Below are 71,173 nucleotides of genomic sequence, written 5' to 3'. Positions count from 1 at the left end.
ACCTTTTATGCCCCACACCATATTCAAGGGCTCTTAAATACTGCTAATAACCACTGGCTTACAGATAGCCGCCTCCTAAGATATCAGGCTTTTTTATTAAAAGGTCCTGTAACTCAAATATGGACCTGCTTCTCCCTCAATCCAGCCACATTCCTCCTTGAGACGGAGGAAAAATTAACTCATAATTACCAACAAGTTTTTACTGCAAACCTATGCTGCTACAGCAGATTTACAAGAAATACCCTTAGACAATCCAGACTGCATGCTTTTTACTGATGGAAGCTCTTTTATAGACAATAGCATGCGGAAGACTGGATATGCTGTTGTTTCTCTACATGACATCTTAGAAAATACAAGCCTTCCCTGGGGGGCCAGCACTCAACTGGCTGAGCTAATAGCTCTCACCTGAGCACTAGAGCTAAGTCAGGGAAAAAGAGCCAATATATATACTGATTCAAAATATGCCTTTTTCGTATTACATGCACCTGGAAACATTGGCAAGAAAAGATCCTTCCTAACAGCCAATGGGTCACCCATCAAATATCACCAGGAGATTAACTGACTGCTACAGGGAGTACATTCTCCTCAAGAAATAGCAATCGTGTGCTGTAAGGGACACCAAGAGGGAAGTGATGAGATTTCTGAAGGCAATAGAGTAGCAGACCAAGCAGCTAAAAACGTGGCCAAATTGGGTCTTAACCCTATACTGGCTCCTCTAGTTTGGGATGGGTCTGTAACCCAAATTAAACCCCAATATACTAAAGAGGAACAAGATTGGGCCCAAACAAGAGACTACACTGCCCAACCCACGGGTTGATTACAAGGGGAGGATGGTCGTCTGCACCTCTCAGCTGCCAATCAATGGAAGGTTCTGAAAACACTCCATCAAACCTTCCACCTAGGAAGGGACACAACTTTACAAATGGCTCAAAGATTATTCACAGGAAAATCTATTCAAAACACTATACAACATATTCTAACCTCCTGTGAAGTTTGCCATAAGAATAACCCTCTAACACACCCTCAGACACCCATAGGGGTACAAAGGCAAGACAAATGCCCAGGAGAAGATTGGCAATTAGACTTCACCCATATGCCCAAAGCCAAAGGGTATAAATAGCTTCTAGTATGGGTGGATACCTTCACTCACTGAGTTGAAGCCTTTTCTTGTAGAACAGAAAAAACAATAGAAGTAGTTAAGGCCCTAATCTTAGAAATCATACCTAGATTTGGCCTCCCCAGGTTCCTTCAAAATGACAATGGACCCTATTTCAAGTCCTCAGTCACTGAGTGTGTATCCAAAGCCCTGGGGATAAACTGTCACCTCCATTGTGCTTGGAGGCCACAATCCTCAGACAAAGTAGAAAAGACCAATGACATCATCAAGAGACATCTTCGAAAGCTGTTACAGGAAACTAGTCAAAATTGGATAGCTCTGCTCCTCATAGCTCTCTTTCACATTCGAAATATTCCAATTAAGTGTGGCCTGAGCCCTTTTGAAATGTTATATGGTAGACCTTTTCTAACAAATGGCCTCCTATTCGATAGTGAGGCTATATAGAACTAACTCAACATCGAACCTTCCTGGCACAATTTCAGCAAGCTATTCAACAATTATCAGAAGCTCGACCCCGAGCAGATCAGAAACTCCTGTTTAACCTTGGGGATAAAGTTCTCATTAAATCTCTCCCCTCTCTGTCTCCAACGCTAGATCCAGTGTGGAAAGGACCCTACACTGTAATTCTCTCTACTCCCATCCACAGTAAAAGTCCCTGAATTTGACTCTTGGATTTGACTCAACCCCTGGATGGGCACTCCCTCACAGATAAAAGAAAAAGTCAAAGAGCCTGAATATTCCAGTCAGCCTCTAGAGGACCTGAAACTTCTTTTACGTCATACAGATAAGTACTCAGATGCTGGAGTCTAATTTTAAAAGAAATCTATTAGGCGGCTTCATTTTCCTTACCATTGTTTTTGTTCTCCTTTTCACTGCATCCCTTACTTGTGCCATCCCAGACTCGGCTCCTCCTTCTTGTCATTGCTCACACTGGGCAGTTCCAGCAACAGGAATATTTTGTGTTATCTTCCTGGGCTATATTTTAATTGGCCTTTGGACACTTTCTGACATCTAATACGTAATGTTTTCCTACCAAGTTTTTCACAAAGGGACTCCAGGGAGCCCCATACCATTTCAGAGAAACGAAAACGTATGGGTTTATCTAGCCAAACGTATAATGAATGTATCAGAATTTTGTCTTAAAGGAGGAACCTATGTTGAGCAAACTTTCACCTCCTGTCTAGTTGGAGTGTGCTACCCCTTGAATCAGATAAAAAACCACACTATCTTTCAATTTATTGATAAGCCTATATCTTATTCTGACATCTACAATTGGGGACCCATCACCACCCAAAAGGACATGAGCATGTTCTCTCTCCAGGTTAGAACTGTAACTCCGGCTGATCAATGTGTTATTTTCACAGGCGGCCCCAACCAGTGTTTTAATCTTTCAGTCAGTAACAGCCTAAACTGTAACACTACCACCCCTATGAGTTATGCTAATTCACATGTCAAATTGCCAGCTGGATGGTTTTTCATTTGTGGAGAAACTGCCTATTCTTATGTCCCAGTTTATAGCACAGGAGGACCCTGCTCTCTCGGAAGATTAACTGTCTTTTTACCCCAAAAGCCTTATCAGGTCAGATATCGCCACGAGCTTACTTTGGATTCCAGCTGTAACAGCGATATACATTTATTCAGCCTGGCTGAATATGTTTCTTTGTCTCTTTCTGTAGTCCCTGCTCTTCCCATTGCATTCAATGTGGAGATTAGTCACATAGCTTGCCCTATGGCAAAAGTCCTAGATGCTACCTCACAGGCTATTCATGCCACGGGACAGGAGTTAGGACAGGTCAGAGAAGCAGTTATCGAAAACAGAGCTGCCATAGATTACCTCCTTCTCAAACACAATCAAGGATGTGAGAATTTTAAGGGATTATGTTGTTTCAATCTTTCTGACAATTCTCAGCTCATTGAAAATAAAGTTCAACAAATTCATAACGTACTTTCCAACATTAAACAATGGACCGATTCTTTGACTTAGATTTATCCTTCCTTATCTCCTGGCTTCTTAACTTAATAGGACTTAAAGAAACTTTTCTTATTTTTCTTTTATTCATTGTTGTAGGGATTACCTCCTGCTGTTGCCTGCAATTCGTCTCGGCTTGCAAACCACTCTGGATGGCTGCGATGGCCTCCAAGACCCAAATGTCCTCATCTGGACTCGCTCATCCACCGGGGACCCTTAGACAGATCTCTGGACAAGCCCTAGCTGCCAGTCTCTATCTTTCTCCGCCCCTCCTCAGCCTGAAGTATCCAGAGCGATTATCATTGCCCCTATTCCCTAATGGCAGTTAGGGTTACATCTTCAGAGGGGGGATTGAGACAGGTTAGGTAGCGTGTTGTTAGGCAGACAGGACGTCCCTGGTGGAATAACAAAAGACAGCCATTTCCTAAAACTCCAGGTTTTGAAGTAACTCATTCACTCCAGGACAAACAGAGCGGATCTGATAGATAAGAGTGGGTTATTTTGTTAATCCCTTCAGGATGGGGAATATAAGAATAAGAGTCTTTCAGAAACACAGACACACAGACCAATGGAATAGAACTGAGAACCCAGAAATAAACCCACATAAATATGGACAGATAATTTTTGACAAAGAAGCTAAAAACATATAATGGAGAAAGACAGCCTCTTCAATAAATGGTGCTGGCAGAATTGGAAAGCCATATGCAAAAGAATGAAACTAGACTGCATCTGTCACCATGTACCAAAGTTAATTCAAAATGGATCAAAGACCTAAACATAAGACCTGAAGCAATAAATTGCATAGAAGGAAACATAGGTACTGAATTTATAGACCTTGGGTTCAAAGAACATTTTATGGATTTGACTCTAAAGGCAAGGGAAGTAAAAGCTGAAATAAATGAATGGGACTATATCAAACTTAAAAGCTTCTGCACAGCAAAATAAACCATCGACAAAATAAAGTGGCAACCAACTGAATGGGAGAAGATTTTTGCAAACAGCGCCTCTGATAAGGGGCTAATATCCAAAATATACAAGGAACTCATACACCTCAACAAAAAAACACACAAACAACCCAATTGAAAAATGGGCAGAGGACCTGAAGAGACATTTCTCCAAGGAGAACATACAAATGGCAAATAGACATGAAAAAATGCTCAACATCACTAATCATTAGAGAAATGCAAATAAAAACCACAATGAGATATCACCTCACCCCAGTTAGAATGGCTATCATCAACAAGGCAAATAGTAACAAGTGTTGGAGAGGCTGTGGAGAAAAAGGAACCCTCATACACTGTTGGTGGGAATGCAGATTGGTGCAGCCGCTATGGAAGGCAGTGTGGAGGTTTCTCAAAATACTATGAATAGAATTACCATATGACCCAGCAATCCCTCTCCTGGGTATCTACCCAAAAAATCTGAAAACATTTATCCATAAAGACATGTGTGCTCCAATGTTCATTGCAGCTTTATTTACGGTGGCCAAGACATGGAAACAAACAAAGTGTCCTTCGATAGATGAATGGATAAAGAAGTTGTGGTATATTTACACAATGGAATACTATTCGGCAGTAAGAAAAGACGAAATAGGACCACTTGTGACAACATGGATGGATCTCGAGATTGTAATGCTAAGCGAAATAAGTCAGATAGAAAAAGTCCAGAACTATATGATTTCACTGATATGTGGTACATAAAACTGAAAACAACAAAAGGACAAGACAAACAAATGAAGGAACAAAACTCATAGACATAGACAATTGTTTAGGAGTTACCAGAGGGTAAGGGGGAAGGCGGTTCTAGAAGAGGGTAAATGGGGTCTAATATATGGTGATGGAAAAGGAACTAACTCTGGGTGGTGAACACACAATGTGAGATATAGATAACGTATTACAGAATTGTACAGCTGAAATCTATGTAACGTTACTAACAATGGTCACGCCAATAAACTTGAATTTTAAAAAAAAGAATAAGAGCCTTTGCCCCACACTGGGTATCCCATTCGGGAACCCCCTCCCGCTCAGGAGCTGCATTTCTTTGCTTTTTAATAAACTATCCTCCTTTACAACTCCTCACCTCTCCTGGGTCTGTGTTTCCATTCTTCGGTTTCATGAGACACAATCCCGACACTTGATCCCGACACTCACAGAGAAACAGTTCCTACATCATTGAAACAGCCCACCCGAGAATAAAGCCCTTCCCATGGGTGTCACCAGCACAGTGCCCAGGATTGCAATGGGGCATTTCAGCACCTGCGTGTCCTGAATAAACCTCACCCAAACTGCCAAACTTCCTCCGGATGGCCTGAGGGTGGGGAGCTGGCTGTTTCTTGGATCTGAATCAGGGCACAACACAGAGGCTGGGAGCTGATAAGGAGCCCTCACTCCAGAAGGTCATTCCACAGACTCAGAGTGGGGCTGTGTCACAGCCCCCTGCTCCACACCCTGTGCAAAGCACAACCCTCTCCCTCCAGGAGCTGGACAGAGCCCAGAATGGCCTGGATTCAGCTCTGTCTCCCAGTCCCAGCCCCTGAGATTACCTTGATATGAGTCCCCCTTCCCCTCAGTGACCTCAGCTGTACTATGAGCTGGTAGATGCAGTTAAAGGCTAATTTCCAGAATGATAATATCACTACTTCTACAAATATAAAATGCACATGCATCAAAAATCTTACTTAGTTCTTTTATGAATGAGAGAACTGGTAAGATGTTACCAATTCTCAAAGGAGAATCCGCAGAACAGACATATATAAGCGATCAGCATACTGAAATGAATTTGCCAATAGATGCACTAGACTATTTGTAATCATATTTTCTACAGGGGAAAAATCAGTGGTATCTCGACAGGACCAAATTCATTTGCATGTGTATGCATGTGTATGAATGGGAATCGGCAGCCCTGCCCATGGTGTGTCACAGCGGCTCAGAGACAAAGATATGGGCTGCTATAGAATCAGATAAGCAGGAAAGGTCGGCAAGACACCAGCATTCCATTGAAAGGACACCTGGGGATAGTTCTATCCATTGAAAAGCCTTTCACAGACTTTCCTGCCAAAGCATAGGGCTGGATTAGACAATGGCTGAGAGGCACAGTGGGCTGAGGCATGCCCAGCCCTCGGGCTGTGTCAGTTTCATTTCCTGACTCATGTCCTGAATTTTTTGCCTTTAAAGACCTGGATGCTGGGGGGGGGGGGGGGCACTTGCTTGCTCACAAAGTGCCTTTGTGAACTTCAGAAAAAGATGCCGCTTTCTCCGGATGCATGCAGCCCTAAGTCAGGACCCAGGTGCGCAAGAGGGGCCCAGGCTGCATTTCTGTCCCCAGTCTCTTCATTGGCCAGGCGTTCTTTGTCAGGGCACATTCTGTGAAATTGTGCACAGTGGCCTGCTGTCGCCTGACATTCCACTGTCAGTAGTGGTGACCCTGGGAGGATCTAAAAGAAAGTCACGGGCTGGAGTTGAGGGGCAGGCAGAGGAAGGTCCTGACACTGCACCTGAGGGGCTTTTGGTGGGTGAAGCTGGCTGGGCAGGGCTGGGGTGCCGAGCCTGAAAGGAGAGACTCCTCTGCCCTCCCCAAACCTGCTCTACATCTGGGCCAGGCTTGGAATTCAGGAGCAGCAGTCACCCCTTGTTCAACCAGCTAGGAGGAGGGTTTGTGTCCCTGTGCCTCCTCTGCCCTGCCCAGATCGGTTGGTGTGGGACCGGGCCTAGAGGTGAAGGCGCCCCTTCCTAGTCCAGGGTAGTGCCTCCACTAGATCTGGCCTCCCTGTTGCTGATGAGCCAGTGGTCATGGCTTTCCCCAGCCCATTTCCAAGCCTTGCCCCTGGGGGCAGGATGTGAGGATTCAGAGGAGGGAGAGGAGCAGAAGGGCGGCCGTCTTGGGGAGCAGCCACCTGCCTGCTCCCTACTCGTAAGCTACTCTCTCAAGCTAAATGCATGCTTCCCTGGGCCTGGGCTGCAGACAGGCAAGCTGTTTGACAGCAAAGAATACTGAGGCCCAGAAAGGGCAGGCGGCCTAAGCCACTGTAGCCCATGGGATCCTAAACAGCTTCCTAAGTGTCCAGGGACAGAGAAACAATTCCCCCGTACACCACCCCTTGTTCATCTCTGGACCCCTCCAAGGCCTGGGCACTCGGTCTCTTACAAGCGATGAGAGAGCCACATGCAGCTTCCTGACCAAACAAACTGCTCTCCCACTTCCAGGCCTTTGCCTTCTGAGTTTCCCTTGCCTTGACTTCTGTCTCCCTACTTCCATCCCTGCATGTCCAGGCCTCCCCCATTGCTGTGGGCCCCCTTCTCTGCACCTTCCTACATCCCCCTCCAGGAAGCCTTACCTGAGCCTCTTCTCCCTGCTCTGAGCGACTTCCTGGCACTTCTGCTTCATGTCGTGGTGCCTTATAAGCGTAGCTCATCTTTCCTGGAGTCTGACCACATCTTCTCTGGGTTGCGCCAGAGCCCAGCACAGCACTTGAGTCAGGAGCATGGGGCTGAATGAAGCTCCAGCTTTGTCTCTAGTAACAAAGTTTGAGAAAAGCAAAGTGATCCCAACTTTCACCCTACTGGCTCTACCGAAACCTGGGTTCCTAGAGAAGGTGCATTCCTTGCTTTTCCTTACAGTCCTAGGTGTAGGTGGAAGTGAAGCTGCACACACATCCCGCTATCCAGCCACACATGCATGCACAGATGCCATACACGGGCCCCCATGCACAGACACCGAATCCAAGCCCATAGATGGGCACATCTGAACACATGAGCACTCCGATGCACAGGCCCCTGGGAATATACGTATACCCGTGCCCTGACCCAGGCCCGTGGACACACCTGCACTCACATACACATGCACTCGTGGCTGCCCAGAGGCACATGTGTCCAGACACCACAGTCCAGGCTCCTGAGTGCTGTGCATTCATGCACACACGTGTGCATTCACGAGCCTCCCAGGGGACATGAATACAGACATCCAGGCCCAACCCCATGGAAATACCTATAGCCATGCCACACACAGACTCCCAGGGGTACACGTGTGCTGATATCAGGGCCCAGCCCCATGTGTGCACCTGTTCACTCACACTTGCACATGTATGGGCACCCAGGGTATACGTGAACAGACACAACACACACAAGCCTGGACCAATGAGCTCCCCCTGCACCTGTGCACTCACACAGTATGTATGTGCACCCTGGAATACACATGTACACACACACACACACACACAAACACGCAGGTTTATACCCCTGGCCATAGGGGTTTGAACATGGAATCTCATATATAAACACACCCTCATGTGTTTCTCACAGACACATTTGTGAAAGAATTTGTGAAGAATTGCTTTCACAAACACATTTGTCAGGGTACAGGTACCCGTGCACCGGCTGGGCTCACCTGCACCCTAGCAGCTCCACAAGAAGGCATGTTGCATCCAAATCAGCATAGCCTGAACGCACACACATGTACCACATATGCATGCACCTATAAATGCCTCGTAAATGCGTGCACACACAGGCATAAGCATTCCATGCACACATGCACATAACTTCACACATGCTGGAATGCACACTCATGTGCACATACATGCCCACGCAAGCATGCACACTCAATTACCCTTTGAGGCTCTCATCCACCTACCTGCCTGGCTGGTAATTGCTCCCAGCTCTTGCATCTGGCAGAACTTTCCTGTGAGATGTGGGCTGTGACTCATGATTCACCCTAGCTTTCCCCAGCCCCTGTAATCTAGAGAGACTCAGTCATTTGCTCCTTCCCTTGGTTTGCCACCAGGCCTGAGATTACACCATTGCAGCTACTCCTGAACCAAGGCATCGATGGCTCTAAAACTTCATACGTGTTCCATGGGAGAACAACCTGGCATGAACCAGGTTTGGACGAGGCTTTAGAGGCAGACTCATGGCTGTTCTGAAAGCTCCCCAAACAATTATTACCAGCCCAGGATGTTCTGTGGATACAGCTCCAGAATATGATCCATGGGAGTGCTGCAGATTTCACCCCTGGGTTTCCCAGGGCTGCAAATTCCGTCTCTGGGCTCCAGAATCCCCTTCAACTAGACAAGGAGGATGTGCCGAATTTTCCTCCTTTTACTTGAACTGCTGCTGCACTCACACATGGCCAAGATTAGTCTCCTGAAGTTAGATTTGAAACTGACAGGCAATATATTAGTCTGCTTGGGTTGCCATAACAAAATGTCACAGACTGGGTGCCTTAAACAACAGACATTTATTTCCTTACAGTTCTGGAGGCTGGAAGTCCAAGATCAAGGCACTAGCAGGGTGATTTCTGGTGAGGACTCTCTTCCTGGCTTGTAGACATCTGCCTTCTCATTGTGTCCTCACATGGCCTTCCTCTGTGCACATGTGTGCAGAAAGAGTGCACTGGTGTCTCTTCCTTTTCTTCTAAGGCCACCAGTGCTATCAAATTGGGGTGCACCCTTATGATCTCGTTTAACCTTTATTACCTCCTTAAAGGCTCTATCTTCAAATACAGTCACATTGGGGGTAGGGGCCCAACAGATCAATTTTGGGAGGACACAATTCAGGTCTTAACAGTCGACAAACAAAGCACTACCTTGAACAGCTTCAGGATGCCCACGCAGCCTCCTTTGCCTCAGGTGCATTCCTGAGACATGTCTGTACAGACCACATGGAGAGGAGTAACAACAGGCATGATCACAACCCTTCTCGTAGCCGTAGAATTTTTTATTGCTTGTAAAATATGGCACTTAAGAAAAGGTTGTATATATTAAGGTATATTTTACATAAAGTAAAATTTCCCTTTTGTAGTGTACAGTTCTCCGAGGCTTGACAAACAAAAATAGTTAACTGCCACCACAAGCAGGACACAGAGCAGTTCTCTCACTTCAAAATACCAAGGGTTGGGTGTCCAGTTAGCTCAGTTGGTTAGAGTGTGGTGCTAATAACACCAAGGTTGCCGGTTCGATCCCCTCATGGGCCACTGTGAGCTGCGCCTTCCTTAAAAAAAAAAATGCTGAGGGTGCCAAAGAAATGTATACACATTTTAAGAAAGTGTTAAAATCGTAATACTTAACATTTACCAATAACAAAAGATGAATACAAATCATATGTATCCTTTTTTTTTGTGCCCCCAGAAGTTCTGTGTGGCCACTTTGAAATCAGTCCCTCCCTCCACCCCTAACCCCTGAAAACCACTGACTGTGTGCTATTCCCATAGTTTGGCCTTTTCAAGAATGCCATATAAGAGGAATAGTGTGTAGCCTTCAGACTTCTTTCACTTAGTGTCATGCATTTGAGTCCTCTATGCTGTATGCAAGTAGTTTGTTTTTCATTGCTGGGTAACAAGTAAGGATGCATCAGCTGATTTATTGGCCAGTTGGAGGACATTTGGATTGTTTCCAATTTGGGGTGATTACGAATTTTTTTTTTTTTTTTTTTTTTAGGATAAATACCTAGGAGTGGGATTGTTGGGTTGTGTGGTTAAGTGTATGTTTCACTTTTTTTTTAAATTTAATTTTTATTTATCTACTTTTTTTAAAGGAGGGCGCAGCTCACAGTGGTTCATGCGGGGATCGAACTGGCAACCTTGGTGTTATTAGCATGCTCTAACCAACTGAACTAAGCGGCCACCCCTGTATGTTTCACTTTATGAAAAACTGCCAAACTGTTTACCAAAATGACTGTACTTGTACCATTTAACATTCCCACCAACACTGTAGGCGAGTTTCATCTTCACCAACACTTAGCATGGCCAGTCTTTTTAAGTCTTCCCATTCTAATAAGTGTGTAATGATATCCCATTGTGGTTCTTATTGGCATTTCCCTAATGACTAATGATGTTGAGCATGTTTTCACATGTTCATTTGCCATCTGTATTTCCTCTTTGTTGCTGTGTCTGTTCAAATGTTTTGCCCATTTTTTAATTGGGTTGTTAGTTTTCTTATTATTGAATTATGGGAATTCTTTATATATTCTGGATACTGGTCTTTTGTCACATAATGCTTTTTGAAAATATTTTCTTTCAGTCTGTGGCTTATCCTTTCACTTTTGCATTATACTTTTATAGCTATTATCTTGCTTCATTTATTCTCTCAATAAATATTTACAAAGAATCTACTGTGTGCCAGACACCACTCCAGATACTAAAAACACAGAAGGAAACACAACAGACACAAACCCCTGTCTTCAGAGACCTCCCATGCTCAATCTTATTTGATAGACAATGGAAAACACTAAATTAACCTGTTGGGTTTTCTATTTGTCCCAACCAATTCAATCTCCCTCCTTCCTTGTCTTGTTGTGTCCCAAGAGGTTGGCTTTGTGTTTCATCAGCTGGGCTCTTCCCCAAGTGGCTTCCAGCCAGGTTGGCCAGTGAGAGGTCCTGGCAGGCCACTAGACAGCAGGTGGACAGAGAGAGCTTGGTGTTCACTGATCACACCTTCACTGCTTTGGCGCCAGGGTTCTGGCTGGGGCTGGACTCCAGCTTCCCCTGGGTTTCAGGAACACTGTTCCTTTCCTGCCTCTTCAGGCCTAGGAATGGTGCAGCACCCCTCTGATGCCAATCTCTGAGTAGCTCGACAATCGTATTGGTTTACTGAACCCTCCCTGTACCTCTGTAAATGGTCCGTTCATTAATGGCTCTTCAAAATTCCCCTTCATGTGCCTTGTGTACCTCCCGCAGGGCCCTGGCTGACTGAACAAGTAGATATATAACTCAGTAGTCCCCCCTTATCCGAGGGGGGTATGTTCCAGACCCCCCGTGGATGCTTGAAATCGTGGATAGTACCGAACCATATATATATTATGTTTTTTTCCTAAACTTATGTACCTATTATAAAGTTTAATTGATAAACTAGGCCCAGTAAGAGATTAACAATAATAACTAAGAATAAAATAGAACAATTATAACAATATGCTGTAATAAAAGCTATGTGAATGTGGTCTCTATCTTTCTTAGCCACTAGCACAAATTTCTTTTTCCTTCTGCACACTTTCACAGATAGAAGATTTGTTCTTACTGTAGATCTTAGCAACCTCAGCATACTTTTTTTTCTCTCTTTATTAAGTAGAGAACTTTCACCTTTCACTTAAAGGAGGCCCTTTACAGCTTCTCTTTGGCATATCCTAATTGCCAGCACCACTACTCTCACTCTTCGGGGTCAGTATTAAGCAAAATATAGGTGATTTGAACACAAGCACTGTGATACTGTGCCAGTGGCACAGATAACCAAGAAGGTTGCCAAGTGAGTAATATGTAGGGAGAGTATATAGCCCGGATGTGATGGACACAGGAATGAGTCACGTCTTGGGTGGGACAGAGCAAGGTGATGTGATATTTTATCAGAGTACTCAGAATGGCACGAAATGTTAAAATTTATGTATTGTTTATTTCTGGAATTTTTTATTTAATATTTTCAGACTGAAGTTGACTGTGGGTAACTGAAACCATAGAAAGCAAAACTGTGGATAAAGGGGGGACTATTGTTATATGCTATTAGGAAGCACACTATGAAGAAAAACAAAGTAAGATGCAGGGGTAGAGAGGGATGGGGTGATATTTTAGATAGGAAAGGCTTCCTGAGGAGATGATCTTTAAGCAGAGAAAAGAAGAAAAAGAAAGGAACAACCATGTAACTGTGAACTACCGTTATGTACGTACATATCTTGGGAAGAATGTCCAGAGAGGGAACAGTAAGTGCAAAGGCCCCGAGGTGGGATAATGCTTGGTGTGTTTGAGGATCATTAAGAAGACTGGTATGGGCCGGCCCAGTGGCTCAGGTGGTTGGGGCGCTATGCTCCTAACACCTAGGTCGCAGGTTCAATACCCACACGGGCCAGTGAGCTGCGCCCTCTACAGCTAAGGTTGTGAACAACGGCTCTCCCTGGAGCTGGGCTGCCGTGAGCAGTTGGAGGTCTGTGTGGGCTGGCGAGGGCTGCTGTGTGCTGCAGTGGGTAAGGGGGGGGGGAGAAGACTGGTATGATTGGAGAGATAATACACAAGTAGAGATGTTGGAGAGATTGACAGGGTAGGAATTATTATATTCACCTGCCAAAGGGGGAATCCAGGGCCCAGGGCCCAGGGGAAAGGCAGGGCTAGTCTGAGGTCATCTTCACTCATTCCCATGGCTTCTCTTCAACATAGGCTGTGTTTCTGGGGGGCAGGAGAAGGGCTGCCATATGCTCCCAGAGAGAATGCACAGGCCTGTCAAACAGTTATGGTGTTGGCCCTGGGGGCCCCTGCCTTCCATGTTTCAGCCTGGTCTCAGCCTGGTCTGATCTGATCTGACTCAGGGACTTCAGTCTGTCCTCACAGCAGCCATAGGGTCCTGTTACAACACAAGTCAGCCCAAGGCCCTCCTCTGCTCACACCCCTGCGGTGGCTCCCTCTCTCTCAGATAAAAAGCCAAAGTCCTCCCTGTGGCCCATGAGACCCTACAGGACCAGTCCCCTGTCACCTTTCCTATCTCACCTCCTGCCACTGACCCCCTCGTTCACTCTGATCCCACCACACTGGTGTCTTCACTGTTCCTCAAACGTGCCAGGCACACTCCCACCTCAGGGCCTTTGCAGAGGCTATTCCCTTTGTCTGGATCACTCTTTCTCCAGACATAACCCCTCCTGGAGTCACATGGACTGGTGTACGGATCTTCCCAGGGTAACACTGTCTGTGGTGTGGACACTCCTTTGATCAAACAGATAAGGGTGTAGACACCAATGAGGTCACTAGGTTTGGGTGTAAGCAATCCTGGGGTCACACTGATTGGGATATTATGCTCTTGGAGTCACAGAAGCTAGGTTTGGACACTCCTGGGGTCACACACCCGGGTGTGGAGGCTCTAGGGTTCACACAGACTGGGATGTGGACATGGCTGAGTCACACGATGGCATATGGACACTCTTGAAGTGTCACAGACTGAAATGTGTTCTCTTAGGGTTCTGTATATTGGTGAGTGGACGCTCCCGGCGTCACACAGACTTTGATGTGGTGCCAACTGGTTTAACACAGGCTCAACTTTGGACACCCTCAGGGTCACAAATTCTGGAGTCTGGCCACTCCTGGAGTCACACAGACAGGGACAAGGACATGACCGAGGACACATTAAACTGGAAGTAGATGCCACTGCAGTCAAATGACTGTGGCGTGGATGCTCCTGGGTTAGCATAGGCTCGGTCGTGGACACCCTTTAGTCACACAGCTTGTGGTGTAGACTCGTGGGGTCACCTCAACTGGAGCGGAGACGCCTCTCAGGATATGCAGACATGGGTGGACCTGCCTATGGTTACACACAATTTGGTGTGGGGCCTCCTCTAGTCACACTGGATGGGGGATCGATGCCCCTGTGGTCACAGACACCGGGGTGTGGAGACTCCTTTGGCCACACAAATGGGGGGTATCACCCCCTGGATCTCCTGGACATGCCAGGAGGCACAGGCATGGGAGTTTCACACTGCTGTGGTCACACTGACAGGGCACACTTTCCTGAGGCCGCAGAGACTGGCGTGTAGACACACTGTACCAGAGACCATGGGGTCTGGACCCCACCGGGGTCATGTACATTCAGGATTGGACATTGCTTCTGTCACAAACACTTAGGTGTGGACATTCCTGGGGCCACGGAGACTGGGGAGTGGACACTCTTGAGGTGGCTGGACTGGGGCGAAACCAGTCCTGGGATGTCACAGGCTGAGCTGTGGACCCCTGTGGGGTCACCCAGATTAGAGTGTGGACACCTCTATGGTCACATCGTTTGAGATGCAGACACTTGCGGTGCCACTGAAACTGTGGTGGGGAAACTCCTGCGGTCACACACACTGAGCTGTTGCCACTTCTGGAGTCACACTGACGGTGTGGCAGACACTCCTGGGGTCACACGGGCTGGGCTGTGGACATTGCTGCAGCCAAACTTTGGGATGTGGACACAGACAGGGTAAAATCTGCTGGACCCATTCGGGTACATAGAGACATGGGGGAGGACACATTTGTGGTCACATGTACTGGAGTGTAGCCGCCCCTTTATTCACATTGTTTGGGATATGGACACCCCTGGCATCACGCAGACTGAAGTTTGGCTCCTCCTAGGGTCACACAGACTGGGGAATGGACACTCCTGTAGTCACACAGACAATGTAGTGAACGAGCCTGGGGCCGCTGACACTGAGTGTGGCTACTCTTTGGTCCCACATCAGCTGGAAACTTCTGGAGTTGTAGACTGGGGAGTGATACCCCGGTGGTCACAGAGCCTGGGGCATGGAGACCTCTTTGATCATGCAACCTGTGGGGAAGTCACACAGCCAAGGGTGTGCTACTCTGGGGACACACAGACTGGAACGTGGCCATTCTTGTGGTCACACAGAAAGTTGATAATCCTGGGGTTATGCAGACTATTGTGTGGATTTTTCTGGAGAAACACAGGTTGGCTGTGGGCCCTCCTGGTGTTTCATGGTCTGAGGAATGCTCACTCCTAGGGGACACTGACAAGAAGGTGTAAAGCCCACAGTGACAGACTGGGGTATGGACAATTCTGCAGTAACACAGACTTCAGGTGTGCTCTCCTGAGGACATGCATCAGAGTCTGGAGACTCCTGGGGTCACAGAGAGAGAGAGAGAGAGTGGGGACTCCTGTGATGACAAAGGCTGACATATGGCCGTTGGTAAGGTCACCCAGACTGGGGTGTGGGCATTACTGTGGACTGACATTCTTGGCAGTGGGCACCCCTGGGGTCAAATAGATTTTTCACAACTCTGTGGTCACAAGCTTTAGGACATGGACACTTACAGGGTCACCAGACTATGTTTTGAATATTCCAGGTGTCACACAGACAACACAGCTCTTGTGGTGACACAGACTGTGTTGTAGACACCTGTGTGGGTGACAGGAACTGAGGTGTGGTAACCCCAGGGGCACACAGACTGGGGAATGGACACCCATTGTTATCACACACTTTAAGGAATTGACACAGTTGTGATCAAACTGACTAGGGCATGTACACTTTTGGGGTGACAAAGCCTGGGTTCCTGGCATCACACACACTGGAGAATAAACATTCTTGTCATCAGAGCCTGGGGTGGAAACACTCCAGGAGTCACTTAGACTAAAGTAAATCCTCCACTGGGGACACATGGTCTGGGAATATGTACCTCTGTGGACAAACTGACTTTGGTGTGGTAAGTTCTGGAGTCACACAGAGGGGTGTGGACACTGCTGGAGTCACCAGACTAAGATGTCCACACTCAGGGCCAGACAGGTGGAGAGGGGCATGCCCAAGGTCAGTGACTGCCTGGGCCAGGCTGGTCCCTCCTGGGCCCACACTCAGGGGTGTAGACTCCACTGGGTCACACAGATGCTCCTGTCACAGCAACTTGCTTGTGTATTTCTGATGTCACACAGATGGGGGTGGACACAACTAGGGATACACAAACCTGAGGTGAGTACATTCCCGGGCTCCCAAAGTCTCTGTGTTTATACTCCTGCAGATTTAGATGTGTACACTGCCGGGGTGACAGACTGGGGCGTGCACATTCTTGGGGCCTTACAGATTGTAGTGTGGACACTACTGAATTCTCATGGTGATGGGCATGGATACTCCCGTGGTAACAGACTTGTGTGTGGACACTTCTGTCATACATTCCTGTAGTGTGCTGTCTTGGGTGGGAAGATTCCTGGGTTAACACCCTGTGGTGTGCTCCTCTGCCCCTGGGGGTTGCAGATACTTGGTGTGGACACACTTAGGGTCACACAGTCAGGTGCAGAAACATCTAGGGTCACAGACTGGGATGTGGGGAGTTTTGAGATCACTGGACTGGGGTGGGGACAGAGAACGTGAGTTTCTAAAGATATGGGAGTCAGCTGCAGAAACCGGTTCTGCCCAGGTAGCTGGTGAGTTTGCCCCTGTTCGCTAAGCAGTAGAAATTCAGGACTGTAGTCAAGGCAGACTTTTTGACTTTTCTTGAAGAGAAGGGTTTATAACATAAAATAATTGTTCTGTGGGCCCTTACACAGAGTGTTTTTAAAAAGCACGCTCACACACATATACGCACTCAAATACAGAGGAAACCAATTAAACAGTACAGTTCTTCAAAAAGTTAAATAGAAATACTATATGCTCCAGCAATTCCACTTCTGGGTATTTATCTGAAGATGAAATCACTATCTCAGAGATACCTGCACGCCCATGTTCATAGCAGCATTATTCACAATAGACAAGATATGAAAACAATCTAAGTGTCTGTCGACGGATGGAGAAAATGTGGTGTATGCATACAACAGAATATTAAAGCTGCATGTATGCCAATTCCACTCCTAAGAAATGAGTATTAGAATGTACAGCCATAAAAAAATCACCTGTGCCATTTGAGACATGGATGGACCTTGACGGCATTTGGTAAGTGAGGTAAGTCAGACAGAGAAAGACAAATACTGTATGATCTCACTTACATGTGGAATCTGAAAAAAATGAACTCAGAGAAACAGAGACCAGATTGGTAGTTGCCATAGGTGGGGGTGGGATGGGGAAAATGGGTGAATGGTCAAAAGGTACAAACTTCCAGTTATAAGTAAGTCATGGGGATGTAACATACAGCATAGCATGGTGACTATAGTTAATACTGTATTGTATATTGGAAAGTTGCTAAGGGGGTAGATCTTAAAAATTCCCATCAGAGGAAACACTTGTAACTATGTGAGGTGATGGATGTTAACTTACTGTGGTGATCATTTCACAATATATACACATATCAAATCATTATGTTGTACACTTTAAACTTATACCGTTTCCCCGAAAATAAGACCTAACCGGAAAATAAACCCTACCATGATTTTTCAGGATGACATCCCCTGAATGTAAGCCCTGATGTATTTTTTGGAGCAAAAATTAATATAAGACCTGGTCTTATTTTTGGGGAAACACGGTATATCAATTATATCTTAATAAAACTGGAAAAAATATGACCACCTATATTTCCAAAATATGAAACCTTGGAATGCAGCAATATGTGAACTTCTTTATTAGTAAATCAAATTATAAGATCTTCTATGATTCCAAGTAGTGATGATTGTGAACACTATTTCAAGATGCCTGCAACCGTCCCATAAAAATGAACTGATTTGTATTGGCAGAAAGTCACAGGCACTGCTTTTAGGATTGTGATTTATTGCCAGAATTCTTATTTGGAAGTAAAGCTAAATTTCAGTTATATTGGTGAAAATAAAGATGTTAATATTTTCCTCTATCAAGTTCATCAAAATACTCCTGACTTCTGTCTGGATTAAGAACCCCTGCCTTCGGGGCAAATTCTGGATATAATCAGGACACCGCTGGAAAGATTTAGAGAAGAGGCAAGACGTCACTCAAGAATACCCTCTGCAGTGTTGATGGACATTCCGTGATGTTACTTTTCTGGCTGTTTTCGTGGTGGTGGTTGCAGGTTCTCACTCGGGGTTTGTGTGTTCAGGACCCGTTGACGAGATGGTATTTGAAAAACAGTTCATCAACGCAAGTTCTGGTTCTCCTGACAGCAAACAGCTTCTGAGTTGTATCAGACTGCCAGCTACTTAAAGGTCAAAGAAAAAATTTTAAACAAAAATGTATTTCCCCACTTTTTTCTACTATAATCATTGTTTACTCATTACTAACACTCTTGTGAACTTCCCCCCTTTTATTGTAAACAGTGACATACAGAAAAAAATGCATAAACACATGTTCTGTTTAATGTGTTCTTTTGTATAATTGTAGGACTCATTCTTACTGCCCGTAATTCTCCACTGTGAACATACCACGATTTAATGATCTGTTCTACAGCTGATGGATGTTTGGGTTGTTTCAAGTCTGGGGGTGCGATAAATAGTGCCAGCTAGGAACCTTCTAGTATTCATTTTTTAGGAGTAGAATTTCTACAAATGTAGCTTTAGTAGATAATACCTGACAGTTTTCCACAGTGGCCGCACCATTTCACGCTGCCATTGGCGTACATGAGGATTCCAACTGTTGCATATATTTTCAGACACTTGGTATGAAATCTTTTTAGTTTTAACTTGCATTTTCCTGATGAGCAGCTTTTCATGTGCTTATTGGCCATTCTCCTATTATCTTTACCTTATTGGTTTATAGGAGCTTTTTAACTCAAGGATACTATATATATAGGGACTGTAAATATCTTTCCCCACTGTGATTTGCCATTCCATTATTTTAAAGGTATCTTTTTCACTTCTTTTTTTAATGGAAGACTTGGTCTGAACAACCGCTAAGCCATTGTTAGAAAGGGACTTCCTCTAATGTGAGGTCCTGAGGATGAGAAGCCTTCAGGCACTGACAGACTTAGCTCACTCTGCTACAAGCCAACTGGCTCCTCACTGCTACCTCACACTGGGCACAGCTCCACCTCAGGGCCTTTGCAGCTGCAATTTCCTGTCCCTGGAATACTATCCCCTAGATAAATACATGTGTTCCCTGCCTCATCTCCTTCAGGTCTCCGCTCAAACCCAGCCTCCGTGAGGCCTTCCACAGCAACCCTGTTAAAAATGGCACACAGCCACCCCCTTAATTCCTGATTCTCTTTACCCTACTTTATTTTTTAAAAATTTCATATCCAGTATTACTTTTACATACTATATATAAAATATTTGTGTACATACACATACATATATGCTACAATGCAAGCTGTATAAATACAGTGAAATGCAAACTATAAATCTGTATGTGGGTATATACCGAGGGTGCCAAAAAAATGTATATACAACTTGTATTCATCTTTTGTTATCGGTATATATTGAGTATTACAATTTTAATACAGTTTTTTCTTTTCTTAAAATGTGTATAATGGGGGGGGGCAGATGAGGGTAAAGGGGATCAAATATATGGTGATGGAAGGAGAACGGACTCTGGGTGGTGAACACACAATGGTATTTACAGATGATGTAATACCGAATTGTACACCTGAAATCTATGTAATTTTACTAACAATTGTCACCCCAATAAACTTTTTAAAAAAAAGTATTTTTTGGCACCCTCTGTATATAGCGTGTGCATGTGTGTCTGTGTAATCCCCCACATTTATTCATTGTTTATTACCTCTTCCTCAATCTAGAAGCTCCACAATGGCCAAGATATTTGTCTGTTTTGTTCCCTACTCTGCCTCCAAATCTAGAACAATGTCCAGCACACGGTGTGTGCTTAATAAATGTTTATGGAATGCCTCAATATGTAACATGTAAAATGCTTAAAGCAATTCCTGACATGCCACATCAGATGCTCAGTAAAGGTCTACTGACTGAAATCTTATCAGTTGATATAAAAATGTCAAAGGTGAGTGAGATTTTACTGATCTTATTCTTAAAGGTGCCCTGTACTCAAGCTCTTAGATAAAAAGACAAATTTACCTTAATGTGTTAAGGTGAACAATTCATTTCACTGTCTTCCACCTACCCAAGAAAAAGAAAAGAAACTCAGATACTTGGCTAAGCTTTTCCACTCATTATACTTGGTTTTACCCATTGATTTTTATAACTATTGGGAGGCAGGGAAGAGAATTTTGGTCCCAGGAACCATGTAATTTGGGGGTAGAAAGAGGCACACTGGGAGGGTGGCACTGCGGGCCCTGCGCCATGTGTTTCCAGACCTCAGAGGCCAGCAGGGTGTGACGCTGTGGGGCAGCCAGGGGCTGGGGCAATGTGTCCACTGTGCTGATGGGACAGTCCTGAGGGCGGATCTCCTTAGCCAGCCACCCCTTCTTCTTCAATGTGCACGCCTCCTGGTACGGTGGCGAGATGGGGGGCTGTGTGGGTGGAGTGTACTTGTACTCTGCGCCGTCCTCTAGCTGCGGGGACACATGGTGGGAAGATGGTGAGAACATGGGAATGTAGGACTGTGCCTGCCCCCCATCTGCCTACTGATGGCTGGGCACTCACGTCCAGTGGGTAACTGCGGTCCGAATCATAGGAGCTCAGGTCCCCACAGGTCACGAATGGCACAATGATGCGGGTGGGACCATCTAATTGGTTGAAATCTGGATCTGACAAGCAGGGAGAAATAAGACAGGACAGGGCTGAGGTGACTGGGGCCACTCATGACTCAGGCTACACCGTGGGTACGGAGGCCTCTTCACGTATCCACCAGCTACGCTCACAGTCCTCTGCTGGAAATCCTGCATTTGGTTCCAATGACCTTCTCAGGGAGGCCCTCCATGACCATCTATTCTAAAACAATGCTCTGCCCTGCTGTTTTGGACCACACTTTTATGTACGCCTGCCATTCTGTCATATACTGCCTGGACCTTGTCTCACTCACTACAAGAGCATGCTCTGTGCCTTTTCCCACTGAGGGCCAGGAGAAAGACCCTCATGGGGCAAAATTGCCACATGGGAGGGGTTTCCTGGGGGTGTGACTGAGTCTTCCTAGGCTACAATCTCCTTTGGCAGGTAGAGTGTCCACTGGGGCAGGACTCAGGACCGTCGTGGGACAGAATTTCACCAGGTCCAAGAGTTACCACTATGGGACTGGATGGAAAATCCTCCTAGGACAGAATATCCATGGAGGGCAAATTTTCCACTAGAGGGCAGGGTTGAGGGCCCTCCTGAGACACAAATTCCACAAGGGGGCAGAGTCTCCCCAGGGAGAGAGCGCAGGGCTCTTGCTCTCACCGTAAGAGTGGTCCAGCAGGGGTTTGGTCAGGTCCGGCAGGAAGCCCTGAGGCGGGTCATAACCCTGACAGACAGCGAAGGCCTCTGTGGGTGGAAGGTAGAGTGAGGGATGACTGCCACCTCTGCTCTGGGCAGGATGGGTTCCCGATTCGTATTGGTCTCCACCCCACTGACCAATGCTAGAGTTCCGGCTGCTCCTGGGCTTGGCACAGAGCACGTTGGAGAAGAAGACACGCAGTTGGCTGTAGATCAGCGTCACATCCCGGCCTCGGAAGATCTGCAGGGTGGGGAGGCAGAGACAGAGGCATGAGGGTGGGCTTTGGGGACTCCTCTGCCCTGCACCAGGCTCCCCAAGGCTTACCTTGGCTACAAAGCAGCCTCCTGGCTTCAAGACATGTGTAGCAATATTTAGAGCCTGTGGGCAGGACAGATGGTTAAGGCTGAGGTGGAGACAGCCAGGAGGGGGCCAAACTGAGGCAGGGACAGCCAGGGTTACTCACGGCTAGGAGGAGCTGGGCCTGCATATACTCATCAACATCATGGAGGCCAGTTACTGCGGCAAGAGGAACGGCGTTAGGGGGGCCATCCACTTCTAGCTATCTTCTTGTCCCAGACAGGTTAGAATACTAAAGACATTTCCCAGGCTCTCTTACTGCTAAGGTTCTGCATGCAAATTAGTATGTCAACTGCATGAAAATTCTGAGCCCCTCACCCTTAGGAACTAATTTTAATTCTGAAAACAACCTAATCTGCAAGTATCTTTACCATCATTTCTGCCTCTTAACTCCAGACGCTTAGAAGTCTGAACAACTGTCCAGACTCTTAACTCCAGACTTAGATCAGACTTGACATTTCAGACTCAACCCATCCAAAACCAAACTCCTGAACTTCCTGCCCAAACCTGCTCTTTCCATCATCTTTCTCCATCCTATCCGATCCTTCCAGCTGTTCAGGCCCAAAACCTTAGTTACCTTTGATGCCTCCCCCCCAATACTCTCCTCACACCCACATTCAAGCCATTAGCAAATCCTGGCAGTCCTACTTTTAAAAGATCTGAATGGACCCTTTTGTCATCTCTATCACTGCCACCACTGTCATCACTCACCTGGACTACTGCAGTGTCCTCCTCCTCCCAAGTCCCCCTGCTTCCACCCTCTCTCTTCACACTGCTCACAGCAGCCAGAGTCAGGCACAGCCCTCCACTGCTCACATCCCTCTCATGGTTTTCTCTGAGCTCTCATCCCAGCGAAAAAGCCAAAGTCCTCACTGTGGCCCACTGGGATCTATCCCCTGTCACCTGACTGCCCTCACTTCCTACCAATCTCCCCCTCATTCACTCTGATCCAACCACACTGATCTCCACACTGGTGCTCACACATGCCAAGCACCCTCCCACCTCACGGCCTTTGCACAGGCTGGTCCCTTTGCCTAGATTGTTCTTCCTCCAGGCACACCCCTGGCCCACTCTCTCATCTTTAGTCTTTGCACTAACGTTAGTGAAGCCTTCCTCATCCACTTTATTTAACATTCAGACAGGTACTCTCCATCTCCCTCCCCTTCCCATGGTACTTATCACCTTTTGACATGCTACAGAGCTCCATCATTTGTTTGTCTGCCATCTGATCCCACTAGAACACCAGCTCTATGAGGTCAGAGGTTAGTGGGATTTTATTCACAAATGTTTTCCCAACATGTAGAACAGTGTCTGACATACAATAGGTGTTCAGTAAACGTGTGTTGAATGGATGACTGACAGAAATGAATGGGCAATAAGATGGAACTTGACAGCTGCAGAGAGATGAGAGATGAGAAGAGGGAAGGGTGGACAACAGAAAAACCAAAGTGGCGTGTGATGAGGGAGAAGACAGAGGTAGAGAGCAGGCAGCCGAGTAGGGAGAAGTTGCCAGATGTGGGAAACAGCTGGCAGCGGAGGAGAGAGGCAGGGAGGATTCGAAGTGGTGAAAGAAGCCAATAAGGCGGGAGGACACACACGGGGCGCCTCCACCTGGCCTCCCAACCCCTGTGTTTACCATCGGGAGCCCCGTCGCACACCACTAGGTCCGCAGGGCAGCCCTCAAAGTGCTTGATGATCTCCTTGGCAGTGGACAGCTATGAGAGAGAGGGTGGTTGAGTGGCCCCAAGTTCCCCCCACACTGCCACCCTCTAACCCCACCTGCTCGTGGCCCTGGCCTGCAAGCCCTGGGTCAGCCAAACGCTTAGGCTTTTCCTGTCTAAGACCAGGCTCCATCTCTGGGGATGCAGTCCCATCGTTTTTTGCCATTTCTCTGCAATCACAACCTGCTGGATCTGTTTCTCTGCTATTATACTCTTGGGCTCTCTCAGTTACTGTATCTCTGTCTGTCTGTCTTTCTCAGTCTGTTGCTTTCTTCTACTTTCAGCAGTCCCCCAGGTTGTGGTATCTTCGCCCAGGAAACACTTCAACAGCCCCAGCCATGCTCACCTGGGTGATGTCCCCCTGGATCTGTAACACACCTGGTAGCGGAGCCATAGCCTGAAGGTCCACGGCTACCACGTGGCCAGAACCCTGGCCCCTGTGGACAACATGGCCCATGTCAGCCCAGTTTTCACTCCTGGCCCATTCCCCACCTAGCCTGCCCTCCCAGGCCCCCCATCTGGGACTCCACACTCACCCAATCTTCTGGCTCAGCACCTGACTCCAGCTGCCCGGGGCTGCACACAGGTCAACTGCCCGTGTCACGCCTGAGCACACATAGGAAGGTGTCGTGGTCAATTGTACCTACCTCTCCAACCCTGGGCCTCTGCAAACTTCATCCCTCTTCCCTGGGGAGCACCCACATCTATCTGCTGCCCAGAGGCCCAAACCCTCTTGAATATCTGCACACCTTCCTGCCTGGTCCCTGCCCCACTGACCCTCCAAGTCAGCCCACCTACCGCAGAGTGCTCTGCAGACCTAGCTTGCTAGTCTGTTCCCTACGCCCACCCCATCCCCCTGTGAATCGCCCACCAGGTGGGGACCTTGGAAGAGCTGGAATTCCTCATCCAGTTGTAGCAGCTTGAAGGCACTCCGGGCACGCCAGCCATTCTCCTTGGCCAAGCGGTAGTAGACATCCCGCTTGTCCTTTGATGTTCGTCCCATCTCACACACTGTTTGCCCAGGGACCTGCCAACAGGAAGCCGATACTGCCCCATATCAGTAACTGGGTAAGTGGGCCACCACCTACCTCTGAAGGGCAGTGAAACACAACACAAACCAAGCTGGGCTCATCTGATACACATGACAGCTCACTCAGCAGACTGGAAGTCTGAAAGCCCAGTCACTGCCCCACTGACCTCACAGAGCCTGAAGGACCCCCGCACTGAGCTCTGAGGCTCCACCACTCACCCACAGAACCCATTCACTCACCCCACAGAACTTCCACCATTCACCCCACAAAACTCATCACTCACCCCACAGATCCCCCAAATCCAACTCTTATCTCATAAATGACCCGTGACTGAGCCTGGTCAACCTACTGCTGTTACCCACACTCCACATATTAAACACTGCGACTCTCACTATAAACCCTTCTCTGCCAAATTAATGCCCATTAACATCTTGCTGTCTCCACAACTGTCCTCATTGCCCCAGATGAGGCAATAAACTTATTAGCCCCCCATTAATCCCTTGCTTTCATCCCCATTATCCTAATACTACATTGTACTACCCACCTCCTTAATCTCTCTCCCTGAAATGAGGAATCTACCCCATTTCCCATTAATCCCTGAAATAATTAGGCCCCCAGTAATTCCTTTACTACTAAATCCTCATCAACCCCTATTAACTACTGGAGGCTCATGGCCTATTAGCTCCCCATTAAGCTCTCAAATACTATGATTTATCAGCCCCCATTAACTCAGCCCTCCAATCGATCCCTCACGGATCACACCGTTAGCCTCCTGTAACCCCTTCATTATCACACACTAATCCCTGATGATCAGTTCCCTATTCTCCCCTCTTTGCCCACCTTGCCTCCCAATAATAACTTGATGCTTGATGATCACACCCCACCACCTTTCTATTACTCTCTTTGCTCACTGTTACCATTAATTCCTCAATCATGCCATGATCACCCACTAAGCCTTTGACTACAATACCCCCCTCCAGCCTCTCATTCTCTCTTCTTTGATCACTGCCTCCATTAGTTTCTTGATCATGACCCCCACCAGCCTCTAATTATTCCCTCCATAACCTGACCATTATTACCTTTCCAATTACTATGCCCCATCGCTCTTCATTAACCTGTTGAAATCTTACCTCCAACAATCCCTCAGGGATCACACTCCCATCTGCCTCCCATTACCTTCTAGTTGCCTACTCTACCACTCCCTCATTAATAAATGAACACAGCCCCACTGGCCCCCATGAACATGTCGACCAAAACGCTCCTATTAGCCCCTAATGATTCCCCGATAACACCCCTGCCAAACCTCCAGGACACTCACGCGGTCCGCTCTGTTAACAGTCCTCCGGCCACACCCCCGTTCCCTCCTCGACATTAACTCAAAGACTATGACCCCACTGGGGCCTCCAGAACACCCACAAGGCAGCTCCACTGATATCTGGACCCCTGTGCCCCCCAGCTCACCCCGCAATAGTGGTTCCCTTCTACATACAAACATTGGGTCTGCTGCTTACCAGGTGTCACCGCCCAGACTGAGCAGCTGCAGCGCTGAGAGCGAACTTCCCTCCTATCCTCGCCGGTGGGACAGGGCAGTCGTGCCTCAACCGTCTCGGCCTAGACCCACGTCGTCTCCGCGCCCCAGGGCCTACCTTAGCTTTTAGAGTGGGGAGAAACGGTACTACAGAGGCCGATCCGCGAGCACGCCGAGCCTAGGCGAGAGCGCAAACCGCTGAGCAATCTTAGGGTTTCGGTTTATGTTTTCAGTTGATCCGAATGCCTGTTGCACACGACTAAGGGCTACCGCAGCGTGGCAAGCCTGTCATCTTGGAATGCGGAGGTTCCGCTGAGGTCCGAACCCCACTTGAACTTACTACGTGAGTCCCGTCACCTTGTGTCGACGTTGTTGGTTCGGAGAACTGCGGTTCCCAGCATGCAACAGCACGACCAAAGCTGCTGAAATCGCGCATGCGTAGCTGAAATGTCGCGAGGAACAAAAACTGTTCTTTTGTTCCAAGGCTAAAGTCAATTTCTTGGGCAGCGGTGCTCATTGAGCCTGTGGACTACATATCCCACAATGCAACGAGCACGACAGCACCCATTCATTTTATGCGTGCCGCGAAGTGAAATTACCGTTGGCGTGAACGTGAAAGGAAGAAACGCGCGTTAAATGCGGCGGCGCGCTGAAGCGGCTGGGCTGCAATTTCGAGTTTCCGTTCTGCTCAGTGATAGCTGTCTGAACTGTACCGTTTCAGAACTTACGTTTCTCCATGTGTAAAATGAGAATAAGTACTGCAGACTTCACGGAGTTATTGAGAGGAATAAAGAGGTGTAGTTCAACACACTGGCTTTTTGTAAATCTGTAATCCTTCATTTTTAACTCCTCCCCCGCCCCCCAAGAATCTATACTTCCCCACCCAGTGCACAAGCAAATATAATAATGGAAACATTTATTATACGGTTTACCATGTGCCAGAAACTAAGTGCTCTCAGTGGTGCTGGTAAATGGTTAACAACCTGCTCTTTGAGGGGAGAGAGGGAGGAAACCCCGATTTCAAACATTCACCAATTTCCATGGTTTAAGCACACTATCCTCTTGCTACATTTCAAGTTACCAATATGTAGTCATGTAACACAGTTCAGAAGACATGCAGTAGTGTTAGCGTGCAAAAGGTCTGGAATCCTATTCATTTATTTTAGCTTTTACTTCCATTGCCTTTCCAGTCGAATTCATAAAACGCTCTTTGAACACAAGGTCCATAAGTTTAGTACCTATGTTTTCTTCTATGCAGTTTATTGTGTCAGGTCTTATGCTTAAGTATTTGATCCATTTTGAATTAACTTTGCTACATGGTGACAAATAGCAGTCCAGTTTCATTCTTTTGCACGTGGCTATCCAATTCTCCCAGCACCATTTATTGAAGAGGCTGTCTTTCCTCCATTGTATGTTTTTTGCTTCTTTGTCAAAAATTATCTGTCCATATTTATGTGGTTTTATTTCTGGGTTCTCAATTCTATTCCATTGGTCTATGTGTCTGTTTTTCTGCCAATACCATGCTGTTTTGATTATTGTAGCCCTGTAGTACAAGCTAAAGTCAGGGAGTGTGATACCTCCATTATTGTCCTTTTTTCTTAAGATTGCTTTGGCTATTCGGCGTCTTTTGTGGTTCCAAACAAATCTGATGATTTTTTGTTCTATTTCTTTAAAATATGCCATTGGGATTTTGATGGGGATTGCATTGAATCTGTATATTGCTTTGGGTAATATGGCCATTTTAACTATGTTGATTCTTCCAATGCAGGACTTCTTTTAAGTGCTAATATACATGTGAAATTCCTAGAGAAAAATAAAGTACACAGTATTTCCTAAAGTAATTCAACCACTAAATTCTCATTAGATTGAAATATTTATTAAAATCTCACAAAATGAAAATGTATTATATATAGAAGGGTAGAGTCATATCTTTTTAAAGGATGAGGAAAAATGCCAAAGTTTGTCAATGACACCTTAATCAATGATAAAAAGGAAAAAAGGAAACGAATTTGACCATGTAACAGGCCATAAATACAATCTGGATAAATACCCCCCACACACCAATGTAGAAAATACAAGGGACATTCTCTGGACACAACATAATAAAACTAAAACAACTTTTTCTACTAGAAACTTTTAAAAAACACCCTTAAAATCTATCTGAAGGTGGCTGCTTGAGCAAACTTGTCAGCCTCCCCAGTGATCCACTGAAATGACAGAAAAAAATTCATAAAGTACAGATGTTCCTTGACTTATGGTGGGGTTATGTCCCGATAAACCCATCATTAGTTGAAAATACTGTAAGTCAAAAATGCATTTAATACTGAGCATCCTAGCTTAGGCTAGCCGGCCTTAAACCTGCTCAGAACGCTTACATCAGCTACAGGTGGGCAAAATCATCTAACACTAAAGCTATTTTATAATAAAGTGTTGACTGTCTCATATGATTTATGCGAAATCACAATATCCAAAAAATACTGAAAACCCAGCACACTGCAGAGTATCGGTTGTTGACCCCCCTGATTGCGTGGCTGACTGGGAGCTGCGGCTCACTGCCACTGCCCAGCATCACGAGAGAGAATGCATCATATATTGCTAGCCTAGACAAAGATCAAAATTCAAAATTTGAAGTATGGTAGCTGCTGAAGGCGTATTGTTTTTGTACCATCATAATGTCGAAAAATTGTAAGTCGAACAAGCCATCGTAAGTTGGGGACCCTCTGTGCTGAAAAACAAGAAAGGTTGCCATCTGGTGACCAGAAATTGTGAATTCCTAAGAAAGAAAGTTCAGATGAGGTTTACATGGGTGAAGGGAACCAGAAGCCAAAATAAGCAGGAGGAAACAACTAAGAAGGTAAGAGTAACTCCAGAGAAACTCCAAATGGAGGGTAAATGGATAGAAAGAGCAAGAACTACACCCCAGAACTAAAAGGCTAGTTGGGCCTACAACACTCTTACACTGGCAGATGGCACTGCAATACCTTTAAGGACCATGAACTCCCTACCTGCTACCTGGGAAGGGCTTCTAGGATAGGTGTGGGGATCGGGGACTGAGGTACCCTTAGCCCTCCACAGTAATAATGGAGGAGAGAAACGCATTTGTAGCGAGGGGACCGCTTCACTCTGTCTGCTCCCCGGCTAACTACAAACAAAGAAAAGAGGAGAGTCAGCATGTCCGACCCCCTTACAGAGAGTCTGAACCAGGTGCCCTGCAGTGATACCTTGATTTATGCATTTTATGAATATACTATTCAGATAAAACTGTCACACACATAAAGTGTTGTCCAAAGCACCATTGGTCTACGTCACTGGTTAAAAAACTGTGTTCTCACAAGCACATGTGTCTCCCTAAGGGAGAATAAATCTTAATAGAGCCAACAGAGTGAACTGGACTAAATCCAGGCAATATTATGGAGCTAGTGTAGTTTTCTCGTTGTCTCCAAGTCTCCTTCCTCTGTCCCTCATCCAGCATCTTCCAGATTTCTAAAGTCTAGTGTTCCATCAAAAGTAGAAAAGTTATGATGACCCTGGTTCCCATACGTGGTTGGCTGGCTGACTTTCAGTGCGAATGTCATACCCCCCTAGCAGCGCTCCTCAAGCCCTGTGTCTCTGATGGAGGATCTCAAGATCTGTCTCCTCTTCCAGTTCCTTCAGGTGTGAATGGGCTAGCTGGGTCTGGGCAGTTCTCTGAGCCTCAGGTCCCCACCACCCTCATAGGTTCTTGTGAGAAATAGAGGCAATAACAACAGAGACTTAGAAATAAATCTAACAGAAGTGTGCAAAATGTGGATGCAATAAATAATAAAACTTTAAGGTAACATAAAAAGAACACCTTAAAAATGGAGACATAGCCCAGGTCCTTGGATAAGAAGACTTGACAGTGTAAAGATGTCATTATCCCCAAAATTGATCTACAAATTTAATGGAATTCTAGTTAGAATCACAAAAGCATTTTTTAGTTTTTTTAAATCATGCAACTTGACCCTCAGATTCTAACATGTACCTGGATGTGCAAAGGCTGTAAAGAAGGATGAAGTAAGGGACATTGCCTTCTGGGCAGCCAACTAATTGTGGAGCTATGGTCTCTGACATCGGGTTATACCGGCACAGGGATCAGCCGATTGATCTGGGACAGAGGAGAAAGCTGAGAAACAGACCCCCACACAGGAACCCGTGACATAGAGCTGGGGTGGCCCTCAGGTCAGTGGGGACAAGAGGGACCATGCATGGTCAACTTTGTCCCTTAAGATGACTACAGGAACCCAGTCTCTCGCCTGTCTGCCTTTCCCATAGAGCTCTGCGCTCAGTCAAGGCTTCATAAGTGCCCTGTGATAAATTGACGGACTTAGAAACGGTACCATCCTTCTCCTTACCTACCCTCACTGAGAGATCAGCTGTCTGGTGCCTAAAAATCTCTCAATTTAAGCACCATTCCTTTAGTAAGCATTTTGAACTTTGGCCCTACTGAGATATTGGGTCTGATAATTCTTGTTTTTGTTGTGTGTGTGTGTGTGTGTGTGTGTGTGTTGTACTAGATGCCAGTAACCCCCCGCCCCTCAAGTCATAACAACCCAAAATCCCTCCAGACATTGTAGAATGCTACCTGGGGGGTAAAATCCACACCCCTTTCCCCTACTGAGAACCACTGCCTGGCAGCTGCCCCGCCCCACCTTCTGTTTTATGATGCCACACCCTCCTTGAGGCTGATTTCAGAATGTTCACAAGTGTACTACCTCTTGCTTTTCATAGAGGACTGTACTCTCTCACCTCTTGAAGGTTAAACTTGGCCAGTTGATGAGTCAGTTCATACTTAGCCACACTCTCTGTTCTCTCTGCCAGGCCACCTGTGTGACTGCTGGGTGTCACTGGGTCCTGGCATGAGGGTGTTGATAATGTGGAGAAGAGCCCCAGTCCACCTGAGATGGACAAGTAGCATGAGTGAGAAATAAACTGTGGTTGTCTGTTATTTCAGCATAACCCAGTCTGCTCTGAGCCCACATCCCTCCCCACCAAGAGAATGAACCCTGGTGTGAAATAACAGAAAATACATATGTTGGTCTCTTCCCCTGGTTCCTGACAGAGAGCTCCCAAAATCCTTGTAATTTCCTAAGGGATAAGAGTACTAGGAGCATCTTTTGTCCTAATAAGCAACTCTGGTGGCTCGTGGATGGCTGCTTAGATGGGGGCTGTTCACCTTAAAGATCAAGCCATGATTAGAAGCTTGGAACTTTCAGCTCCACCCTCCATTCTCCGGGGAAGAGAGAGGGGCTGGAAATGGAGTTAATGATCGTTCATGCCTATGTGATGAAGCCTAGATGAAATCCCAATAGTAAGGGGTGCAGGGAGCTACCAGGTCGGCGAACACATCCATGCTGGGAGACTGACGAACTCAAAATCCATCGGGACACAAGCTCCTGTGCTTGGGAACTTTCCAGACCTCACCCAATGTATCTCTTTATCTGGCGACAGGCCAACAACCTGGAAATTGCAATTGGCATTGGGGGTGGGAGGGGCAGTCTTGTGGGACTGAGCCCTTTTCCTATGGGCTCTGAGCTAACTCTGGTGTGTCAGGATTGAATTGAATTGGCGGACACCCAGCCAGTGTTGTAGAGAATTGCTTGGTGTGCAGGAAAAACCACACGTCTGCTGTCAAAAGTATTCCAAGTGTGGTAGTAGTGTGAGAGTAAACTAGAAACACAGGAATGTTTTTACCAGACGCCTAGGATGCCTCCCAATATACAATTCCCCTGGTCAGGCCTGGGCTAGGGTAGCAGGAAGTCTCTAGGTCACCATTTCCGAGGAAACTCTGGCACAGAGGTAAATCAAGAGGCTTCCTTGAAACTTCTCTGCAGGACTCGGAGTGGGGGGTCACCTGGTGGACGCACTGTGACCGTGAAGAAGGGCTTTCGAAACTGCTACTTGTGACTCATGAGCAGGTACTGAGAATATTATATTGTGGCTGAACAGAATTTCCTGTTTTTCAAGAATTAGAATGGAATAACAGCACATCACAAATAGAGTTGAAACTATTAGAAGACATCCCATTAAAAAGGGTCAGGGCTTTGTTGTGAAGCATTTGTTTTAGAGTCATTTGCAAAGTGTGCAATTCCATGTGGGTCTTGGCGAATAAAGCTCAGAAGTCTTTTCTTGTGATGTATGTACTGTTCTCTCTGACACAACCGTGCATTGTCCCAAGTCTCTGCTAGGAGTAGGGATTAGGTTTACAAACAGTTTAAAAAGGATTGAAAGAGAATGAAAACAGAGACAGGAAGGTTCAAAGAGTCATATTGGACCCATATCTGAACAGCACATGCATTGACACCACCACCGTGTTTGCGGGGGAGACGGCTGATTGGGGGTGTAACTGGCGCAATGTACTGCTGATTACTGGGGTTGGGCACAACCATCGATTCTCTGCTTGTCACATGCAGAAGGAAGGACACTCTATCTGCCCACGGAACCTAAGGAGAAACATTCCCTGTTGAGACCTAGAGCATTTACAAGACACCCATTACTTGCACCTATCTTGTTTCCCCGAAAATAGGACGTGGCTGGAAAATCAGCTCTAATGCATCTTTTGGAGTAAAAATTAATATAAGACCCAGTCTTATTTTACTATAACACTTGGTCTTTAATATAATATAATATAAATATAATACAATATAATATAATATAAATATAATATAATATAAATATAATATAATATAAATGATATAATACTGGGCCTTACATTAATTTTTGCTCCAAAAGACGCATTAGAACTGACGGTCTGGCTACGTCTTATTTCCAGCAAAACACGGTGTCTCCCATACTGGGGATCCAGTCAGCAGGTCCCAACTTTCCAAGCAGAAGGGAAAACCAACCCCCTCAGGATCTCATTTTGGGTATTCTCTAGAGTATTTAATGGAGAGTAATGTACGCAATGTCGATAGGATGAATGATAAATGTGAGGAATGCAGAAGTATATTGGGGTAAAGTAGAACTTGGTTCTCCCCAGGCACAGGTAGAGCCGCTGCCTCGCTGACCCAGGCAGCAGTCCTGTCTCCCTGCAGTGCCCGGCAGGGTGTGCTCACAGTTATGGGGCACCTCTGCCCCCGGATGAGCTGCACTCTCATATCCTCCTTCCCGGAGCCCTTCCCTTCGACGGCTATGGTGGGCCACACTGGGCCCTGGACCTCCCTTGCCTGGATGCCCGCCCCTCTTCCATCCCCCCTGCGCGTCAGTATCCTCTGTTACCCCCACTACCACCAGGACCCAGCCTCTGCCTCTCTGCACGGGCGCCCCTGGAGGAGGGCTCCCATCACCTCCCCTGAGATTAGAGCAGACCCAGAGCATCTGTCTCCTCCCACACAGTCCCCAATGGACCATTCAAGCCCCTGACCGGGAAAATCTGACAGGGAGTAAAGGGAAAGCGTCTCACCACTCGCAGAACCCTGCCCTCTAATTGGGATACAATGAATCCATCGAATAAAACCCGGAAACATCCCCCACTGCAATGTCAAGTCCACGTGGGCAAAGACATTTGTCCCTGTAGGTTCTGACGTCTCTGCAGCAGCAGGAACAGCACACAGTGCACAGCACATGCCCATTAGGTGTTTGTTGAATGCAGGAGCCCTTTGACGTAGCACTTGCACTTCCTGGAATGTGTGCACACGAAACACTTACACGTGTGCACAGGGTTGTTTGCACAACAATGAGAGGAAGAAAGAACTGGCAAAAATTGTGTTTATTAACTGCCAACGACTGACACAGAGCATCAGAACAGGGTACTGTGCCAGGGAACAGCTGCCGCACAAGGAACAGGATGAGGGGTACATTTCCATGACACGCTGAATGCAGGTCGGATGTGTTCAAAGTTGTACCGTCTGTGAGTGTCTGTCTTTGTTTTGTTTGTTTTTGTGGGATGTGTGGGGTGTGTGTGTGTGTGTGTGTATATGTGTGCGCGTGTGTGTGCGTGTGTGTGTATGTGTATGAGAGAGAGAGAGAGAGAGAGAGAGAGAGAGAGAGAGAGAGAGAGAGAGAGAGAAACAGAGACAGAGACAGAGCGAGACAGATGGAGAGAGATAGAAAGTGCGCCCGTAAGTGCAGAGATAAAAACGTCTGGAATCAGTCTCCCACAACTGCCCTGGGGAGATGGAAAGTAGTGCTCTTCTGTGCAGAGACACCTGAAAATACTTGTTTTCTGAGGTAAGTGCCTGGACACATAGGCAGAAATAGGCCTTAGGGATAAGTGTTGGTCATCAACGAAATACGAACACCTGACAGAATATTAGACGCACAGTAAGAAGCATCGTGCTTAGCGTTTCACGGTGGTGAACTTTTCTTTCACTGGCTCTAGGCCTGAGGCCAGAGGTTCACAGACTTGCACATGTTCATGCAATGCCACCAGGTTCTTCTTCATATGGTGGGCTCGTGTCACATCCCTGAGGTGGAGGCAAGGAGAGAGGAGGACAGTGAGTGGCAGTGAGCTGCCATGACCTGAACCATCAATCCCCAGGCTCCCATCGAGACCCGCAGGGCCGTGAACTCTCTGATTCCACCCTACCTCACGATCTTATGAGTCCCCAGGTTAGAGGAGAGTGTGGCCTACACATCGGATGCTGACAGGGGGTGTGGGACACCTGGGCATCCTGTGTGGGGAAAAGCCCTGTATATACAGGGTAAGGAGTGGAAAGCGGGGAAGTATCATCATTTAGCCTCATTGCTGCTCCCCTGAGGTCCCAAAAATGAATGGTTTGGGGAGGAAGTGACAGTCCGGGTACCAGTTCTATGAGGACAGTGTGTTTCCCAAGGCTGTGGCTTGGACTGAAGTGTCACTTACGGATTCAGTCATCTTCCTCGGGGTCACTGATCTCTTCATATATAATTCGGCTCTTTCTTTCCCGCAGCCTGTGTGCCCAGACACTAGACTTCACTTTGCTGGGTCCTGTGGTGGAAAAGATTTGGTCTGTGGGGGATGGGTGTCTTTGGGAGTGCTGGGCTCTGTTTTATCAGATGAGATGCATCCTTTAGGCCAAGTGCCCACGGGCCTTCTACGTGGTCTGTTGTCCACATCCGCTGGCTCAGACAGCCTGAGATGTTAGATTCGCACAAGTACACACCAAATGTCACTTGGACTTTTAGCTTCTGGCTCCTCCCACTGCTAGGATGAGACTCCCACACTCCTTCCTTACCAGCACATTCATGCGGACCTTGTACTTTCAGCACATATTTTTAGGGGCATATTGTGTGTCACACATTGAGCTGAGGGCTGGGGATAAACTCTGAGTAAGATATGGTCCCAGGTTATTACAGATGGTATTACCTGAGCACCTTTCATAATGCCTGGTTTTGTAGATTTCGTTAAATTGCTAAAACATTTTATGAACTATGATTGTTTCCACTTTATGGACTAGGAATCGGGAGCTCAGAGAATTGAGAAGACTTGCCCATGACAAAGGCTTTCTATGGATGACAGCTTAGCCTGTGACTTTGGAAGTCATGTTTTAATGTCTTATCTGGAGCCGAGTGAGCTCTACGTGCAGTCTGGATCCAGGCTCATCCTGGATCCATCCCCCACTGCAGGCCAGACGGCAGAGTTGTTTCCAGATGTTTCCCTCTTACCTGACATCTTCTCAGTCTCCTGACCAGACACACTCGCTTCTCCTGGGGTACACAGCTTTTTCGGGGCCGGCTCCGAGGCAGGCGTTACTGGTGGTGGCATCGTATCGTTTTCTTCCCTTGCCGGCTCCATGGGCACCTCCTTTTCATGTAAAAATCACATATGAGCAGTGTCAATGGCAGTTGTCTAGTGCTTTAAGCTTACAAACTGTCTTCACGTGCGGTACCTTAATGCACGATCACAGCGACCCTGGGAGATCACGACAGAACCTGTACCTCAGTTGTGAGGAACATGGGAGGCTGGAAGGAAAAGGAACGGCCTAAGGGAAGGGTGTTTGTTGGACTGGAACACTTGTGTTCAGGCTCTTTCCAGACCGAACTCTCGCAAACAGCATAAGCCCCCATGGTAGTGGGAGCGCCGTGTATGACAGCTGTGGGGTGAAATAGCATTCTGAGAATCTGACATCTCAGGGTCTGTGAAAGCAAGGAGGGGAGTGTATGAAATGTAAGCCATTGCATATAAGAGAGTAGACTGCTGCTGGGAGAATAAGTGTTAAAGTGTACAGAGGGGACAAAACACTGCTGGAAAATGGTGTGCGGGCACGAATATGGGGAGAAAGAGGAAAGGTTCGTTCACAGACATTAATGCAGACATTAAGAAGGTATGCTTGCTGGGACATAATACCCTACCCTGGCAAGATCATTTAATGAGAAAATAAAGACGTGGTTCCCGCGTCAGTTCTGCGTGTTTCAGGCTGTGTCTTGACCGACAATCATTACGTTACCTTTATTCTGCTCCCTCGTTTAGGAAACAGTGAACAATACACAGAAAACAGGCCAAGTGCAAGTACTTTCTGAGCTTTTGAACCCTTTAAAAGTGGCAATGTCAAAAAGGAGTACTTTCTCCTCAATGGTCTCTACACTGACAATCCAACTCCCAGATCCCGTTCCCCTCTCAACAAGTACAATCTGCAATTGTGGAATCACTTATTCAATCCACATTGAGGCAGCTCTCAGGGGACCCTGGCCTGATGTGATGCTTCAGAGATGCCTGAAGGCCAGGGTGGGTGAGCTCACAGTATTGAGGGTCCTAGTGCCCAAGTCATTCCCAGGCCCCTTTAGAGTGGCCCTGTGACAGAGCACAGGGGACCGGTACTTCCTCTTGCAGAGGGAGCCTGTAAAGGGAAGCATCAGCAGCATCTCCAGGGTAAAGCCCCAGGAAGACGACCTGAACTTAAATAGCATATGAAGCCTTCACGAGCTTGGAAATGGTTTGTTTTGGGGCTTTGGTTCAGATTACTACCACTGCCCCTTAGGTCTCAGGCAAATTATTTAACAGCTCTGTAGTGTGACATCGTTGTTATTATTATTATTATTTCTAATATTCCCATTATTATTTGTCTACAACAGCAGTAACAATGTCTCAGAGGTGTCATAAGGTTGAAATGAATTAATGCATGTGAATTGTGCCAAATAATATTTGGCACAACTACGAGGTCACAAGAAGTATCAGCTATCACAATTGTTAATTATCAAGCACTGATGCCACATGTGGCGTGATAATCGAGACACCAGTAAGGGAGGCAGTGAGGTGCAGGCCAACGTCGATTTTCTCCCACTCGTATCATGTTCACGTCCACGGAGGGCCAAAACCTTGTGGTCCTTCTCATTTGGGAGACACTCGCCTTCTCGTGTTCTGTCCACTTCACATCGGAAGCCGCCTGAGGATTTTCATCTAAAAGAAGGTGATAAAGCAGAATTGTCCTGTGTTGCCAACTATTCGCAACGTACAGAATCTCCTGAAGTATCAGGGAATTCTGCAGCAGACCGGATGGATCCACTATGTGTCAAGGGGTCATTTGGAACCGGGCCTCTGAATTATCTGTAATAACGGTGTATGCATTTATTTATGGCAGAAATCCCTAACTTCCCGTCCGACGGTTTATAAAATGTGAACTAAACCACACCACTGCTTTGTCCTAGTTCGTTACGTATTTGTTACATGTTCCCCTAAAGCATTAAGTGGATTGCTTGGGAATGTGAACTCTATCCACTTTAAGACGTATGGCAACTAGAAATCACCATAGATTAAACTGGGTGAAATTTATAGCCTTGCAGTTATACCTCAATGAAGCTGTTAAGTGTGTGCTGAACCAGGAGTGATTTCATCCAGGGATCTGGGGAGGTTTCCAGCATAAGAACACTCACAGACGTCAAAAGCTTTGCAGATAGTCAAGCACTTGAGTCTGAACTCCCGGACAGTAATTTGCGGAGCTTGTGGAATCTGGCCTGTTGAATTCTGGAGTCGTAGTTTTACTGGAGACAGTACAAACGTCCTGCTCCTGCCTTCAAACAACTGTGCTGTCAGAGCGGAAGACCACTGAACACATCCCATCCCCTTTGTAGTAGGTAAACACACTGTTCACATGGTCAACGATTTCTAGAATCCGTCCTATTTTTCACTCCACTTTGCTTAAGCTCAATGAGAAATGAACAGATAAGGTGTGTGTGTGTGGGGTTGTGCTTTCCAACCCTGTCCTAAGGTGAACACTTGGAATCAGGATCAATTAAAGGTGAGTAGACTATTCGGGTTTGGTAACACAGGGAAACTGCTCAAAGTCATTACTGAATGCCTTAATCCCCGTGACTCTTAAGATACTCATGTGATTCTTATGCGCGAGTATGAAATTGACTCTGGAAATAGTGGATTTACACTTGGATGACTTTTCTCTTAGCTATCTTGTGTTTCATCAACAGTATGTAGAAAAAAATTATAGCTGTTTTATATTAAGAAATCGTTAAAAGGTACAGAAAATTGCGGGGAATAATACTGGAAATACGAGTGCAGTGCCATCACGTCCAATCAAATCTCATTGTTAGCCCATTCTGCTTCAGATCGCTCTGAGATCTAAATTTTACATGTGACAGAACATTCTAAAAAAGTCACAGGTGAAGTTGTCTGTGCATCACTCACCGATCCCTGCCCTCCCCACTTCTTCACTCCTGAATTTCATGACTTTTCTTCTCATTCAGATTTCTATGCATTTACCATGTACTTATTAACCATAAAATACATATAGTCTTAATTTGCACGTTAATGTTTTACATGAATAGTCTCAAACCGTACTGAACTTTCCCCATGCAATTTTGTTCACTCAGCCTTGGTTCTTTCTCAGGAAGAAGTTCTGAGAATCCTTCCTGAGCAGCTGGACCCTGAAGCATTCAGGCTTCAGGAGACCCTTCCCAGGCCCTTCCGCTCACTCACCCTGATTCCCGGGACTTTGATCTCCATCATAATCACTCTCAGGAGCATTTCTAGACTGATTAGGAGAACGCATGAAATATGGGCGGTTGGTATTGAGACCTAGAAGAAGCAAAATATATGTTCTTTAGGAGAAAAGGTGACAGGAAGAGAGGATGCTGACAGGCAGCAGTGACAGTAAAACTCCTCAGTCGGTGGGATGCGAATAAGGGACAGACAGAAAGAAGTGTGCAGGATTCAGGTCTGAGTATCTCCATGGACACTTCCCGCCCTCGGCCCAGTACAGGATAGAAAAGCGCAGGAGGCCCAGCAGCTGCCCTGGCGTTTCTCCCCGCACAAAAGGAGAGCAGGGGACACTCGCTGCAGCCTTAGAAGAAGCCCGGCATGCACGCAGAAAGAGCATTGGTCATGTGTTTCCAGGCCTGTCTGGTCCCAGAACTTTCTGTTACCCAGAAGAGTCATGTAGTCGTAGTTTCTCTTCATGTACAAATAGGTTCTTTTCTGTAAGTCTCCCAGCTTTGCCCATTCTTTCTTAGAAAAGTATTTGGAAATATCATCGAAGTCCTAGCAAGCAAGCAAACAAACAGAAAATTTCTTGCAAAATAGACAGCAGCTCAGGTAAAACGCGTGACATTGAGCCCGACCTTCTCCTCCAGGGCAGGACCTGTGTGTTGGATCTGTGAACTGGAGACAGGAATTCCTCCTGGTCGATGGCATGGCTAACTGAGAGAGCAAGGGTAACTAACGTGCCTTAGCCTCTCCCCTGGCATGCAGGGGTGCTTCATTGCCGGTGGAGGGCTTTCCTCTCACCTTCCGGAAGGGACCCAGAGTCAGCACATGTAGTGCAAGTCACAGACCGTGTTGTCTCCAGGGATGGTGTGCGAGTTCTCAGACTGGTGGGAAGTCCCCGAGGCCCTGGAGCTCCCGCCGAAAGCCTGCTCCTTAACCCCACTGCCTGGGACCTCACCTTGGCAGAAAACTCATCAGCCTGCACTGTCCCGTGGACCACTCCGCTGTCCCCTCCACATCACCTCACCTCATATTCCTCCTCTGATTTCTGGGCATCCTCACTGTGGCTCTCTTCAAAGGAGCTGTCTCTGTCCATGGCGCTGGGAACAGTGCGATGTCTCAGGGACACAGTCCGAGTCTCTCCAGTCCCAAGGCCAAGGATCCTGTGTGTCAGAATACAGGGGGAGAAAGCGCTGAGCAATGGCCACGCTCAGACTGTCACCGGGAATCAAGGTTCTGCTTTTCCCCATCCTTGGCTTATCTTTCCACGAGGAAGGACGTGGGGGATGTCAGATGAGAACTGAGGGGCTGCAAGTCTCAGACCCAAGTATGGATTAGGATGGCAGGTTTACGGGGGCCGTGATCATAGCAGCCTCGCGTCTTTGCAATGTGTTGGTTCCTGTTCTTTGTACACGTTCTGCTGGGCTTTGGCTTATCCGGAAGGACAGACGTGAAAACACTTGTAGGGGATGCAGGCCCGTGAGAATGTGATTTTGTGAAGGGGGATGTGTTGAGTCCAGAAGGCGGGGGGAGCAAAGTCCCAGGGTTCATACGCTCTGCATTTTCCGGCAGGGGTCCTGGGGTTCTATTCTGCCGAACAGAAATGAGGGTCAGTAATATGAGTGGATGTAGAGGCTATTTCTTGGTTATTTGAAAATTATGAGAGTGAAAAAGAGGGGAATCTCTGAGGCTGCATGTCCAGGCCTGAACCTAGCTGAGAATGGTTTGCTGAGTGCAGCAAACCAGTGCTCCCCAAGCTGAGGCCACAGGGAGTCTCTCAGTAGAGGATATTTCGGGGTTTCAGATGGCACAAATGTTGCCACTCTATGCCCATGGAGGCAATAAAGGGATCGCGGAGTAGACGTGGCATTTCTGCTGGAGGAATATTAGGGGTGTCCAGCTGATTTGGAATTTCTCAGGCTGAGGTCGAGCAAGTAGGGAGTCTTGGAGCCTGACGATATTTTAGTTTTACGTCTGCCCGAAAGAGATTACCCCGAAAGGCTTTCCATCGTCCCTCAAGCCTATGGATCTGAAGAACTATCAGGAGGCACAGCCGAGACTCTACCGCTTGAGTAACAATCGCCAGAGGCTCCCAGCTCTTCCGCCTGCCGCCCCACCTTCACCTGTCCCGGGTGACCCTCAGAGAAGAAAAACCTACCTCAGAAGTGAGGCGTCTGTGAGGGGTCGGTCCCCGCAGAGATGAATACCCGCTATTCAGTTACCCAGGATCCTTCGACCACGCGGAACAGTTAGTGAAGTGGATTTGGCCCACTGCAAGTCAGGATCGCACAGGGCACTTTGAGGCAGGAGTGGGGTGCGTCGTACCACCCAGGCTCCAGAGCCAGGAACGCCTTCTCCGAGTGGGTGGAGACAACGATTTGCCCGCTCACTCCAAGCAAAGTTTTCCTCCGCCACAACTGGCCACTCCCATTGTACGAGTTCCCTCAGCACGCATGCTCACAGGTTCCTTTTTCGTTCCGCTTGTGTTCCCACCGTGTGCTGTGTGTTTCGTGTTTAGTTTAATAGGTGGAATATGCGCTGCGGGACGCCATCTCCTATCCTTCCGATCTGTCTCCTACTTCCTCAGTTGGAGGTCTTTCCTGGGAAGTCCTAGAACCTCTGTGGTTACTTCACAATTTTAAGCTGTGTTTTTATTCCTTCGCCACCCCTTAGTCTAAGGCCCTCGTTACTGTGTCTGGGATAAATCCATTCACCCCAGAGAGCATACTGCAGCTAAGTAGACGGTGGCAATTGCCTCCTCGTGAGCATGACTGTTATGATACAAGTGATAACAAATATCTCAGGTTAATACCTGTGAAAAGCAAAGCCACATAACATGGAAAATGTTGAAATGGCTTGCTTGTGTTGGCATACAGTGGGAGAGGTGGAGCATATATGGTTGTTTCCTTTGCCACTGTCTTCCAATAACTTTTTTCCCCCCATTACAGGGAGTATAATCTCCTGTCGTGAATTGTGGGATGCGTTCTTTCTCTGCACACCACTGACTGGAAAGGCAGCTGTGATTCTATTTTATTCAAAGACATAATGTTTTTAATAATTAGTACCTGTTTAGTACAATACTGTGCCTAAATCTGCCAGATGCCCGCAAAACGACAATATCCATAACCGGATGCATTGGTTGGCACGCCTTTGCAAAACCTCCCATTTATTCCCTTAACAATGATTTTAATTAACAACATCTGTAGTCATCGATCGACTTTTCAATCTTGCATGTGTGTTTCTCAGGGAGGAGGAATTCTCACACAGGCTGAGTAACTATGCGTCTAGGCCTTGGATGTGGCCACCTCAGAGAAAAGAACAGTCTGTGATGTGTTCTTGACATATCACAAGTGTCCTTTAGACTTCCACAGGGATTACCGGTTAATTCTGCAGGGTCCACTACCTACCCTATCGGAAGTTACGTCTCTTAATGTACATCAAAAGGATCCTTTCATTGATATTACGGGCATTTGCAATCAGCTATAATCAATCGAGGAACGATGGTTTTACAAAAAATTTCTAGGGGCCCCCGGATGGCTCAGTTGCTGAGAATGGGAGCCGTGAACAAGAGGGTTGCCGGTTCGATTCCCATATGGGCCAGTGAGCTGCATCCTCCACAAGCACATTGAAGGACAACAAATTGCAGTTGATGGGACCCGGAGAAACACACTGTTCCCGATATTCCCCATTGAAAAATTTTTATTTTCTTAATTTCTAAAAATCTTTAATTTTTTTTTTTTTTTAAAGACTTTATTTGGGAAGGAGAACAGGACTTTATTGGGGGAATAGCGTGTACTTCCAGGACTTTTTTTCCCAGTCAAGTTGTTGTCCTTTCAATCTTAGTTGTGGAGGGTGCCGTTCAGCTTCAAATTGTTGTCCTTTCAGTCTTAGTTGTGGAGGGCACAGCTCAGCTCCAAGTGCGGTTGCTAGCTGCAGGGGGCGCAGCCCACCATCCCTTGCGGGAGTGGAGGAATGGAACCGGCAACCTTGTGTTTGAGAGGACGTGCTCCAACCAACTGAGCCGGCCTGGGAGCTCAGCGGCAGCTCAGCTCAAGGTGCCGTGCTCAATCTTAGTTGCAGGGGTCGCTGCCCAACATCCCTTGCGGGACTGCAGGAATCGAACTGGCAACCTTGTCGTTGAGAGCCCGTGCTCCAACCAACTGAGCCATCCGGGGCGAGCTCAGTTCAAGGTGTCGTGTTCAATCTTAGTTGCAGGGGGTAGAGCCCACCATCCTTTGTGGTACTCGAGGAGTTGAACCGGCATCCTTGTGGTTGAGCCCACTGGCCCATGTGGGAATCGGTTCGATTCGGAGTTAGGAGCTCGGAGCTCCAACGGCCTGAGCCACCGGGCCGGCCCCAAAATCTTTACTTTTTTAAATTACCGTTGACGTTATGTGAGTTTCAGGTGTACAACGTAGTGATTAGACATTTATGTGAATTATGAAGCGATCAACCCGCAAACTCTAGTAGCCATCTGACATTATACATATTTATGACAATATTACTGACTCTATTCCCTATGCTGCACTTTCCATCCCTGTGACTCATTTTCTGCCTGGCAATTTGGATTTCTTAAATCCTTCATCTTTTTCACCCAAGCTGCCAACTCCACTCCCAGCTGTGAACCATCGATGGGTTCTCCGTATGTATGTGTTTGCTTCTCTTTTGTTTAGTCAGTGTTTTGTTATATTTCAAATTTCATGTTTGAATGAAATCATACGGTACTTGCTTTACTCTGGTGACTTATTTCACTTAGCATAATACCCTCCAGGTGCATAGATGTTGCAAATCGCACGATTTCATTTCTTTTTATGGCCGACTGATATTCCATTGAAAACATACATATACATAACCAGATATATATATATATGTGTGTGTGTGTGTGTGTGTGTGTGTGTGTTTATACATACATATGTCACTTCTTCATCTGTACGTCTATTGATGGACACTTGGGTTACTTCCATATCTTGCTTATTGCAAATAGTGGTGTCATGAACTCAGGGGTGCAATGTACTGCTGATTACTGGGGTTGGGCGCAAACATCGACTCTCTGCTTGTCACATGGAGGAGAAGGAAGGAAGGACACTCTATCTGCCCATGGAACCTAAGGAGAAACGTTCCCTGGCGAGACCTGGAGTCTCAGCAAGTCACCCTTCCCTGCATCTGTCTCCCGTACTGGGGATCCAGTCTGTGGGTCCCAACTTCCCTTGGAGAATAGAAAATCAACTCCCTCAGGCTCTCTTTTGGGTAATTCTCTAGTGGTTTAGAATTTCCACGACGTCCATCAGCAGCAGAATAAATGTGAGGAATGCAGAAGTATATTGGGGTAAAGTAGAACTTGGTTCTCCCCAGGCACAGGTAGAGCCGCTGCCTCGCTGACCCAGGCAGCAGTCCTGTCTCCCTGCAGTGCCCGGCAGGGTGTGCTCACAGTTATGGGGCACCTCTGCCCCCGGATGAGCTGCACTCTCATATCCTCCTTCCCGGAGCCCTTCCCTTCGACGGCTATGGTGGGCCACACTGGGCCCTGGACCTCCCTTGCCTGGATGCCCGCCCCTCTTCCATCCCCCCTGCGTGTCAGTATCCTCTGTTACCCCCACTACCACCAGGACCCAGCCTCTGCCTCTCTGCACGGGCGCCCCTGGAGGAGGGCTCCCATCACCTCCCCTGAGATTAGAGCAGACCCAGAGCATCTGTCTCCTCCCACACAGTCCCCAATAGACCATTCAAGCCCCTGATCGGGAAAATCTGACAGGGAGTAAAGGGAAAGGGTCTCACCACTCGCAGAACCCTGCCCTCTAATTGGGATACAATGAATCCATCGAATAAAACCCGGAAACATCCCCCACTGCAATGTCAAGTCCACGTGGGCAAAGACATTTGTCCCTGTAGGTTCTGACATCTCTGCAGCAGCAGGAACAGCACACAGTGCACAGCACATGCCCATTAGGTGTTTGTTGAATGCAGGAGCCCTTTGACGTAGCACTTGCACTTCCTGGAATGTGTGCACACGAAACACTTACACGTGTGCACAGGGTTGTTTGCACAACAATGAGAGGAAGAAAGAACTGGCAAAAATTGTGTTTATTAACTGCCAACGTCTGACACAGAGCATCAAACAGGGTACTGTGCCAGGGAACAGCTGCCGCACAAGGAACAGGATGAGGGGTACATTTCCATGACACGCTGAATGCAGGTCGGATGTGTTCAAAGTTGTACCGTCTGTGAGTGTCTGTCTTTGTTTTATGTTTGTTTTTGTGGGATGTGTGGGGTGTGTGTGTGTGTGTGTGTGTATGTGTGCACGTGTGTGTGCATGTGTGTGTATGTGTATGAGAGAGAGAGAGAGAGAGAGAGAAACAGAGACAGAGACAGAGCGAGACAGATGGAGAGAGATAGAAAGTGCGCCCGTAAGTGCAGAGATAAAAACGTCTGGAATCAGTCTCCCACAACTGCCCTGGGGAGATGGAAAGTAGTGCTCTTCTGTGCAGAGACACCTGAAAATACTTGTTTCCTGAGGTAAGTGCCTGGACACATAGGCAGAAATAGGCCTTAGGGATAAGTGTTGGTCATCAACGAAATACGAACACCTGACAGAATATTAGACGCACAGTAAGAAGCATCGTGCTTAGCGTTTCACGGTGGTGAACTTTTCTTTCACTGGCTCTAGGCCTGAGGCCAGAGGTTCACAGACTTGCACATGTTCATGCAATGCCACCAGGTTCTTCTTCATATGGTGGGCTCGTGTCACATCCCTGAGGTGGAGGCAAGGAGAGAGGAGGACAGTGAGTGGCAGTGAGCTGCCATGACCTGAACCATCAATCCCCAGGCTCCCATCGAGACCCGCAGGGCCGTGAACTCTCTGATTCCACCCTACCTCACGATCTTATGAGTCCCCAGGTTAGAGGAGAGTGTGGCCTACACATCGGATGCTGACAGGGGGTGTGGGACACCTGGGCATCCTGTGTGGGGAAAAGCCCTGTATATACAGGGTAAGGAGTGGAAAGCGGGGAAGTATCATCATTTAGCCTCATTGCTGCTCCCCTGAGGTCCCAAAAATGAATGGTTTGGGGAGGAAGTGACAGTCCGGGTACCAGTTCTATGAGGACAGTGTGTTTCCCAAGGCTGTGGCTTGGACTGAAGTGTCACTTACGGATTCAGTCATCTTCCTCGGGGTCACTGATCTCTTCATATATAATTCGGCTCTTTCTTTCCCGCAGCCTGTGTGCCCAGACACTAGACTTCACTTTGCTGGGTCCTGTGGTAGAAAAGATTTGGTGTGTGGGGGATGGGTGTTTTGGGGAGTGCTGGGCTCTGTTTTGTCAGATGAGATGCGTCCTCTAAGCCAAGTGCCCACGGGCCTTCTACGTGGTCTGTTGTCCACATCCGCTGGCTCAGACAGGCTGAGATGTTAGATTTGCACAAGTACACACCAAATGTCACTTGGACTTTTAGCTTCTGGCTCCTCCCACTGCCAGGATGAGACTCCCACACTCCTTCCTTACCAGCACATTCACGCAGACCTTGTATTTTCAGCACATATTTTTAGGGGCATATTGTGTGCCAAACATTGAGCTGAGGGCCGGGGGTAGAACTCTGAGTCAGAGATGGTCCCAGGTTATTACAGAGGGCATTTGCTGAGGACCTTTCATAAACCTGGTTTCGTAGATTTCGTTAAATGGCTCAAAGATTTCGTGAACTATGATTCCTTCCATTTTACGGATTAGAAATCGGGAGCTCAGAGAATTGAGAAGACTTGCCCATGACAAAGGCTTTCTATGGATGACAGCTTAGCCTGTGACTTTGGAAGTCATGTTTTAATGTCTTATCTGGAGCCGAGTGAGCTCCTACGCGCAGTCTGGACCCAGGCTCATCCTGGATCCATCCCCCACTGCAGGCCAGACGGCAGAGTTGTTTCCAGATGTTTCCCTCTTACCTGACATCTTCTCAGTCTCCTGACCAGACACACTCGCTTCTCCTGGGGTACACAGCTTTTTCGGGGCCGGCTCCGAGGCAGGCGTTACTGGTGGTGGCATCGTATCGTTTTCTTCCCTTGCCGGCTCCATGGGCACCTCCTTTTCATGTAAAAATCACATACGAGCAGTGTCAATGGCAGTTGTCTAGTGCTTTAAGCATACAAACTGTCTTCACGTGCGGTGCCTTAATGCACGATCACAGCGACCCTGGGAGATCACGACAGAACCTGTACCTCAGTTGTGAGGAACATGGGAGGCTGGAAGGAAAAGGAACGGCCTAAGGGAAGGGTGTTTGTTGGACTGGAACACTTGTGTTCAGGCTCTTTCCAGACCGAACTCTCGCAAACAGCACAAGCCCCCATGGTAGTGGGAGCGCCGTGTATGACAGCTGTGGGGTGAAATAGCATTCTGAGAATCTGACATCTCAGGGTCTGTGAAAGCAAGGAGGGGAGTGTATGAAATGTAAGCCATTGCATATAAGAGAGTAGACTGCTGCTGGGAGAATAAGTGTTAAAGTGTACAGAGGGGACAAAACACTGCTGGAAAATGGTGTGCGGGCACGAATATGGGGAGAAAGAGGAAAGGTTCGTTCACAGACATTAATGCAGACATTAAGAAGGTATGCTTGCTGGGACATAATACCCTACCCTGGCAAGATCATTTAATGAGAAAATAAAGACGTGGTTCCCGCGTCAGTTCTGCGTGTTTCAGGCTGTGTCTTGACCGACAATCATTACGTTACCTTTATTCTGCTCCCTCGTTTAGGAAACAGTGAACAATACACAGAAAACAGGCCAAGTGCAAGTACTTTCTGAGCTTTTGAACCCTTTAAAAGTGGCAATGTCAAAAAGGAGTACTTTCTCCTCAATGGTCTCTACACTGACAATCCAACTCCCAGATCCCGTTCCCCTCTCAACAAGTACAATCTGCAATTGTGGAATCACTTATTCAATCCACATTGAGGCAGCCCTCAGGGGACCCTGGCCTGATGTGATGCTTCAGAGATGCCTGAAGGCCAGGGTGGGTGAGCTCACAGTATTGAGGGTCCTAGTGCCCAAGTCATTCCCAAGCCCCTTTAGAGTGGCCCTGTGACAGAGCACAGGGGACCGGTACTTCCTCTTGCAGAGGGAGCCTGTAAAGGGAAGCATCAGCAGCATCTCCAGGGTAAAGCCCCAGGAAGACGACCTGAACTTAAATAGCATATGAAGCCTTCACGAGCTTGGAAATGGTTTGTTTTGGGGCTTTGGTTCAGATTACTACCACTGCCCCTTAGGTCTCAGGCAAATTATTTAACAGCTCTGTAGTGTGACATCGTTGTTATTATTATTATTATTATTATTATTATTATTTTTAATATTCCCATTATTATATGTCTACAACAGCAGTAACAATGTCTCAGAGGTGTCATAAGGTTGAAATGAATTAATGCATGTGAATTGTGCCAAGTAATATGTGGCATAACTACGAGGTCACAAGAAGTATCAGCTATCACAATTGTTAATTATCAAGCTACTGATGCCACATGTGGCGTGATAATCGAGACACCAGTAAGGGAGGCAGTGAGGTGCAGGCCAACGTCGATTTTCTCCCACTCGTATCATGTTCACGTCCACGGAGGGCCAAAACCTTGTGGTCCTTCTCATTTGGGAGACACTCGCCTTCTCGTGTTCTGTCCACTTCACATCGGAAGCCGCCTGAGGATTTTCATCTAAAAGAAGGTGATAAAGCAGAATTGTCCTGTGTTGCCAACTATTCGCAACGTACAGAATCTCCCGAAGTATCAGGGAATTCTGCAGCAGACCGGATGGATCCACTATGTGTCAAGGGGTCATTTGGAACCGGGCCTCTGAATTATCTGTAATAACGGCGTATGCGTTTATTTATGGCTGAAATCCCTAACTTCCCGTCCGACGGTTTATAAAATGTGAACTAAACCACACCACTGCTTTGTCCTAGTTCGTTATGTATTTGTTACATGTTCCCCTAAAGCATTAAGTGGATTGCTTGGGAATGTGAACTCCATCCACTTTAAGACGTATGGCAACTAGAAATCACCATAGATTAAACTGGGTGAAATTTATAGCCTTGCAGTTATACCTCAATGAAGCTGTTAAGTGTGTGATGAACCAGGAGTGATTTCATCACGGGGTTTGGGAAGGTTTCCAGGTATAAGAACACTCATGGAGTGTCAAAAGCTTTGCAGATAGTCAAGCTCTTGAGTCTGGACTCCCGGACAGTAATTTGCGGAGCTTGTGGAATCTGGCCTGTTGAATTCGGGAGTCGTAGTTTTACTGGAGACAGTACAAACGTTCTGCTCCTGCCTTCAAACAACTGTGCTGTCAGAGCGGAAGACCACTGAACACATCCCATCCCCTTTGTAGTGAGTAAACACCCTGTTCACATGGGCAACGATTGCTAGAATCCGTCCTATTTTTCACTCCACTTTGCTTAAGCTCAATGAGAAATGAACAGATAAGATGTGTGTGGGGTTGTGCTTTCCAACCCTGTCCTAAGGTGAACACTTGGAATCAGGATCAATTAAAGGTGAGTAGACTATTCGGGTTTGGTAACACAGGGAAACTGCTCAAAGTCATTACTGAATGCCTTAATCCCCTTGTCTTTAAGATACTTCTTTGACTCTTATGCGCTATTATGAAATTGACTCTGGGAAGAGTTAGTGGATTTACCCTTCGATGACATTTTTCTTCGCTGTCTTGTGTTGCATCAACAGTGTGTAGAAAAAAAATTATAGCTGTTTAATATTAAGAAATCTTTAACAGGCACAGAAAATTGCAGGGAATAATATTGGAAAAACATGTGCCGTGCCACCACATCCAACCAAATCTCAGTATTATCCCAAATCTGGTTGAGATCACTCTGAGATCTTTATCTGACATGTGATAGAACATTGTGAAAAGGTCACAGGTGAAGTTGTCTGTGCATCACTCACCGATCCCTGCCCTCCCCACTTCTTCACTCCTGAATTTCCTGACTTTTCTTCTCTTTCAGATTTTTATACGTTTGCCATTGACTTATTATCCACGAAGTATACATAGTCTTAATTTGCATGTTACATGTTTTACATGAATGGTCTCTAACCATACTGAACCTTCCCCATGCAATTTTGTTCACTCAGCCTTGGTTCTTTCTCAGGAAGACGTTCTGAGAATCCTTCCTGAGCAGCTGGGCCCTGAAGCAGTCAGGCTTCAGGAAACCCTTCCCAGGCCCTTCTGCTCACTCACCCTGATTCCCGGGACTCTGATCTTCATCAGAATCACTCTCAGGAGCATTTGTAGTCTGATTCGTGGGACGCATGAAATGTGGGAGGGTGGTATTGAGACCTAGAAGAAGCAAAATATATGTTCTTTAGGAGAAAAGGTGACAGGAAGAGAGGATGCTGACAGGCAGCAGTGACAGTAAAACTCCTCAGTCGGTGGGATGCGAATAAGGGACAGACAGAAAGAAGTGTGCAGGATTCAGGTCTGAGTATCGCCATGGACACTTCCCACCCTCGGCCCAGTACAGGATAGAAAAGCGCAGGAGGCCCAGCAGCTGCCCTGGCGTTTCTCCCCGCACAAAAGGAGAGCAGGGGACACTCGCTGCAGCCTTAGAAGAAGCCCGGCATGCACGCAGAAAGAGCATTGGTCATGTGTTGCCAGGCCTGTCTGGTCCCAGAACTTTCTGTTACCTAGACGAGTCATTGTGTCGTAGTTTCTCTTCATGTACACATAGGTTCTTTTCTGTGAGTGTCCCAGCTTTGCCCATTCTTTCTTAGAAAAGTATTTGGAAATATCATCGAAGGCCTAGCAAGCAAGCAAGCAAGCAAGTAAACAAACAGACAATTATTTGCAAAATAGGCAGCAGGTCAGGTAAAACGCTTGACATTGAGCACGACCTTCTCCTCCAGGGCAGGACCTGTGTGTTGGATCTGTGAACTGGAGACAGGAATTCCTCCTGGTCGATGGCATGGCTAACTGAGAGAGCAAGGGTAACTAACGTGCCTTAGCCTCTCCCCTGGCATGCAGGGGTGCTTCATTGCCGGTGGAGGGCTTTCCTCTCACCTTCCGGAAGGGACCCAGAGTCAGCACATGTAGTGCAAGTCACAGACCGTGTTGTCTCCAGGGATGGTGTGCGAGTTCTCAGACTGGTGGAAGTCCCCGAGGCCCTGGAGCTCCCGCCGAAAGCCTGCTCCTTAACCCCACTGCCTGGGACCTCACCTTGGCAGAAAACTCATCAGCCTGCACTGTCCCGTGGACCACTCCGCTCTCCCCCCCACATCACCTCACCTTATATTTCTTGTGTGATTTCTGGGCATCCTCCCTGTGGCTCTTTGCAAAGGAGCTGCGTCTGTCCATGGTGCTGGGAACGGTGCGATGTCTCAGGGACACAGCCCGAGTCTCTCCAGTCCCGAGGCCAAGGATCCTGTGTGTCAGAAGGCAGGGGGAGAAAGCGCTGAGCAATGGCCACGCTCAGACTGTCACCGGGAATCAAGGTTCTGCTTTTCCCCATCCTTGGCTTATCTTTCCACGAGGAAGGACGTGGGGGATGTCAGATGAGAACTGAGGGGCCGCAAGTCTCAGACCCAAGTATGGATTAGGATGGCAGGTTTACGGGGGCCGTGATCACAGCAGCCTCGCGTCTTTGCAATGTGTTGGTTCCTGTTCTTTGTACACGTTCTGCTGGGCTTTGGCTTATCCGGAAGGACAGACGTGAAAACACTTGTAGGGGATGCAGGCCCGTGAGAATGTGATTTTGTGAAGGGGGATGTGTTGAGTCCAGAAGGCGGGGGGAGCAAAGTCCCAGAGTTCATACGCTCTGCATTTTCCGGCAGGGGTCCTGGGGTTCTATTCTGCCGAACAGAAATGAGGGTCAGTAATATGAGTGGATGTAGAGGCTATTTCTTGGTTATTTGAAAATTATGAGAGTGAAAAAGAGGGGAATCTCTGAGGCTGCATGTCCAGGCCTGAACCTAGCTGAGAATGGTTTGCTGAGTGCAGCAAACCAGTGCTCCCCAAGCTGAGGCCACAGGGAGTCTCTCAGTAGAGGATATTTCGGGGTTTCAGATGGCACAAATGTTGCCACTCTATGCCCATGGAGGCAATAAAGGGATCGCGGAGTAGACGTGGCATTTCTGCTGGAGGAATATTAGGGGTGTCCAGCTGATTTGGAATTTCTCAGGCTGAGGTCGAGCAAGTAGGGAGTCTTGGAGCCTGACGATATTTTAGTTTTACGTCTGCCCGAAAGAGATTACCCCGAAAGGCTTTCCATCGTCCCTCAAGCCTATGGATCTGAAGAACTATCAGGAGGCACAGCCGAGACTCTACCGCTTGAGTAACAATCGCCAGAGGCTCCCAGCTCTTCCGCCTGCCGCCCCACCTTCACCTGTCCCGGGTGACCCTCAGAGAAGAAAAACCTACCTCAGAAGTGAGGCGTCTGTGAGGGGTCGGTCCCCGCAGAGATGAATACCCGCTATTCAGTTACCCAGGATCCTTCGACCACGCGGAACAGTTAGTGAAGTGTATTTGGCCCACTGCAAGTCAGGATCGCACAGGGCACTTTGAGGCAGGAGTGGGGTGCGTCGTACCACCCAGGCTCCAGAGCCAGGAACGCCTTCTCCGAGTGGGTGGAGACAACGATTTGCCCGCTCACTCCAAGCAAAGTTTTCCTCCGCCACAACTGGCCACTCCCATTGTACGAGTTCCCTCAGCACGCATGCTCACAGGTTCCTTTTTCGTTCCGCTTGTGTTCCCACCGTGTGCTGTGTGTTTCGTGTTTAGTTTAATAGGTGGAATATGCGCTGCGGGACGCCATCTCCTATCCTTCCGATCTGTCTCCTACTTCCTCAGTTGGAGGTCTTTCCTGGGAAGTCCTAGAACCTCTGTGGTTACTTCACAATTTTAAGCTGTGTTTTTATTCCTTCGCCACCCCTTAGTCTAAGGCCCTCGTTACTGTGTCTGGGATAAATCCATTCACCCCAGAGAGCATACTGCAGCTAAGTAGACGGTGGCAATTGCCTCCTCGTGAGCATGACTGTTATGATACAAGTGATAACAAATATCTCAGGTTAATACCTGTGAAAAGCAAAGCCACATAACATGGAAAATGTTGAAATGGCTTGCTTGTGTTGGCATACAGTGGGAGAGGTGGAGCATATATGGTTGTTTCCTTTGCCACTGTCTTCCAATAACTTTTTTCCCCCCATTACAGGGAGTATAATCTCCTGTCGTGAATTGTGGGATGCGTTCTTTCTCTGCACACCACTGACTGGAAAGGCAGCTGTGATTCTATTTTATTCAAAGACATAATGTTTTTAATAATTAGTACCTGTTTAGTACAATACTGTGCCTAAATCTGCCAGATGCCCGCAAAACGACAATATCCATAACCGGATGCATTGGTTGGCACGCCTTTGCAAAACCTCCCATTTATTCCCTTAACAATGATTTCAATTAATAACATCTGTAGTCATCGATCGACTTTTCAATCTTGCATGTGTGTTTCTCAGGGAGGAGGAATTCTCACACAGGCTGAGTAACTATGCGTCTAGGCCTTGGATGTGGCCACCTCAGAGAAAAGAACAGTCTGTGATGTGTTCTTGACATATCACAAGTGTCCTTTAGACTTCCACAGGGATTACCGGTTAATTCTGCAGGGTCCACTACCTACCCTATCGGAAGTTACGTCTCTTAATGTACATCAAAAGGATCCTTTCATTGATATTACGGGCATTTGCAATCAGCTATAATCAATCGAGGAACGATGGTTTTACAAAAAATTTCTAGGAGCCCCCGGATGGCTCAGTTGCTGAGAATGGGAGCCGTGAACAAGAGGGTTGCCGGTTCGATTCCCATATGGGCCAGTGAGCTGCATCCTCCACAAGCACATTGAAGGACAACAAATTGCAGTTGATGGGACCCGGAGAAACACACTGTTCCCGATATTCCCCATTGAAAAATTTTTATTTTCTTAATTTCTAAAAATCTTTAATTTTTTTTTTTTTTTAAAGACTTTATTTGGGAAGGAGAACAGGACTTTATTGGGGGAATAGCGTGTACTTCCAGGACTTTTTTTCCCAGTCAAGTTGTTGTCCTTTCAATCTTAGTTGTGGAGGGTGCCGTTCAGCTTCAAATTGTTGTCCTTTCAGTCTTAGTTGTGGAGGGCACAGCTCAGCTCCAAGTGCGGTTGCTAGCTGCAGGGGGCGCAGCCCACCATCCCTTGCGGGAGTGGAGGAATGGAACCGGCAACCTTGTGTTTGAGAGGACGTGCTCCAACCAACTGAGCCGGCCTGGGAGCTCAGCGGCAGCTCAGCTCAAGGTGCCGTGCTCAATCTTAGTTGCAGGGGTCGCTGCCCAACATCCCTTGCGGGACTGCAGGAATCGAACTGGCAACCTTGTCGTTGAGAGCCCGTGCTCCAACCAACTGAGCCATCCGGGGCGAGCTCAGTTCAAGGTGTCGTGTTCAATCTTAGTTGCAGGGGGTAGAGCCCACCATCCTTTGTGGTACTCGAGGAGTTGAACCGGCATCCTTGTGGTTGAGCCCACTGGCCCATGTGGGAATCGGTTCGATTCGGAGTTAGGAGCTCGGAGCTCCAACGGCCTGAGCCACCGGGCCGGCCCCAAAATCTTTACTTTTTTAAATTACCGTTGACGTTATGTGAGTTTCAGGTGTACAACGTAGTGATTAGACATTTATGTGAATTATGAAGCGATCAACCCGCAAACTCTAGTAGCCATCTGACATTATACATATTTATGACAATATTACTGACTCTATTCCCTATGCTGCACTTTCCATCCCTGTGACTCATTTTCTGCCTGGCAATTTGGATTTCTTAAATCCTTCATCTTTTTCACCCAAGCTGCCAACTCCACTCCCAGCTGTGAACCATCGATGGGTTCTCCGTATGTATGTGTTTGCTTCTCTTTTGTTTAGTCAGTGTTTTGTTATATTTCAAATTTCATGTTTGAATGAAATCATACGGTACTTGCTTTACTCTGGTGACTTATTTCACTTAGCATAATACCCTCCAGGTGCATAGATGTTGCAAATCGCACGATTTCATTTCTTTTTATGGCCGACTGATATTCCATTGAAAACATACATATACATAACCAGATATATATATATATGTGTGTGTGTGTGTGTGTGTGTGTGTGTGTTTATACATACATATGTCACTTCTTCATCTGTACGTCTATTGATGGACACTTGGGTTACTTCCATATCTTGCTTATTGCAAATAGTGGTGTCATGAACTCAGGGGTGCAATGTACTGCTGATTACTGGGGTTGGGCGCAAACATCGACTCTCTGCTTGTCACATGGAGGAGAAGGAAGGAAGGACACTCTATCTGCCCATGGAACCTAAGGAGAAACGTTCCCTGGCGAGACCTGGAGTCTCAGCAAGTCACCCTTCCCTGCATCTGTCTCCCGTACTGGGGATCCAGTCTGTGGGTCCCAACTTCCCTTGGAGAATAGAAAATCAACTCCCTCAGGCTCTCTTTTGGGTAATTCTCTAGTGGTTTAGAATTTCCACGACGTCCATCAGCAGCAGAATAAATGTGAGGAATGCAGAAGTATATTGGGGTAAAGTAGAACTTGGTTCTCCCCAGGCACAGGTAGAGCCGCTGCCTCGCTGACCCAGGCAGCAGTCCTGTCTCCCTGCAGTGCCCGGCAGGGTGTGCTCACAGTTATGGGGCACCTCTGCCCCCGGATGAGCTGCACTCTCATATCCTCCTTCCCGGAGCCCTTCCCTTCGACGGCTATGGTGGGCCACACTGGGCCCTGGACCTCCCTTGCCTGGATGCCCGCCCCTCTTCCATCCCCCCTGCGTGTCAGTATCCTCTGTTACCCCCACTACCACCAGGACCCAGCCTCTGCCTCTCTGCACGGGCGCCCCTGGAGGAGGGCTCCCATCACCTCCCCTGAGATTAGAGCAGACCCAGAGCATCTGTCTCCTCCCACACAGTCCCCAATAGACCATTCAAGCCCCTGATCGGGAAAATCTGACAGGGAGTAAAGGGAAAGGGTCTCACCACTCGCAGAACCCTGCCCTCTAATTGGGATACAATGAATCCATCGAATAAAACCCGGAAACATCCCCCACTGCAATGTCAAGTCCACGTGGGCAAAGACATTTGTCCCTGTAGGTTCTGACATCTCTGCAGCAGCAGGAACAGCACACAGTGCACAGCACATGCCCATTAGGTGTTTGTTGAATGCAGGAGCCCTTTGACGTAGCACTTGCACTTCCTGGAATGTGTGCACACGAAACACTTACACGTGTGCACAGGGTTGTTTGCACAACAATGAGAGGAAGAAAGAACTGGCAAAAATTGTGTTTATTAACTGCCAACGTCTGACACAGAGCATCAAACAGGGTACTGTGCCAGGGAACAGCTGCCGCACAAGGAACAGGATGAGGGGTACATTTCCATGACACGCTGAATGCAGGTCGGATGTGTTCAAAGTTGTACCGTCTGTGAGTGTCTGTCTTTGTTTTATGTTTGTTTTTGTGGGATGTGTGGGGTGTGTGTGTGTGTGTGTGTGTATGTGTGCACGTGTGTGTGCATGTGTGTGTATGTGTATGAGAGAGAGAGAGAGAGAGAGAGAAACAGAGACAGAGACAGAGCGAGACAGATGGAGAGAGATAGAAAGTGCGCCCGTAAGTGCAGAGATAAAAACGTCTGGAATCAGTCTCCCACAACTGCCCTGGGGAGATGGAAAGTAGTGCTCTTCTGTGCAGAGACACCTGAAAATACTTGTTTCCTGAGGTAAGTGCCTGGACACATAGGCAGAAATAGGCCTTAGGGATAAGTGTTGGTCATCAACGAAACACGAACACCTGACAGAATATTAGACGCACAGTAAGAAGCATCGTGCTTAGCGTTTCACGGTGGTGAACTTTTCTTTCACTGGCTCTAGGCCTGAGGCCAGAGGTTCACAGACTTGCACATGTTCATGCAATGCCACCAGGTTCTTCTTCATATGGTGGGCTCGTGTCACATCCCTGAGGTGGAGGCAAGGAGAGAGGAGGACAGTGAGTGGCAGTGAGCTGCCATGACCTGAACCATCAATCCCCAGGCTCCCATCGAGACCCGCAGGGCCGTGAACTCTCTGATTCCACCCTACCTCACGATCTTATGAGTCCCCAGGTTAGAGGAGAGTGTGGCCTACACATCGGATGCTGACAGGGGGTGTGGGACACCTGGGCATCCTGTGTGGGGAAAAGCCCTGTATATACAGGGTAAGGAGTGGAAAGCGGGGAAGTATCATCATTTAGCCTCATTGCTGCTCCCCTGAGGTCCCAAAAATGAATGGTTTGGGGAGGAAGTGACAGTCCGGGTTCCAGTTCTATGAGGACAGTGTGTTTCCCAAGGCTGTGGCTTGGACTGAAGTGTCACTTACGGATTCAGTCATCTTCCTCGGGGTCACTGATCTCTTCATATATAATTCGGCTCTTTCTTTCCCGCAGCCTGTGTGCCCAGACACTAGACTTCACTTTGCTGGGTCCTGTGGTAGAAAAGATTTGGTGTGTGGGGGATGGGTGTTTTGGGGAGTGCTGGGCTCTGTTTTGTCAGATGAGATGCGTCCTCTAAGCCAAGTGCCCACGGGCCTTCTACGTGGTCTGTTGTCCACATCCGCTGGCTCAGACAGGCTGAGATGTTAGATTCGCACAAGTACACACCAAATGTCACTTGGACTTTTAGCTTCTGGCTCCTCCCACTGCCAGGATGAGACTCCCACACTCCTTCCTTACCAGCACATTCACGCAGACCTTGTATTTTCAGCACATATTTTTAGGGGCATATTGTGTGCCAAACATTGAGCTGAGGGCCGGGGGTAGAACTCTGAGTCAGAGATGGTCCCAGGTTATTACAGAGGGCATTTGCTGAGGACCTTTCATAAACCTGGTTTCGTAGATTTCGTTAAATGGCTCAAAGATTTCGTGAACTATGATTCCTTCCATTTTACGGATTAGAAATCGGGAGCTCAGAGAATTGAGAAGACTTGCCCATGACAAAGGCTTTCTATGGATGACAGCTTAGCCTGTGACTTTGGAAGTCATGTTTTAATGTCTTATCTGGAGCCGAGTGAGCTCCTACGCGCAGTCTGGACCCAGGCTCATCCTGGATCCATCCCCCACTGCAGGCCAGACGGCAGAGTTGTTTCCAGATGTTTCCCTCTTACCTGACATCTTCTCAGTCTCCTGACCAGACACACTCGCTTCTCCTGGGGTACACAGCTTTTTCGGGGCCGGCTCCGAGGCAGGCGTTACTGGTGGTGGCATCGTATCGTTTTCTTCCCTTGCCGGCTCCATGGGCACCTCCTTTTCATGTAAAAATCACATACGAGCAGTGTCAATGGCAGTTGTCTAGTGCTTTAAGCATACAAACTGTCTTCACGTGCGGTGCCTTAATGCACGATCACAGCGACCCTGGGAGATCACGACAGAACCTGTACCTCAGTTGTGAGGAACATGGGAGGCTGGAAGGAAAAGGAACGGCCTAAGGGAAGGGTGTTTGTTGGACTGGAACACTTGTGTTCAGGCTCTTTCCAGACCGAACTCTCGCAAACAGCACAAGCCCCCATGGTAGTGGGAGCGCCGTGTATGACAGCTGTGGGGTGAAATAGCATTCTGAGAATCTGACATCTCAGGGTCTGTGAAAGCAAGGAGGGGAGTGTATGAAATGTAAGCCATTGCATATAAGAGAGTAGACTGCTGCTGGGAGAATAAGTGTTAAAGTGTACAGAGGGGACAAAACACTGCTGGAAAATGGTGTGCGGGCACGAATATGGGGAGAAAGAGGAAAGGTTCGTTCACAGACATTAATGCAGACATTAAGAAGGTATGCTTGCTGGGACATAATACCCTACCCTGGCAAGATCATTTAATGAGAAAATAAAGACGTGGTTCCCGCGTCAGTTCTGCGTGTTTCAGGCTGTGTCTTGACCGACAATCATTACGTTACCTTTATTCTGCTCCCTCGTTTAGGAAACAGTGAACAATACACAGAAAACAGGCCAAGTGCAAGTACTTTCTGAGCTTTTGAACCCTTTAAAAGTGGCAATGTCAAAAAGGAGTACTTTCTCCTCAATGGTCTCTACACTGACAATCCAACTCCCAGATCCCGTTCCCCTCTCAACAAGTACAATCTGCAATTGTGGAATCACTTATTCAATCCACATTGAGGCAGCCCTCAGGGGACCCTGGCCTGATGTGATGCTTCAGAGATGCCTGAAGGCCAGGGTGGGTGAGCTCACAGTATTGAGGGTCCTAGTGCCCAAGTCATTCCCAAGCCCCTTTAGAGTGGCCCTGTGACAGAGCACAGGGGACCGGTACTTCCTCTTGCAGAGGGAGCCTGTAAAGGGAAGCATCAGCAGCATCTCCAGGGTAAAGCCCCAGGAAGACGACCTGAACTTAAATAGCATATGAAGCCTTCACGAGCTTGGAAATGGTTTGTTTTGGGGCTTTGGTTCAGATTACTACCACTGCCCCTTAGGTCTCAGGCAAATTATTTAACAGCTCTGTAGTGTGACATCGTTGTTATTATTATTATTATTATTATTATTATTTTTAATATTCCCATTATTATATGTCTACAACAGCAGTAACAATGTCTCAGAGGTGTCATAAGGTTGAAATGAATTAATGCATGTGAATTGTGCCAAGTAATATGTGGCATAACTACGAGGTCACAAGAAGTATCAGCTATCACAATTGTTAATTATCAAGCTACTGATGCCACATGTGGCGTGATAATCGAGACACCAGTAAGGGAGGCAGTGAGGTGCAGGCCAACGTCGATTTTCTCCCACTCGTATCATGTTCACGTCCACGGAGGGCCAAAACCTTGTGGTCCTTCTCATTTGGGAGACACTCGCCTTCTCGTGTTCTGTCCACTTCACATCGGAAGCCGCCTGAGGATTTTCATCTAAAAGAAGGTGATAAAGCAGAATTGTCCTGTGTTGCCAACTATTCGCAACGTACAGAATCTCCCGAAGTATCAGGGAATTCTGCAGCAGACCGGATGGATCCACTATGTGTCAAGGGGTCATTTGGAACCGGGCCTCTGAATTATCTGTAATAACGGCGTATGCGTTTATTTATGGCTGAAATCCCTAACTTCCCGTCCGACGGTTTATAAAATGTGAACTAAACCACACCACTGCTTTGTCCTAGTTCGTTATGTATTTGTTACATGTTCCCCTAAAGCATTAAGTGGATTGCTTGGGAATGTGAACTCCATCCACTTTAAGACGTATGGCAACTAGAAATCACCATAGATTAAACTGGGTGAAATTTATAGCCTTGCAGTTATACCTCAATGAAGCTGTTAAGTGTGTGATGAACCAGGAGTGATTTCATCACGGGGTTTGGGAAGGTTTCCAGGTATAAGAACACTCATGGAGTGTCAAAAGCTTTGCAGATAGTCAAGCTCTTGAGTCTGGACTCCCGGACAGTAATTTGCGGAGCTTGTGGAATCTGGCCTGTTGAATTCGGGAGTCGTAGTTTTACTGGAGACAGTACAAACGTTCTGCTCCTGCCTTCAAACAACTGTGCTGTCAGAGCGGAAGACCACTGAACACATCCCATCCCCTTTGTAGTGAGTAAACACCCTGTTCACATGGGCAACGATTGCTAGAATCCGTCCTATTTTTCACTCCACTTTGCTTAAGCTCAATGAGAAATGAACAGATAAGATGTGTGTGGGGTTGTGCTTTCCAACCCTGTCCTAAGGTGAACACTTGGAATCAGGATCAATTAAAGGTGAGTAGACTATTCGGGTTTGGTAACACAGGGAAACTGCTCAAAGTCATTACTGAATGCCTTAATCCCCTTGTCTTTAAGATACTTCTTTGACTCTTATGCGCTATTATGAAATTGACTCTGGGAAGAGTTAGTGGATTTACCCTTCGATGACATTTTTCTTCGCTGTCTTGTGTTGCATCAACAGTGTGTAGAAAAAAAATTATAGCTGTTTAATATTAAGAAATCTTTAACAGGCACAGAAAATTGCAGGGAATAATATTGGAAAAACATGTGCCGTGCCACCACATCCAACCAAATCTCAGTATTATCCCAAATCTGGTTGAGATCACTCTGAGATCTTTATCTGACATGTGATAGAACATTGTGAAAAGGTCACAGGTGAAGTTGTCTGTGCATCACTCACCGATCCCTGCCCTCCCCACTTCTTCACTCCTGAATTTCCTGACTTTTCTTCTCTTTCAGATTTTTATACGTTTGCCATTGACTTATTATCCACGAAGTATACATAGTCTTAATTTGCATGTTACATGTTTTACATGAATGGTCTCTAACCATACTGAACCTTCCCCATGCAATTTTGTTCACTCAGCCTTGGTTCTTTCTCAGGAAGACGTTCTGAGAATCCTTCCTGAGCAGCTGGGCCCTGAAGCAGTCAGGCTTCAGGAAACCCTTCCCAGGCCCTTCCGCTCACTCACCCTGATTCCCGGGACTCTGATCTTCATCAGAATCACTCTCAGGAGCATTTGTAGTCTGATTCGTGGGACGCATGAAATGTGGGAGGGTGGTATTGAGACCTAGAAGAAGCAAAATATATGTTCTTTAGGAGAAAAGGTGACAGGAAGAGAGGATGCTGACAGGCAGCAGTGACAGTAAAACTCCTCAGTCGGTGGGATGCGAATAAGGGACAGACAGAAAGAAGTGTGCAGGATTCAGGTCTGAGTATCGCCATGGACACTTCCCACCCTCGGCCCAGTACAGGATAGAAAAGCGCAGGAGGCCCAGCAGCTGCCCTGGCGTTTCTCCCCGCACAAAAGGAGAGCAGGGGACACTCGCTGCAGCCTTAGAAGAAGCCCGGCATGCACGCAGAAAGAGCATTGGTCATGTGTTGCCAGGCCTGTCTGGTCCCAGAACTTTCTGTTACCTAGACGAGTCATTGTGTCGTAGTTTCTCTTCATGTACACATAGGTTCTTTTCTGTGAGTGTCCCAGCTTTGCCCATTCTTTCTTAGAAAAGTATTTGGAAATATCATCGAAGGCCTAGCAAGCAAGCAAGCAAGCAAGTAAACAAACAGACAATTATTTGCAAAATAGGCAGCAGGTCAGGTAAAACGCTTGACATTGAGCACGACCTTCTCCTCCAGGGCAGGACCTGTGTGTTGGATCTGTGAACTGGAGACAGGAATTCCTCCTGGTCGATGGCATGGCTAACTGAGAGAGCAAGGGTAACTAACGTGCCTTAGCCTCTCCCCTGGCATGCAGGGGTGCTTCATTGCCGGTGGAGGGCTTTCCTCTCACCTTCCGGAAGGGACCCAGAGTCAGCACATGTAGTGCAAGTCACAGACCGTGTTGTCTCCAGGGATGGTGTGCGAGTTCTCAGACTGGTGGAAGTCCCCGAGGCCCTGGAGCTCCCGCCGAAAGCCTGCTCCTTAACCCCACTGCCTGGGACCTCACCTTGGCAGAAAACTCATCAGCCTGCACTGTCCCGTGGACCACTCCGCTCTCCCCCCCACATCACCTCACCTTATATTTCTTGTGTGATTTCTGGGCATCCTCCCTGTGGCTCTTTGCAAAGGAGCTGCGTCTGTCCATGGTGCTGGGAACGGTGCGATGTCTCAGGGACACAGCCCGAGTCTCTCCAGTCCCGAGGCCAAGGATCCTGTGTGTCAGAAGGCAGGGGGAGAAAGCGCTGAGCAATGGCCACGCTCAGACTGTCACCGGGAATCAAGGTTCTGCTTTTCCCCATCCTTGGCTTATCTTTCCACGAGGAAGGACGTGGGGGATGTCAGATGAGAACTGAGGGGCCGCAAGTCTCAGACCCAAGTATGGATTAGGATGGCAGGTTTACGGGGGCCGTGATCACAGCAGCCTCGCGTCTTTGCAATGTGTTGGTTCCTGTTCTTTGTACACGTTCTGCTGGGCTTTGGCTTATCCGGAAGGACAGACGTGAAAACACTTGTAGGGGATGCAGGCCCGTGAGAATGTGATTTTGTGAAGGGGGATGTGTTGAGTCCAGAAGGCGGGGGGAGCAAAGTCCCAGAGTTCATACGCTCTGCATTTTCCGGCAGGGGTCCTGGGGTTCTATTCTGCCGAACAGAAATGAGGGTCAGTAATATGAGTGGATGTAGAGGCTATTTCTTGGTTATTTGAAAATTATGAGAGTGAAAAAGAGGGGAATCTCTGAGGCTGCATGTCCAAGCCTGAACCTAGCTGAGAATGGTTTGCTGAGTGCAGCAAACCAGTGCTCCCCAAGCTGAGGCCACAGGGAGTCTCTCAGTAGAGGATATTTCGGGGTTTCAGATGGCACAAATGTTGCCACTCTATGCCCATGGAGGCAATAAAGGGATCGCGGAGTAGACGTGGCATTTCTGCTGGAGGAATATTAGGGGTGTCCAGCTGATTTGGAATTTCTCAGGCTGAGGTCGAGCAAGTAGGGAGTCTTGGAGCCTGACGATATTTTAGTTTTACGTCTGCCCGAAAGAGATTACCCCGAAAGGCTTTCCATCGTCCCTCAAGCCTATGGATCTGAAGAACTATCAGGAGGCACAGCCGAGACTCTACCGCTTGAGTAACAATCGCCAGAGGCTCCCAGCTCTTCCGCCTGCCGCCCCACCTTCACCTGTCCCGGGTGACCCTCAGAGAAGAAAAACCTACCTCAGAAGTGAGGCGTCTGTGAGGGGTCGGTCCCCGCAGAGATGAATACCCGCTATTCAGTTACCCAGGATCCTTCGACCACGCGGAACAGTTAGTGAAGTGGATTTGGCCCACTGCAAGTCAGGATCGCACAGGGCACTTTGAGGCAGGAGTGGGGTGCGTCGTACCACCCAGGCTCCAGAGCCAGGAACGCCTTCTCCGAGTGGGTGGAGACAACGATTTGCCCGCTCACTCCAAGCAAAGTTTTCCTCCGCCACAACTGGCCACTCCCATTGTACGAGTTCCCTCAGCACGCATGCTCACAGGTTCCTTTTTCGTTCCGCTTGTGTTCCCACCGTGTGCTGTGTGTTTCGTGTTTAGTTTAATAGGTGGAATATGCGCTGCGGGACGCCATCTCCTATCCTTCCGATCTGTCTCCTACTTCCTCAGTTGGAGGTCTTTCCTGGGAAGTCCTAGAACCTCTGTGGTTACTTCACAATTTTAAGCTGTGTTTTTATTCCTTCGCCACCCCTTAGTCTAAGGCCCTCGTTACTGTGTCTGGGATAAATCCATTCACCCCAGAGAGCATACTGCAGCTAAGTAGACGGTGGCAATTGCCTCCTCGTGAGCATGACTGTTATGATACAAGTGATAACAAATATCTCAGGTTAATACCTGTGAAAAGCAAAGCCACATAACATGGAAAATGTTGAAATGGCTTGCTTGTGTTGGCATACAGTGGGAGAGGTGGAGCATATATGGTTGTTTCCTTTGCCACTGTCTTCCAATAACTTTTTTCCCCCCATTACAGGGAGTATAATCTCCTGTCGTGAATTGTGGGATGCGTTCTTTCTCTGCACACCACTGACTGGAAAGGCAGCTGTGATTCTATTTTATTCAAAGACATAATGTTTTTAATAATTAGTACCTGTTTAGTACAATACTGTGCCTAAATCTGCCAGATGCCCGCAAAACGACAATATCCATAACCGGATGCATTGGTTGGCACGCCTTTGCAAAACCTCCCATTTATTCCCTTAACAATGATTTTAATTAACAACATCTGTAGTCATCGATCGACTTTTCAATCTTGCATGTGTGTTTCTCAGGGAGGAGGAATTCTCACACAGGCTGAGTAACTATGCGTCTAGGCCTTGGATGTGGCCACCTCAGAGAAAAGAACAGTCTGTGATGTGTTCTTGACGTATCACAAGTGTCCTTTAGACTTCCACAGGGATTACCGGTTAATTCTGCAGGGTCCACTACGTACCCTATCGGAAGTTACGTCTCTTAATGTATATCAAAAGGATTCTTTCATTGATATTACGTCCATTTGCAATCAGTTATAATGAACTGAGGAAACATTGTTTTACAAAAAATTTCTAGGAGCCGCCGGATGGCTCATTTGCTTAGAATGGGAGCCCTGAACAAGAGGGTTGCTGGTTCGATTCCCAATTGGGCAAGTATATTGAAGGACAACAACTTGCAGGTGATGGGCCCCGGAGAAACACACTGTTCCCCGATATTCCCCATTTAAATTTTTTTTTAATTTGTGAAAATCTTTGTTTATTTATTTATTTTTTAATATTTTATTGGGGAAGGGGAACAGGACTTTATTGGGGAACAGTTTGTACTTCCAGGACTTTTTTCCCAAGTCAAGTTTGTTGTCTTTTCAATCTTAGTTGTGGAGGGTGCCGTTCAGCTTCAAGTTGTTGTCCTTTCAGTCTTAGTTGTGGAGGGCGTATCTCAGCTCCAGGTCCAGTTGCTTTTGCTAGTTGCAGGGGGCACAGCCCACCATCCCTTGCGGGAGTCGAATCGGCAACATTGTGTTTGAGAGGACACCCTCCCACCATTTGAGCCATCTGGGAGCTCAGTGGCAGCTCTGCTCAAGGTGTTCCCCTTGGGAAGCTATGCACTGATGCCAGTACCTAGTCCATCCTTCAAAGCAATTTTGGAACTCTTCTGGAATGGCCATCAGAGCTGTCCTCGTATTACCCTTGATGTCCTGAATGTCATCCAAATGTCTTCCTTTCACTATTTCCTTTATCTTTGGGTAAAGAAAGAAGTCATTGGGGGCCAGATCAGGTGAGTAGGGAGGATGTTCTAATACAGTTATTTGTTTAGTGGCTAAAAACTCCCTCACAGACAGGGCCATGTGAGCTGGTGCATTGTCCTGCTGCAAGAGTAATGAATTGTTGGCGAAAAGTTCAGGTCATCTAACTTTTTCATGCAGCCTTTTCAGCACTTCCAAATAGTAAACTTAGTTCACTGTTTGTCCAGTTGGTACAAATTCATAATGAATAATCCCTATGACATCCAAAAAGGTTAGCAACATCATTTGTTTTTAAATATTTTATTGGGGAAGGGGAACAGGACTTTATTGGGGAACAGTGTGTACTTCCAGGTCTTTTTCCAAGTCAAGTTGTTGTCCTTTCAGTCTTAGTTGTGGAGGGCGCAGCGCAGCTCCAGGTCCACTTGCCGTTGTTAGTAGCAGGGGGCACAGCCCATCCCTTGCGGGAGTCGAACCGGCAACCTTGTGGTTGAGAGCCCATTGACCCATATGGGAATCGATCTGGCAGCCTTTGGCATTTGGAGCACAGAGTTCCAACTGCCTGAGTCCCCGGGCCGGCCGTAGCAACATCATTTTGATTCTTGATTTGGACTGATGGAACTGTTTTGGTCACAGAGAATTGGCTGACTTCCATTGTGCACTTTGATGCTTAGTTTCAAGGTCAGATTGGTACACCCATGTTTCATCACCAGTGATAACAAAGCCCAAAATATCGTCTTGCCTCTACAAAGGGTCTTGGCAAACTTCGACTCTCCTTTGCTTTTGTTTGTTGGTGAGCTCCTTTGGGACCATTTTTGCACATATCTTTCTCATGCCAAGATTTTCAGTTAAGATTTTCCTGTTTGTCTATCGATGTTTACTTGGTCTGCTATGTTTCTCACAGTCAGCCAACAATTTGGGGACACAATTAGAAGAATTTTTGCAATGTTTCCATCAGTTCTGCTCCTTACTGGCTGCCCTGACCTCTCTTCATCAGTGACACATTCTCTTCCCTCAGAAAAACATTTAATCCATTTGTGCACTGCTGTTTTGTACATGGCATTATCCCCATAAACTTGGACTAACTAGCCTCTCCGATTTCACTTCCACTCTTGCCAAGTTTAACAAGAAATTTAATGTTTGTTTGTTGCTCTAATTCAATCTCAGACATTCTCATGATGGCACTCAAACACACGCAACAAAAATAATGAACACCACTCAGCAAGACACTGCCACATGTGGATGTGAACACAGCTGTGAGACACTGATATACCAAGATTATGAAACCTTACTGAGCTGTTTATACAGTGCTGCCAATCTAAGCGCACGGTGGCAAGTTCGCGAACTTAATTGTCAGGTCTCTTAATTGGTTTGTGTGTTGTCTGTGGCTGTTTTCAATCCGCAATGGCAAAGCTGAGTAGTTGCAGCCGAGAAAATAGTCTACACAAGTCTAAAATATTTCCCATCTGGCCCGTTACGGAAAAAGTTTGTCAACTCCTAATCTAGACCACTCATTCATTTCTTCCTCACCGATTGAGTTTTCTTTCTTTTTTTATTAGCTATAACATAAAATGCACAAATATTAAGTATACAACTCAATGAATTTTTATATATGTAGTCCTTATTATTTGAAACAGATGCTAAACATCATTGTATCCACAAATACTCCACTTTATATTTGTAAATGATGAGGACTTAAAGATCAATACTGTTATTCAAGGTGAAATAATATCTTCAGATCATCAGATTCCTTAATATCATCAACTATCTAGTCAGGGTGAAAACTTTAATGACTATCTCAAAGAATTTTTTGTGTCTTCAAATTAAGATCCAAACAAGGTCCATACTTTAGACTTCGTTACCGTATCTCTTGAGCTTCTTAATCATCTATAGTGTTACTATTAATGGTCGCCTGCCTTTCTGTTCTTTTAGAGGTTTCATAACTTTTTTTAATCAGTCTTCAGTGATTGGGCATTTAGGCTATTTTCAGTATTACGGTGTTAAAGACAAAGTTATGAAGAAGCTTCTTGCAGTTAAATCTCTGCACACATTTGTGATTATTACCTTAAGACAAAGTTCTATAATTAAAATTACTGGTCAAAAAAGAAACACAAGATACCAATGAATTAACAAGCAACACATTTCATATCCAGCTATTAAAGAGTGGTTAACTCAGCTTTGTCTCTGAAGACTCTTCTGTACTCCACCCCTTCGCTAATTGCTTTCCACAGAGAAATCGAAAATGATCGAATCCCAGGTAAGTTCTTTATTTCCCACTTGGTTTTTCCACAACAAAATGGGAAAGGGCATTTACTTGAAAATAAGAAGAGAAATTTAGAAAGAGAAGAAGATAAAGATGCAGGTAAAGTTGCTGTGAAGATACACAGGTCATCTGGCCTTACTTCATATAAACTTAGCTAAACATTTTATCTGTGAGCTTCCTGGAAGCCACAGTGAAAAGGGAAAGACATGATCAGTTAGATTATTTGAATGTTTTTAAATTCAAGTTTATTGGGGTGACAATTGTCAGCGAAATTATATAGATTTCAGGTGTACAATTCTGTATTACATCATATATAAATCCCATTGTGTGTTCACCACCCAGAGTAAGTTCTCCTTCCATCACCATATATTTGATCCCCTTTACCCTCGTCTACCAACCCCCCTACCCCTTACTCTCTGGTAAGATTATTTGAATTCTCCATCAAAGGAAATCAGTTCATCAGTCCAGCTTCTCAGCAAGTCAAGATTTCTGGGACTTTAGCCTAAGAAACTTTATTGTTGAGTTTTCTTAAAGGCCAGTGCTTTTCAACAAAGTGTGGTATCATCAAGAGTTGTTCCAAAGAGGCTGTTTTTAGTTAAAATTTTTCTGACAGGTAAAGGGGGTCAAATATATGTTGATGGAAAGAGAACTGACTCTGGATGGTGAGCACACAAAGTGATACAGGGTCTGACAATTAAGTTCGCGAACTCGCCACCATGTGCTTACATTGGCAGCACTGTACAAACAGCTCGGTAAGGTTTCATAATCTTGGTATATCAGTGTCTCACAGCTGTATTCACATCCACGTGTGGCAGTGTCTTGCTGAGTGGTGTTCGTTGTTGTGTGTTTCTGTGTGCCGTCATGAGAATGCCTGAGCTTGAATTAGAGCAACGAACAAACATTAAATTTCTTGCTAAGCTTGGCAAGAGTGGAAGTGAAATCAGGGACATGTTAGTCCAAGTTTATGGGGATAATGCCATGAACAAAACAGCAGTGTACAAATGGATTAAATATTTTTCTGAGGGAAGAGAATGTGTCACTGATGAAGAGAGGACAGAGTGGCCAGTAAGGAGCAGAACTGATGAAAACATTGCAAAAATTCTTTGAATTGTGTGTCAAAATCATCGGCTGATTGTGAGAAGCATAGCAGACCAAGTAAACATCGATAGAGAAACAGTTAGGAAAACCTTAACTGAAAATCTTGGCCTGAGAAGGGTGTGTGCAAAAATGGTCCCAAAGGAGCTCACCAACAAACAAAAGCGAAGGAGAGTCAAAGTTTGCCAAGACCTTTTGTAGAGGGAAGACGATATTTTGAGCTGTGTTATCAATAGCGATGAAACATGGTTGTACCAATAAGACACTGAAACAAAGCATCAAAGTGCACAGTGGAAGTCAGCCAATTCTCCATGACCAAAAATATTCCATCAGTCCAAATCAAGAATCAAAATGATGTTGCTAACATTTTTGGATATCAGAGGGATTATTCATTATGACTTTGTACCAACTGGATAAACAGTGAATCAAGTTTACCATTTGGAAGTGCTGAAAAGGCTGCATGAAAAAGTTAAACAGTGGAATTGTAACAGCTGTATGTGATGTCAGAGGGGTAGTAGATTGGGGTAGGGGTGTTATCACTTTGTGAGAGATATAAATGATAAATGTCTAACTATTACATTGTTTTGTACATCTGAAACTAATAAAACAAACAAACAAAAATTTGGCTCAAATAAACTCCTATAGAAATTCTCAAAAAAAAAAAAAATGTTAGACAAGAACAAACTGAACTTTTCACCAACAAATCATGGCTCTTGCATCACGACAATGCACCAGCTCACACGGCACTGTCTGTGAGGGAGTTTTTAGCCAGTAAACAAATAATTGTACTGGAACATCCTCCCTACTCACCTGATCTGGCCCCCAGTGAATTCTTTCTTTACCTGAAGATAAAGGAAATATTCAAAGGGAAACATTTGGATGACATTCAGGACATTAAGGGTAATATGAGGACAGCTCTGATGGCCATTCCAGAAAGAGTTCCAAAATTTCTTTAAAGGGTGGACTAGGCACTGGCGTCGGTGAATAGCTTCCCAAGGGGAGTACTTCAAAGGCGACTGTAGTGATACTCAGCAATGAGGTATGTGGCACTTTTTCTAGGATGAGTTCATGAATTTTATTATCCTGCTTCATATAGCCATTTGGTCTCCATGGGTAATGACGGCTCCCATGAGTAATTCACAGCGTATCAAACTGAATAACTTTGCATCTCTAAAGTGTTTCAATATTTTGACCTCAAGTTTCAGGGACTAAAGATTTTTAATCCCTTTTAGACTGAACAAGTTCTTTGTACTTTCATCTCCCATGTGAAATTTATGCTTATTACAATGTACCTCCCTAATTCCTTTGAGGCCCTGAAGCCCACATAGATGTGCCCATGTCTCGTATCGTTTCCCTTTACAGGGGATCGTGTTACTAAACCATATGTGATTGCCTCTTTGGAGAAGAGAGGACTTTGGATCATAGAGAAATCCCAAATTTGAGTAGTACAGGTAAATAAGAAATAAACACATGGGAGATGTAAGAGTAAGATCCCAGTGGGTCACTAAAGGCTGGATATGCTTGAAAGCTCTGAAGTAGCTTCCTAAAGGATATAAACTTTTTTTTGCTAACTCCAAATTGTTAGTTTTTTGAGTTACTGTCTGATGGTAATCTTGGAATGAGATGGTGAGGAATTAGACTACCACCTAGCCTGTCTTTCTGCTTATTCTCTTGGCCTGCTCAGTTATCTTTAGCTCTCCTGAAAGTCTCCTTGTAGTCTATTTAAGTCCCCTCTCTCCAAATCCTGGATCTACTACCTTTTCAAAATCGTTTTTACCTGCTCATGGCTTCCTAACCCTATAATCACCTTCTCCCTTTAATTTTAAGGTATTTTTCTTAAACAATAAAAGTCACTTATATTTATTACTTTTCTGTTCCAATTTCTATTAGAGAAATTTGTGTTTTTTTTTCCCCTCAAGCTCA

General features: G+C 46.7%; 3 protein-coding genes across 7 annotated transcripts; all 3 read right to left on the bottom strand.

Moving 5' to 3' along the window:
- Positions 1 to 18,051: 18,051 nt before the first annotated feature.
- FTSJ1 (FtsJ RNA 2'-O-methyltransferase 1) lies at positions 18,052 to 26,758 on the bottom strand. Of its 5 annotated transcripts, none has more exons than XM_019714342.3 (13): positions 26,363 to 26,758; positions 24,703 to 24,847; positions 24,357 to 24,426; positions 24,167 to 24,257; positions 23,736 to 23,814; positions 22,206 to 22,258; positions 22,067 to 22,120; positions 21,880 to 21,982; positions 21,706 to 21,789; positions 20,974 to 21,077; positions 20,685 to 20,882; positions 20,446 to 20,487; positions 18,052 to 18,620 (listed from the first exon to the last, which is right to left on the bottom strand). In XM_019714342.3, exons 2-12 carry the CDS (start codon positions 24,821 to 24,823, stop codon positions 20,455 to 20,457), a joined length of 990 nt encoding a protein of 329 aa, XP_019569901.1. In that variant the 5' UTR covers positions 24,824 to 24,847; positions 26,363 to 26,758; the 3' UTR covers positions 18,052 to 18,620; positions 20,446 to 20,454. The 5 variants fall into 5 exon arrangements, with proteins under 5 accessions (XP_019569901.1, XP_019569899.1, XP_074179644.1 ...); XM_019714340.3 differs by having other exon boundaries at positions 18,052 to 18,617; XM_074323543.2 differs by having other exon boundaries at positions 20,974 to 21,071.
- Positions 26,759 to 35,204: 8,446 nt separating this feature from the next.
- LOC141569575 (protein SSX4-like) lies at positions 35,205 to 40,346 on the bottom strand. Its single transcript, XM_088794748.1, has 5 exons — positions 40,278 to 40,346; positions 39,691 to 39,805; positions 37,057 to 37,154; positions 36,007 to 36,121; positions 35,205 to 35,326 (listed from the first exon to the last, which is right to left on the bottom strand). The coding sequence occupies exons 1-5, from the start codon at positions 40,344 to 40,346 to the stop codon at positions 35,205 to 35,207; spliced, it is 519 nt and encodes a 172-aa protein (XP_088650874.1).
- A 17,284-nt stretch (positions 40,347 to 57,630) lies between these two features.
- On the bottom strand, positions 57,631 to 62,861 carry LOC141569692 (putative protein SSX6). The gene is made up of 6 exons (XM_074323929.2): positions 62,733 to 62,861; positions 62,135 to 62,249; positions 61,689 to 61,787; positions 60,105 to 60,154; positions 58,410 to 58,548; positions 57,631 to 57,731 (listed from the first exon to the last, which is right to left on the bottom strand). The coding sequence occupies exons 1-6, from the start codon at positions 62,799 to 62,801 to the stop codon at positions 57,631 to 57,633; spliced, it is 573 nt and encodes a 190-aa protein (XP_074180030.1). The 5' UTR covers positions 62,802 to 62,861.
- Positions 62,862 to 71,173: the final 8,312 nt, after the last annotated feature.

This window comes from Rhinolophus sinicus, chromosome 18 (genome assembly GCF_057876585.1).
Source record: "Rhinolophus sinicus isolate RSI-liver-muscle chromosome 18, RSI-T2T, whole genome shotgun sequence".
Classification (NCBI taxonomy): Eukaryota; Metazoa; Chordata; class Mammalia; order Chiroptera; family Rhinolophidae; genus Rhinolophus; species Rhinolophus sinicus.
This window is presented reverse-complemented; position numbering and strand designations above follow the sequence as displayed.

Coding starts and splice junctions, on each gene's coding strand:
- FTSJ1 (XM_019714342.3), bottom strand. CDS start 24,823: ATGGGACGAACATCAAAGGACAAGCGGGATGTCTACTACCGCTTGGCC. Junction 22,121..22,205: donor AGGCCCAGCTCCTCCTAGCC/GTGAGTAACCCT, acceptor TCCTGCCCACAG/GCTCTAAATATTGCTACACA. Junction 21,790..21,879: donor CAGCCGGAACTCTAGCATTG/GTCAGTGGGGTG, acceptor TTCCACCCACAG/AGGCCTTCGCTGTCTGTCAG.
- LOC141569575 (XM_088794748.1), bottom strand. CDS start 40,346: ATGGACAGAGACAGCTCCTTTGAAGAGAGCCACAGTGAGGATGCCCAG. Junction 39,806..40,277: donor AATCAGAGGAGGAATATGAG/GTGAGGTGATGT, acceptor CTTGCTTGCTAG/GACTTCGATGATATTTCCAA. Junction 35,327..36,006: donor AGGAGAAGCGAGTGTGTCTG/GTCAGGAGACTG, acceptor CATCCCCCACAG/ACCAAATCTTTTCCACCACA.
- LOC141569692 (XM_074323929.2), bottom strand. CDS start 62,801: ATGGACAGACGCAGCTCCTTTGCAAAGAGCCACAGGGAGGATGCCCAG. Junction 62,250..62,732: donor AATCACACAAGAAATATAAG/GTGAGGTGATGT, acceptor CTTGCTTGCTAG/GCCTTCGATGATATTTCCAA. Junction 57,732..58,409: donor GGAGACTGAGAAGATGTCAG/GTAAGAGGGAAA, acceptor TTTCTACCACAG/GACCCAGCAAAGTGAAGTCT.